Raw genomic sequence first — 72,089 nt, forward strand, 5'->3', positions numbered from 1 at the left:
CCAAATATATCATGACCCAGCTCGTGAGGGATTTTCACGAGAAAAGATCTTTAGACTGGGTCATTGAACAGGCTACCCGCATCTATGAGGTGCAGAAGCCCATAGAAAATAAAAGCAATGCCCAGAAAAACCCCAAAGCCAACAGCACCCCTGCTGCTGCCAAGGTGGCAGAGGTAAAGGTCACCCCCGTTTTGGATTTGGAGATGGGGGGGCCTAAAAACCTACCTGCACCTAATAATGCTAGGCCCAGAAGGTCCTCGGGCCAGTCGCAGACAGGGAGCCAGGGAGGCAGCCCCACAAATGGGGTCCCTCGCTCTCCTGACTATGTAAGTCCTCGCTACAAAGGTAACAGACCCATCCTGGGTTATGTGTGGACTCCTCCAGCCCAAGGGGGGGGATCCAGCCAAGCACCTAACCCAGGGAACTTCCCTCCAAACTTCCCACAGGAGGGCAGAAATTTACCAAACCCTGGGCAGAACTTTTTCCCCAGATATCCACCCGACTTCCAACCCCAAAATCATCCATCCTTCTTTCCTCAATTCCCTGAGCCCAGACCACTGAATCCGGGAGAGGGGAGGCCAAGGGTGGAGGGGTACCAAAATCTTCCCAACCAGGGGTACTACCAGAGGAGGGACAGCTACCCTTCCCGGGATCAGCCCAGGGGAGAAAACAGGGCCCCGTATCAGCCTGAGCGGGTTTCCCAGTTAGAGCGCCAGGTTCAAAACATGGCGCGGGATATGGGTCATATACTGAGGGCACAGCAGAACCCTCAGATCAGCATGCCGGCGCAGAACGCACCCAACTCTGGACCTGGTGCTCCAGAACAATGACGGGGGCAGCACCCCGATAAATCACCGGTTCCCAGGGAGGAGGCACAAAGGGAAGGGGGGTGTAAAGCCTTGGAGGAAGCTTCCTTCCTCACTTGTAAACAGCCCCTGGAAACCCAGGAACCGGAAACAAAATCTCTTGCCCCTGAAAGTCTGCCTCCTAAGGAGCAGAGGGGGGGTAGGAGAAACAAAAGACCCAAACAGACTCAGTTTGAGGAGGAGGTACAGATCTTCCAATTTGAGGGAGAGGGATCCTCAGAGGATCCTGAGAAAAGGATCTTCTCCTTCAGAGAGGGGGGAACTCCTCCCAAAGAAAAATGGGTCCCTAGGAATGCAAATCCAGACTGGGGAGATGTGGAGACTGAGCTACCGCCGCCCACCATCTCATCCCAGAACCAACCGCAAGAAAATCCCCTGGTTCAAACCCATACTGGGGACTGCCTCCAAAAAGGGGGGGGCGGCCCAGAACTGGAACCAGGGGAACCCACAATGGCTCTGATCTCCAGTTGCCAACTTTTTCTTTCAGATTCCCAAGGCTCTCCACAGAATTCTGCCCAAAATTCTTTTCTCGCGATGTCCAAAACCAGAAAATTAGCCCACCAGTTGTCCAAAAATGTACATTACCTGTGCCCCCTTGAGGAGAAGGAGGGAAGATATTATGCCCCGGTACAAGTACAGGGGCAGGGTACAATCTCGGCACTGGTGGACACAGGATCTCAAGCTACCCTTCTGTCCAGAAGGGCCTTTGATGAACTGAATGCAGGAAGGGGAGAGGATTACCAAATTCCTCTCACCTCTCTTCCTGGACAACTACAGAACTTTGACGGGAAGGAAATTCCCGTTGAGGGGACGGCAGATTTGGACATTAAAATTGGGCGACACAAGCTGAAACACCCGGTCATAGTTGTGACCCCAGAGGGCACCCCTTGTTTACTAGGGAATGACCTCCTGAGAAGGTTGTCACCCCTAATAGATTGCGTAAACAAGGTCCTCTGGACCCAGACTAGCCGACCAATAAAATTAAAACAGAGTGTCAACCATGTTAGTTTAAACGGCACATGCCACATGGTTGAACAAAAATCTGACCAAGTAGAATTTCACTTCCAGAATAGCCAAATTCCAGACGTGACAGTAATAGCAGTAGGACAACAGACTGGTGATGGGGGGTCCTCTCTATTTCTGAAAATCAACCTTCCTTCCAGTCTAAAGTGGTATTCCACGCTGGAAGGAAACACTCTGAAATTCTATACTAATCCACAATCTGAAACTCCCACTCCTATAGTCCAGAAAGATGTGAAAACAGCTCAGAGCCTGGCTGATATTCAGCAAATTGGAGAGCAGTTGTTCATCCCTGTTCAGTTAAATGATGGGAAGGACTCTGTTCTCGCTCGAGTGTGTGTGAACAACGGTAAGAGCTTCATCAGCGAAGCCATGTTTCGCCAACTCCCAAAAGATCCAGCCATTCCCACCTTCAAACTGATAGACAAATGGGAAATGGACCTGGAAGCACCTAATTCCAAACATCTCCTGCCAAGCAGGTGTATGCTCAAAATCTCCATTGGCAACAAGAGCATAGTCCACAATTGTTGGGTCGTGCGAGACGTCCCTGCCGCCTTTTACTTAGGCAGTGACATTCTCAATCGCTTTGCCATTAGTTTGGACCTAATAAACTTCAAAGCTTGGTCCCGATTAGCGGATAATCCCATGGGCTTTGATGATCCAGAAAAAGCATTTAGGTCAGCTCAATTGCTACCTTATGCAGTTGAAATTCAGGTTAAAGAGGAAGTCACCATCCCAGAAAGGACCCGACAATTCTCCCTGGAAGTGAAAGTTAAAAGGGGACAAGAGTTGAAAAACCCTGATGCTTACATACATCTAAATGCTTCTCTCCAACAGCAAGGGTTGGGGGTAAACCCGACTCCATTAGTCAACATAGAACATGACCCCATTCTAATAGAGGTGGATAACAGCGACTTAAAGAGTATTACTCTAGCCGCAGGCACCATTATTGGAATGGCGGTTGATGACCGACATTTCTCCATTGATCTTGTAAATGAACTGTTAGGACCAATCCCCAAGGACTGTTTGGACAGTGACAGTGATGACAACGCAACACCAGACAGGATTTTTACCCGGCATGGGGGGAACTTCCTGGTGTACACTTCCTGCCCGTATGGTAAGGAAGATGTGACGTGTGACTTCAGGAGGGATGAGGTGATTTTCCAGGTGCATGAGGGCTGCCTTTCCCACCTGAAGCCTCCGGTCCAAATCAGCACTCTGACCAGGGACTTCTCCACCCAGCTGGAGGAGGCCGCTGAAATAGCCAAACCAGAAGTCTTTCCAGGCTTCAGGCAGATGGTGGAAGAGAGAGTCGACCTAGCTGATGCCTGTGTGACTCTGGAACAAAAGCAAAAGTTGAAACAAGTTTTCTTGGATTTCCAAGATCTCTTTGCGGTAGACTCATATGACTGTGGTCGCACCGACATCCACACCACAACAATCCCCACGGACCCTGGCATGACTCCAGTGTTTGTGAAGCAATATCGCTTGCCTCTCGCATCAATGGAGTCCCTTACTGAAATAATTAAGAGCCTTGAGTCCCGGGGAATAATCCGTCCAGTCCACAGCACCTTCAATAATCCGGTGCTGGGAATATTGAAGCCAAACGGCCAGTGGAGACTCTGCGCTGACCTCAGGGAGCTCAACAAACGGGTCCACACTTCCCGATGGCCTCTTCCCTACATTGACCAAGGGCTGGCCCAGATTCAGGGGTCACAGGTATTCACTGCAATAGACCTGACCAATGGATACTGGACCGTGCCTGTCAGTAGGGAGGACCAATACAAGCTGGCTTTTACCTTTGGGGGCCAGCAGTACACATGGACCCGGACTCCCTTCGGATACCTTAACTCCGGTAATGAGTTCAATATTTTCCTACATAAGGCCATGCCCGACCTGGGTACGAGGGGTAACCTGGCTTATGTAGATGATGTCCTCATCAAAAGTTCATCTGTGGAGGAACACATAGCAGAGATCCGTTATGTTCTGACACAGTTGAGGGCCGCCGGAGCAAAACTTTCCTTTCAGAAAGCACAGTGGTGTAGAACCCGTGTTAATTTCTTGGGGCATGAGATTACTCCTCAGGGTCTCTGTCCCCAGGAAAAGAAAGTGGAAGCACTTCAGAAACTGAAAGACCCCACAACTCTGCGGGAACTAAGGAGCCTCCTTGGACTGACTAATTACAGCAGAAAGTTCATTGAGGGCTACGCAGAGATCACCAGACCCCTGATTCATCTCCTGAAGGGGGGGGTCAAGTGGGAATGGGGTCCAGAACAAGCCGAGGCAGTAAAACAACTCAAAAGAAGCCTCTCACAAGCGCCTTGCCTAGCTTACCCTGTCAGAAACAAGGAGTTCTTCTTGGAGACGGGGTTCTCTAATACGTGCTTGACGGCAGTATTATATCAAAAGCATGACAAGGTCAATAAAGTAATCTCCTATGCGAGCAAAACTTTATCCTCTGTGGAGGAAAAATTCAACGATTGTGAGAAGGCACTCCTGGCAACGGTGTGGGCATTGAAGAATTACCGCCCGTTTATCCAGGGGGAACACATCATAGTGGAGACTCCACACCAGCCTCTGCAATATCTCCAAAGTGACAGAATCCGGGCCGGAAATGTGAGTAATTCCCGAATTACTTCCTGGATTCTGTCAATGCAAGGCTTTCCTGTGGAGGTCAGATATGGCCAAAACAAGAAGAGTCCCCTCGCGCAAGGTCTGGCTGACTTGCATGATTGTGCCAGAGAAAACTGTCTCGAGGACGAAAGTCTAAAAATAAAGGACAACATGGAGGCATACCTTAATTCCCCCCACAAAGTCTTTGAAGAATACAAGTGTGAGGGAATGCCCACTGTGTACGTGGATGGATGCTCTTACCATGTTGACAACAACGGGGAGAAAGAACTGGTGGCCGGCGTAGGGAATGCATGGGTGAATGAGTCCCCAGAACCCTCCGCTGGATACAAAATTGGTCCCCGAAGTAGTCAGGTGGCAGAATTGATGGCTGTGCATCAAGCCATCCTCACTGCTGTCCAGCATCAACTCCACGAACTGGTCATAATCACAGATTCGGATTATGTACGGAACGGGTTCGTGGAGCACCTGGTTAATTGGAAAACCAGAGGCATGTTATGTGCTAACAACAAACCCTTGAAACATGGGAAGTTGATCCAAAACATTGATGATCTGGTCACCTCGAATGAGATGACCATCTATTGGAAAAAGATCAAGGGTCATTCCAAAGTAGAGGGACCAGACAAAACTGGAAATGACTTAGCTGATCAGCTGGCCAAAACCGGGGCCATCCAAGGGGATCTAATTGAGATTGAGTCCCTGTTGGGGGAAATCCAGGTCACTGCTATCACTAGGTCCCAGACAAATGCTCACAACGACCTTTCAATTGCACAATGGAGTAAGGAGACCCCTGATGCTGATTTGATTACTGCTCAGAAGGGGGATCCAATAATTGGTAAATTTTACCAGCACCTTGAGGACCCTGAGAACTTTCCCCTGACGGATACCGATTACATTGGGAAAGAGGACCTAAGAGTGTTGATGAAATGTCCAAAAATGTTCCGAATCCAAGACGGTTTGTTGGTAAGGAAATCCAAAGCTGGCCACGATCAGTGGGTGGTTCCTACCTCATTCCGAAGCCTGATGTTAAGTCACGCCCATGATGCGGCCACTGCCGGTCATAGGGGGTTTCACACAACATTGGAAATCTTAAGAGAGGTTGCATACTGGCCACACATGGGGCAGGACCTCGACCAGTACCTGAAGGGTTGCCTTGTGTGTGCACAATTTCAGCCATCATCCCTCACACACCGGGCGCCTTTACAAAAGAGGGGAATGACACTGCCATGGTCAGATTTACAAATCGACTTTGTAGGCCCTGTGATTCGCTCGGCTAGGGGGAATAAGTACATGTTGACCGTGACATGCTTGTTTACCAAGTGGGTGGAATGTCTCCCAGCCCAAAATTGCAAGGCAGAAACTGCAGCGGCCTTGATGATTAACCACATCTTTTCCCGTTTTGGTCTACCTCAAAGGATTGAGTCAGACAGAGGTAGCCACTTCACCAGTGAAGTAATGACAAAGATGTGGGAGATACTGGGGGTCAAGAGAAAGCTGCATATTGCTTATAGACCAGCTTCTTCTGGGGCAGTAGAGAGATATAACCGGACAATTTTGAGCATATTAAAGAAGTTTGTGGCAGATTCTGGGCCAAGTTGGGATATCCGATTACCTCTGGTCCTAATGGCCATCAGATCTACCCCTTCATCTGCAACCAAAATGTCACCATTTGAGTTGATGACTGGGCGCAAGATGGTGCTTCCGCAGCATTTGCTCTACAGGACCCAAGAGCAGACACTGATAAATGCCTCCACTACTCATGAGTATGTAGAGAATTTAAGGAAACACCTCCAACATGCTTTTGCTTATGCTCAGCGGAATCTAGAAAGATCGGCTGATAGCATGAAGACCCATTATGACCTGAAAACTTCCAGGAAGGAATATCAGGTGGGAGACCGGGTCTATTTATACAACTTCCAAAGGAACCAGGCCAAGCAGCGCAAATTTTTGCCTCATGGAAGGGACCCTTTGAGATCGTCGATAAGATCTCCCCTGTGGCCTACAAAATCCACATCCCCAGAGGCGGTTCGGCAGAGGGGGAAGACAAGTGGGTCCACATAAACCAGTTGAAATGTTGCCATCCCAGGCACACTCTGCAACAACTGGAGGAATCCTCTGGAATCCTAGCGGGTACTGTATCAGACTAATTCAGTTCCAATCATAAAACCTACCACATCTAGTCTCTAAAATATTGTGATTTACATGAAACTGTCTCTAGTGATGCTGTTTTTTTTTTTTTCAAAATAAGAATGTAATATTTCGTTACGATGAAATGCATATGCTGCCCCACTATCTCAACAGTGGTGGAAAAAAAAATCGTCTCTGAGTAGATATTGCCGCTCTTCCTTTATCATCCTAGGAGAGATGAAACCATGAAGGATGACCAAGAAGGACGATCCGGAGACCGGGAGCAAAGACACAACGGGCCCGGGGTACCGCCCAATCTTCCCATCAGGACCGGCGAGGAGAACTGATCGATCTGACCGGATGGAGAAGAAGATGCTGAACTGTGCCATCTACAGAAGAGGAAGAAGATTATGCGGACAGACCGGTGCGTGGGTCAAAACCCTTGGGCACGCGACTCCCCATCGACCCAAACTCAAAGTGCAGTCACGTGGGGGGGCTTGTAGGGTGTCCTGACCCACGTTTAAGCTACCCTGCTACAACATTTGGTGCTGTGGGCTTAGGAAATTCAAGATGGCGGAAAACCCACAAGTGCGCCGAAATCCAGGAAAGCTGCGCAGTTGTGCGCACACCAAAATGGTTACCTAACTTGCCACCCACCAGGGTAAAGAAAGGTCCTTGTTAACAAAATCCACTTTTACTGATGTCAAAAAGTTGCTGAAATCGTGACTCATTGGACCACTTTAAAGATTCAACCCTTTTTGTGGGGTTCCACATAACCATCTTACTGTAAGGAGCCCCATCAAAACAATGTTAAGCAAGGATTTACTACCATGTAAGAACCATTCCTGTTTAGAATGCATTAATCCAAGAAAATCCCAAAAATGGGTGCAGTACCAGTACTCACCACTATCCAAAAGCCGGCGTTTTAAAACCCACTGTGTGTTTTTCTGAAGGCAAGCAAAATGCCTATTTCAAACCTTGCAACATGTGCAAAATATTCACTGAACACCAGCAGACATTTGGCAGAATGGAGTTTTGTGTGCCTACAAAATCTGGGAAATGAAGAGCCCAAAAACAATGCTTATAACAAAAATGCTATGGAGTCAGCAGCTTAAGCCTAACTGCAACTGGATTTAAAACCACCAAAATCGAAAATGTTAAATTAAATGAGTGACCTATGTTTGGTGTCACATGCCTTTGTAACTGTTGAAATGTCATAGTTTTGCACTTAGAATCAGCATTCTAGCTGCATGTGTAAAATTACAAGTTATTTTAAAAGCAACAAAAAGTTAGCTGAAGGTCTGGCTTAAGGAACTTGATTTTGCCTAGCAACGGATCCCATCAGGAGTGAAACTTGAGTCACAACTATGTTCCCAGGCCAATGTTCCTTTTGCTGCCCACACTAAGGATATGCCATCTATCTGATAATTGAATTTCCTGTGCTCTGCCAGAGAGTGAACAAAGCCCTCTCCACTCAGGCAAAGGTTTTTATTACAGACGTCGTAAAAAGTGGCTTCCTCCTGGAGAAGCTGGGAGGGGCACTGCCTGTGAGAAGCAAGCTGGCTTGGCAGAAACTGGAAAGACTGGTTTCTGTACCATGTGACCTGAAAAGACACACCCCTGCAGCAAGGATATGGTTTTATAAAAAGGGGGATAATTCATAGTGCGGACATGTGAAAATTTTATAAATGATACCATAATTCTTGTGATTTTTCTGCCCACAGTTTAAGACGTGGTAGGAACCGGTGGTATGTTCAGGGGGGTTTTAGCGGAAAAGTGGATATTACTCTAAATGTGTGCATGTTAAAAATCTGAAACTTCATCAGTTAATGTCCCTACCCCCTGCACACATGTATGTAAAGTTGGGTCCATGTCGGAAATTGAAAAAGCAGTTAAAAAGTCAATTATGTACACTCTTTGAATGCAAGCTCCGAGAATGAGCAGATTTGGACATAGACATGGCTAAATTCAGCCACACCATGTATATGTAATTTCAAACAACTGTGTAACTCTGAAGTATGGATTTTGATCATATATATATTTGGGTGCACAGATGATAAGGGAGGTTGTTTCAAGAGATCATAAAATGACATCAATCTGACTCACAGTTCAGTTTGCCAATCAAGCGGAGGAATGGAAGCCTGACCAATGACGAATGAGAGGGGCAAGTCTAGTGATGCAACACACACACCCATTCTCAAGAAACAGATAAAAGCAGAGAGTCAGGACACATAGAGACATTCAATTTCATCTGCCGCTGGAAGCCCTGCCGGAAAAATCCATACTTACCTCCATCAAACTCCAGAAAGCCAAACTAGAGACTTCAATCTATCCAGAGCAGAGACCAGACCAGAGAGAAAGCAGTGCTGTGCCTAGCAGAGACCAGACCAGAGAGAAAGCAGTGCTGTGCCTAGCAGAGACCAGACCAGAGAGAAAGCAGTGCTGTGCCTAGCCGAGACCAGACCAGGCGCTGTGAGCAGAATCCGGAAAGACCTGACCAGACTGAAGATCGTGACCAAGTCGCTTTCCTGTTCAAAATCTCTTGTGAGTACTTAGCAAAACTCAGAACACATCTCTTAGTTTAAATTCATCTAATTCAATCTATTTAACCTAAGTAGAACTGCCTCCTATCTGTCACCTGTCATTTCTAGTAAAATTTGTCATTTTGAAAAAGTGTGCGTTTAAAATTTACAAAACCAAAAACGACCTTTACTAAATTACTCATATCTCCGCAACCGTTTGGGCTAGAGACTTGCAATAACTTTCATTTGGAAGCTGAGATCCCAGGCTTTCCTAGGACCCCAAAACGGTAGAGATAGTCCTTGCGGTTCCTTTGTAATAGCGCTCGGCGCATCCGCGAATTTTGCCGCGATTTGCAATTTCTTCACATGTAAAAAAACTGCTGCTGCCTGATTTCATTTGCCAGAAATTCGTTTAACCTGCTAACTATCCCTGCATCATTGCTAGTGTGAGCCTGGACTAATATTAACTAGATACCACTCATCCTGAACCTCTAAAAGGGAATTAAGAGCGTTTCCAGCATATTTCTCATTCATTGCTAGCACCTATCAAAGCATTTGCCTGTGTTTTCAAACTTCTGTTTAAGCTTGCTGGATTGAACTGAATTACAGTTGATTGCATTTCTGAGAACTGTGTGTTTTCCTTCCATTTCCTTGCCTTGCATCAAGGGAGGGAGGGGAGTAGCCAGAGAAAAGTGATTACATTGTTTGGTTGAAATCATATTGCGTATTTTCTGTACTGCATTCATTGAATATTGCATCCACCTGAGCCTACATAAAGCATCCTCTACCACATTATACTTTTGTTCCTATTTACCAGTGTGCTACCTTAACCATTTCATGTCAACTCATTAGTGATTAAAGAAGTGTGCTAGTGCCAGATTCTCCGTTGTTAATATTTACCATATCAGATTAAGTGTGATATTCAATTATTAATTTATTAAAAAGTGTGATATATATTTTAATTTATCAAATAAACCTTTTAAACTTGCAAAACAGAATTACTTCTTGGCTCAGTGGGGTCAGGGGGATTCCAAGAGAGGGGTGTTATACAAGGGTAGTCATCCAGAACGCATGAACTGGACCTAAAGATATATCAATAAGGGTTTTCATTCAGTATTCTAGACTAGGCGTTAACTTGGCTGTAGTGCTGAATTGAATCCTCTTACAAAGTGGGGGCTCGAGCCGAGACGTTGGGTTAGATTTACCAGTTGTGCAGCTTAATACAGTGTGCTAACTGACGGGATACAGACACCCGGTCGGATCACCACGCTGCATTACGCTGTGAAGCATTCCTCAAAAGGGACACTCCAAGAAAAGTTCTGTTCTGCAAAAATAAAATACTAACTTCTGTAAGTCAGGACAGAGACCAATCTCTAGAATGACGACCTTAGTAGACATGAAAATAGCCAGAGAGCACCTCTTGCATAAGCTATTTGTGAGAGGTGAATGGACCGAACAGGGCCAGGATGTGTGGTTGCAGGCCATCACACAACAGGTCACTGAAACAGGGTCAGATATATATAGAGATCAGGGTCCCTTACATGTGGCCCTGAGTGAACTATATATGGCTCCTAAAGCCAAAGAGGAACACAATAAGATCGCCAGGATAGCAGCATACCTGTACCTATATATGGGAGACATGCAGGATAGATGTGCTGAACGCCAAAATCTGGCAAATAGGCAACAGATGGCATTACAGAAGGTCCAATCTGATCTGGACTCTTCTGAGCAGAGGCTGCAGAGGAGCCAGGAGTCAGAAAATGACAGCAGACTGTACATTACTAAAATAAAGGAGGATATGGATGTGCTGCAAAAGGAAAAGTCAGAACAGGATACTAGATTTCTGGCCCTGCAGAAGGAGCACCAAGACAGTTTGGACTCCTTACTGCAGAGCCAGAAAAAGCTGGAGCAACAGATCAATTTCAACAGGGCATGCACAGAGCAGGTAGCCACCCTGAAAATCCAACTAGACAGAGAGAAAGAGGAGAGCAATAAACTGATCCTGAAAGACCTGGATACCCAGGCAGAGTTTGATCAGGAGCGCCAGAAAGCTGGTGCCTTCCAAAGGCAAAGGGACGACCTGGCGGCACAAATGCAGGCTCTTAGTCAGGAAAGAGACGCCTTAGGCCAGGAAGTCTGCCACTTAAAAAAGGAAATGGAAGAAAATCACCTGGCCCACCAGGGGCTGGGTGACCTCCAAAAAGAAAACCAGAACTTGGTAGAGCACACCAGAAGGGTGGAGGATGCTCTAGCAAGAAAGGAGCAGGCCAATAGGGACATTGCCCAGGAGGTAACCCTCCTGCAGCAAAGACTGGCCCAGTTCTCCAGGACCAATCAGGAAACACAGAGAGAGAATGAAGCTCTCTGCCAGCACAATGATAGGCTCCAACAGCAGGTAGCGATGCAGGAGAGACTGATAGAGTCGAGTAAGGCCTTAACTGAGGAACTGAAGGCACAAATGCAGGCTCTTGCATTGCAACAGGGAGCAGGGGCGGATAGAGATGAGGTTCGCTGGGAAATGGAAACTCCGGAGCATAACCTCAGGAGCCCTAGTACCAGAGGCCCTCATACCTCTCAGTCCCTGGACTCTGCCACCCCCATGTCCCCTGGCGCACATGAGCACACGGCCACAGGGATGGCAGATTACTATCCAGCCAGAAGCATGGGGCTCATAGGCCAGTACCATCCAGGAATGGAGGGGTGGGCATCCGGGTATGGGCACCCAAGTACAATACAGTTCAGTGGGGAACCCCAGGAGAGTAGGCCCATTAAGGGCATCCTGAAAACCTCTGCCCAGTTAGGTCAGTGGAGGGGGTACCCATCAAATCCTGACAGCAAGGAGGAATCTGAAGACTCCTCTGAACTGCGCAGGACACAGGAGACCAGGTCCCCACATTCTGCCAGCCATTCCCAGGCTCGCAGAATCCGGGAAAACCTGGAAGAACAGACGGGAACCTCTGGGAGCAGTGCCTCTGAGTCCGACGAAGAATAGACAAGGGTTACCCGAACCAAAAAGGCCAATAAGGCAAAAAGGGCCTTGCTCAAGGACCCCTTAAAGCAGATTAAGGCGATCAGGAGCGTCATCACGCCTTACCATAAGAACGCTAAGTATTCTGTTTGGGAGCACTTAGAGTTGTTTGAACAAATGATGGAGACTTTCCATTTGAAGGACAGCCAAAGCTGCATTCAATATGTAAAGTGGACCTTCTCCCCGGAATACTCCAGTTTCTTTGCGGGGCTGGAGGACCAAAATCATTTAAGATGGTCCACCTATAAGGCGGCCATCCTGAAACATTTTTCTGTTCACAGAAATCCTCAAGAGGCTCGCAAGGCAGCCTACAATTTGCAATGTGGGGAGGATCAGGCCCCACAAGAATTTGTGCAGGAGTTAAAGCGGGCTTTTGCACAGACCACAAGAAGGGTGCGCACGGATAGCCGTGAATTTATAAACACGTTTTTCCATGCCTTGCCCAAATATATCATGACCCAGCTCGTGAGGGATTTTCACGAGAAAAGATCTTTAGACTGGGTCATTGAACAGGCTACCCGCATCTATGAGGTGCAGAAGCCCATAGAAAATAAAAGCAATGCCCAGAAAAACCCCAAAGCCAACAGCACCCCTGCTGCTGCCAAGGTGGCAGAGGTAAAGGTCACCCCCGTTTTGGATTTGGAGATGGGGGGGCCTAAAAACCTACCTGCACCTAATAATGCTAGGCCCAGAAGGTCCTCGGGCCAGTCGCAGACAGGGAGCCAGGGAGGCAGCCCCACAAATGGGGTCCCTCGCTCTCCTGACTATGTAAGTCCTCGCTACAAAGGTAACAGACCCATCCTGGGTTATGTGTGGACTCCTCCAGCCCAAGGGGGGGGATCCAGCCAAGCACCTAACCCAGGGAACTTCCCTCCAAACTTCCCACAGGAGGGCAGAAATTTACCAAACCCTGGGCAGAACTTTTTCCCCAGATATCCACCCGACTTCCAACCCCAAAATCATCCATCCTTCTTTCCTCAATTCCCTGAGCCCAGACCACTGAATCCGGGAGAGGGGAGGCCAAGGGTGGAGGGGTACCAAAATCTTCCCAACCAGGGGTACTACCAGAGGAGGGACAGCTACCCTTCCCGGGATCAGCCCAGGGGAGAAAACAGGGCCCCGTATCAGCCTGAGCGGGTTTCCCAGTTAGAGCGCCAGGTTCAAAACATGGCGCGGGATATGGGTCATATACTGAGGGCACAGCAGAACCCTCAGATCAGCATGCCGGCGCAGAACGCACCCAACTCTGGACCTGGTGCTCCAGAACAATGACGGGGGCAGCACCCCGATAAATCACCGGTTCCCAGGGAGGAGGCACAAAGGGAAGGGGGGTGTAAAGCCTTGGAGGAAGCTTCCTTCCTCACTTGTAAACAGCCCCTGGAAACCCAGGAACCGGAAACAAAATCTCTTGCCCCTGAAAGTCTGCCTCCTAAGGAGCAGAGGGGGGGTAGGAGAAACAAAAGACCCAAACAGACTCAGTTTGAGGAGGAGGTACAGATCTTCCAATTTGAGGGAGAGGGATCCTCAGAGGATCCTGAGAAAAGGATCTTCTCCTTCAGAGAGGGGGGAACTCCTCCCAAAGAAAAATGGGTCCCTAGGAATGCAAATCCAGACTGGGGAGATGTGGAGACTGAGCTACCGCCGCCCACCATCTCATCCCAGAACCAACCGCAAGAAAATCCCCTGGTTCAAACCCATACTGGGGACTGCCTCCAAAAAGGGGGGGGCGGCCCAGAACTGGAACCAGGGGAACCCACAATGGCTCTGATCTCCAGTTGCCAACTTTTTCTTTCAGATTCCCAAGGCTCTCCACAGAATTCTGCCCAAAATTCTTTTCTCGCGATGTCCAAAACCAGAAAATTAGCCCACCAGTTGTCCAAAAATGTACATTACCTGTGCCCCCTTGAGGAGAAGGAGGGAAGATATTATGCCCCGGTACAAGTACAGGGGCAGGGTACAATCTCGGCACTGGTGGACACAGGATCTCAAGCTACCCTTCTGTCCAGAAGGGCCTTTGATGAACTGAATGCAGGAAGGGGAGAGGATTACCAAATTCCTCTCACCTCTCTTCCTGGACAACTACAGAACTTTGACGGGAAGGAAATTCCCGTTGAGGGGACGGCAGATTTGGACATTAAAATTGGGCGACACAAGCTGAAACACCCGGTCATAGTTGTGACCCCAGAGGGCACCCCTTGTTTACTAGGGAATGACCTCCTGAGAAGGTTGTCACCCCTAATAGATTGCGTAAACAAGGTCCTCTGGACCCAGACTAGCCGACCAATAAAATTAAAACAGAGTGTCAACCATGTTAGTTTAAACGGCACATGCCACATGGTTGAACAAAAATCTGACCAAGTAGAATTTCACTTCCAGAATAGCCAAATTCCAGACGTGACAGTAATAGCAGTAGGACAACAGACTGGTGATGGGGGGTCCTCTCTATTTCTGAAAATCAACCTTCCTTCCAGTCTAAAGTGGTATTCCACGCTGGAAGGAAACACTCTGAAATTCTATACTAATCCACAATCTGAAACTCCCACTCCTATAGTCCAGAAAGATGTGAAATCAGCTCAGAGCCTGGCTGATATTCAGCAAATTGGAGAGCAGTTGTTCATCCCTGTTCAGTTAAATGATGGGAAGGACTCTGTTCTCGCTCGAGTGTGTGTGAACAACGGTAAGAGCTTCATCAGCGAAGCCATGTTTCGCCAACTCCCAAAAGATCCAGCCATTCCCACCTTCAAACTGATAGACAAATGGGAAATGGACCTGGAAGCACCTAATTCCAAACATCTCCTGCCAAGCAGGTGTATGCTCAAAATCTCCATTGGCAACAAGAGCATAGTCCACAATTGTTGGGTCGTGCGAGACGTCCCTGCCGCCTTTTACTTAGGCAGTGACATTCTCAATCGCTTTGCCATTAGTTTGGACCTAATAAACTTCAAAGCTTGGTCCCGATTAGCGGATAATCCCATGGGCTTTGATGATCCAGAAAAAGCATTTAGGTCAGCTCAATTGCTACCTTATGCAGTTGAAATTCAGGTTAAAGAGGAAGTCACCATCCCAGAAAGGACCCGACAATTCTCCCTGGAAGTGAAAGTTAAAAGGGGACAAGAGTTGAAAAACCCTGATGCTTACATACATCTAAATGCTTCTCTCCAACAGCAAGGGTTGGGGGTAAACCCGACTCCATTAGTCAACATAGAACATGACCCCATTCTAATAGAGGTGGATAACAGCGACTTAAAGAGTATTACTCTAGCCGCAGGCACCATTATTGGAATGGCGGTTGATGACCGACATTTCTCCATTGATCTTGTAAATGAACTGTTAGGACCAATCCCCAAGGACTGTTTGGACAGTGACAGTGATGACAACGCAACACCAGACAGGATTTTTACCCGGCATGGGGGGAACTTCCTGGTGTACACTTCCTGCCCGTATGGTAAGGAAGATGTGACGTGTGACTTCAGGAGGGATGAGGTGATTTTCCAGGTGCATGAGGGCTGCCTTTCCCACCTGAAGCCTCCGGTCCAAATCAGCACTCTGACCAGGGACTTCTCCACCCAGCTGGAGGAGGCCGCTGAAATAGCCAAACCAGAAGTCTTTCCAGGCTTCAGGCAGATGGTGGAAGAGAGAGTCGACCTAGCTGATGCCTGTGTGACTCTGGAACAAAAGCAAAAGTTGAAACAAGTTTTCTTGGATTTCCAAGATCTCTTTGCGGTAGACTCATATGACTGTGGTCGCACCGACATCCACACCACAACAATCCCCACGGACCCTGGCATGACTCCAGTGTTTGTGAAGCAATATCGCTTGCCTCTCGCATCAATGGAGTCCCTTACTGAAATAATTAAGAGCCTTGAGTCCCGGGGAATAATCCGTCCAGTCCACAGCACCTTCAATAATCCGGTGCTGGGAATATTGAAGCCAAACGGCCAGTGGAGACTCTGCGCTGACCTCAGGGAGCTCAACAAACGGGTCCACACTTCCCGATGGCCTCTTCCCTACATTGACCAAGGGCTGGCCCAGATTCAGGGGTCACAGGTATTCACTGCAATAGACCTGACCAATGGATACTGGACCGTGCCTGTCAGTAGGGAGGACCAATACAAGCTGGCTTTTACCTTTGGGGGCCAGCAGTACACATGGACCCGGACTCCCTTCGGATACCTTAACTCCGGTAATGAGTTCAATATTTTCCTACATAAGGCCATGCCCGACCTGGGTACGAGGGGTAACCTGGCTTATGTAGATGATGTCCTCATCAAAAGTTCATCTGTGGAGGAACACATAGCAGAGATCCGTTATGTTCTGACACAGTTGAGGGCCGCCGGAGCAAAACTTTCCTTTCAGAAAGCACAGTGGTGTAGAACCCGTGTTAATTTCTTGGGGCATGAGATTACTCCTCAGGGTCTCTGTCCCCAGGAAAAGAAAGTGGAAGCACTTCAGAAACTGAAAGACCCCACAACTCTGCGGGAACTAAGGAGCCTCCTTGGACTGACTAATTACAGCAGAAAGTTCATTGAGGGCTACGCAGAGATCACCAGACCCCTGATTCATCTCCTGAAGGGGGGGGTCAAGTGGGAATGGGGTCCAGAACAAGCCGAGGCAGTAAAACAACTCAAAAGAAGCCTCTCACAAGCGCCTTGCCTAGCTTACCCTGTCAGAAACAAGGAGTTCTTCTTGGAGACGGGGTTCTCTAATACGTGCTTGACGGCAGTATTATATCAAAAGCATGACAAGGTCAATAAAGTAATCTCCTATGCGAGCAAAACTTTATCCTCTGTGGAGGAAAAATTCAACGATTGTGAGAAGGCACTCCTGGCAACGGTGTGGGCATTGAAGAATTACCGCCCGTTTATCCAGGGGGAACACATCATAGTGGAGACTCCACACCAGCCTCTGCAATATCTCCAAAGTGACAGAATCCGGGCCGGAAATGTGAGTAATTCCCGAATTACTTCCTGGATTCTGTCAATGCAAGGCTTTCCTGTGGAGGTCAGATATCGCCAAAACAAGAAGAGTCCCCTCGCGCAAGGTCTGGCTGACTTGCATGATTGTGCCAGAGAAAACTGTCTCGAGGACGAAAGTCTAAAAATAAAGGACAACATGGAGGCATACCTTAATTCCCCCCACAAAGTCTTTGAAGAAGACAAGTGTGAGGGAATGCCCACTGTGTACGTGGATGGATGCTCTTACCATGTTGACAACAACGGGGAGAAAGAACTGGTGGCCGGCGTAGGGAATGCATGGGTGAATGAGTCCCCAGAACCCTCCGCTGGATACAAAATTGGTCCCCGAAGTAGTCAGGTGGCAGAATTGATGGCTGTGCATCAAGCCATCCTCACTGCTGTCCAGCATCAACTCCACGAACTGGTCATAATCACAGATTCGGATTATGTACGGAACGGGTTCGTGGAGCACCTGGTTAATTGGAAAACCAGAGGCATGTTATGTGCTAACAACAAACCCTTGAAACATGGGAAGTTGATCCAAAACATTGATGATCTGGTCACCTCGAATGAGATGACCATCTATTGGAAAAAGATCAAGGGTCATTCCAAAGTAGAGGGACCAGACAAAACTGGAAATGACTTAGCTGATCAGCTGGCCAAAACCGGGGCCATCCAAGGGGATCTAATTGAGATTGAGTCCCTGTTGGGGGAAATCCAGGTCACTGCTATCACTAGGTCCCAGACAAATGCTCACAACGACCTTTCAATTGCACAATGGAGTAAGGAGACCCCTGATGCTGATTTGATTACTGCTCAGAAGGGGGATCCAATAATTGGTAAATTTTACCAGCACCTTGAGGACCCTGAGAACTTTCCCCTGACGGATACCGATTACATTGGGAAAGAGGACCTAAGAGTGTTGATGAAATGTCCAAAAATGTTCCGAATCCAAGACGGTTTGTTGGTAAGGAAATCCAAAGCTGGCCACGATCAGTGGGTGGTTCCTACCTCATTCCGAAGCCTGATGTTAAGTCACGCCCATGATGCGGCCACTGCCGGTCATAGGGGGTTTCACACAACATTGGAAATCTTAAGAGAGGTTGCATACTGGCCACACATGGGGCAGGACCTCGACCAGTACCTGAAGGGTTGCCTTGTGTGTGCACAATTTCAGCCATCATCCCTCACACACCGGGCGCCTTTACAAAAGAGGGGAATGACACTGCCATGGTCAGATTTACAAATCGACTTTGTAGGCCCTGTGATTCGCTCGGCTAGGGGGAATAAGTACATGTTGACCGTGACATGCTTGTTTACCAAGTGGGTGGAATGTCTCCCAGCCCAAAATTGCAAGGCAGAAACTGCAGCGGCCTTGATGATTAACCACATCTTTTCCCGTTTTGGTCTACCTCAAAGGATTGAGTCAGACAGAGGTAGCCACTTCACCAGTGAAGTAATGACAAAGATGTGGGAGATACTGGGGGTCAAGAGAAAGCTGCATATTGCTTATAGACCAGCTTCTTCTGGGGCAGTAGAGAGATATAACCGGACAATTTTGAGCATATTAAAGAAGTTTGTGGCAGATTCTGGGCCAAGTTGGGATATCCGATTACCTCTGGTCCTAATGGCCATCAGATCTACCCCTTCATCTGCAACCAAAATGTCACCATTTGAGTTGATGACTGGGCGCAAGATGGTGCTTCCGCAGCATTTGCTCTACAGGACCCAAGAGCAGACACTGATAAATGCCTCCACTACTCATGAGTATGTAGAGAATTTAAGGAAACACCTCCAACATGCTTTTGCTTATGCTCAGCGGAATCTAGAAAGATCGGCTGATAGCATGAAGACCCATTATGACCTGAAAACTTCCAGGAAGGAATATCAGGTGGGAGACCGGGTCTATTTATACAACTTCCAAAGGAACCAGGCCAAGCAGCGCAAATTTTTGCCTCATGGAAGGGACCCTTTGAGATCGTCGATAAGATCTCCCCTGTGGCCTACAAAATCCACATCCCCAGAGGCGGTTCGGCAGAGGGGGAAGACAAGTGGGTCCACATAAACCAGTTGAAATGTTGCCATCCCAGGCACACTCTGCAACAACTGGAGGAATCCTCTGGAATCCTAGCGGGTACTGTATCAGACTAATTCAGTTCCAATCATAAAACCTACCACATCTAGTCTCTAAAATATTGTGATTTACATGAAACTGTCTCTAGTGATGCTGTTTTTTTTTTTTTCAAAATAAGAATGTAATATTTCGTTACGATGAAATGCATATGCTGCCCCACTATCTCAACAGTGGTGGAAAAAAAAATCGTCTCTGAGTAGATATTGCCGCTCTTCCTTTATCATCCTAGGAGAGATGAAACCATGAAGGATGACCAAGAAGGACGATCCGGAGACCGGGAGCAAAGACACAACGGGCCCGGGGTACCGCCCAATCTTCCCATCAGGACCGGCGAGGAGAACTGATCGATCTGACCGGATGGAGAAGAAGATGCTGAACTGTGCCATCTACAGAAGAGGAAGAAGATTATGCGGACAGACCGGTGCGTGGGTCAAAACCCTTGGGCACGCGACTCCCCATCGACCCAAACTCAAAGTGCAGTCACGTGGGGGGGCTTGTAGGGTGTCCTGACCCACGTTTAAGCTACCCTGCTACAACATTTGGTGCTGTGGGCTTAGGAAATTCAAGATGGCGGAAAACCCACAAGTGCGCCGAAATCCAGGAAAGCTGCGCAGTTGTGCGCACACCAAAATGGTTACCTAACTTGCCACCCACCAGGGTAAAGAAAGGTCCTTGTTAACAAAATCCACTTTTACTGATGTCAAAAAGTTGCTGAAATCGTGACTCATTGGACCACTTTAAAGATTCAACCCTTTTTGTGGGGTTCCACATAACCATCTTACTGTAAGGAGCCCCATCAAAACAATGTTAAGCAAGGATTTACTACCATGTAAGAACCATTCCTGTTTAGAATGCATTAATCCAAGAAAATCCCAAAAATGGGTGCAGTACCAGTACTCACCACTATCCAAAAGCCGGCGTTTTAAAACCCACTGTGTGTTTTTCTGAAGGCAAGCAAAATGCCTATTTCAAACCTTGCAACATGTGCAAAATATTCACTGAACACCAGCAGACATTTGGCAGAATGGAGTTTTGTGTGCCTACAAAATCTGGGAAATGAAGAGCCCAAAAACAATGCTTATAACAAAAATGCTATGGAGTCAGCAGCTTAAGCCTAACTGCAACTGGATTTAAAACCACCAAAATCGAAAATGTTAAATTAAATGAGTGACCTATGTTTGGTGTCACATGCCTTTGTAACTGTTGAAATGTCATAGTTTTGCACTTAGAATCAGCATTCTAGCTGCATGTGTAAAATTACAAGTTATTTTAAAAGCAACAAAAAGTTAGCTGAAGGTCTGGCTTAAGGAACTTGATTTTGCCTAGCAACGGATCCCATCAGGAGTGAAACTTGAGTCACAACTATGTTCCCAGGCCAATGTTCCTTTTGCTGCCCACACTAAGGATATGCCATCTATCTGATAATTGAATTTCCTGTGCTCTGCCAGAGAGTGAACAAAGCCCTCTCCACTCAGGCAAAGGTTTTTATTACAGACGTCGTAAAAAGTGGCTTCCTCCTGGAGAAGCTGGGAGGGGCACTGCCTGTGAGAAGCAAGCTGGCTTGGCAGAAACTGGAAAGACTGGTTTCTGTACCATGTGACCTGAAAAGACACACCCCTGCAGCAAGGATATGGTTTTATAAAAAGGGGGATAATTCATAGTGCGGACATGTGAAAATTTTATAAATGATACCATAATTCTTGTGATTTTTCTGCCCACAGTTTAAGACGTGGTAGGAACCGGTGGTATGTTCAGGGGGGTTTTAGCGGAAAAGTGGATATTACTCTAAATGTGTGCATGTTAAAAATCTGAAACTTCATCAGTTAATGTCCCTACCCCCTGCACACATGTATGTAAAGTTGGGTCCATGTCGGAAATTGAAAAAGCAGTTAAAAAGTCAATTATGTACACTCTTTGAATGCAAGCTCCGAGAATGAGCAGATTTGGACATAGACATGGCTAAATTCAGCCACACCATGTATATGTAATTTCAAACAACTGTGTAACTCTGAAGTATGGATTTTGATCATATATATATTTGGGTGCACAGATGATAAGGGAGGTTGTTTCAAGAGATCATAAAATGACATCAATCTGACTCACAGTTCAGTTTGCCAATCAAGCGGAGGAATGGAAGCCTGACCAATGACGAATGAGAGGGGCAAGTCTAGTGATGCAACACACACACCCATTCTCAAGAAACAGATAAAAGCAGAGAGTCAGGACACATAGAGACATTCAATTTCATCTGCCGCTGGAAGCCCTGCCGGAAAAATCCATACTTACCTCCATCAAACTCCAGAAAGCCAAACTAGAGACTTCAATCTATCCAGAGCAGAGACCAGACCAGAGAGAAAGCAGTGCTGTGCCTAGCAGAGACCAGACCAGAGAGAAAGCAGTGCTGTGCCTAGCAGAGACCAGACCAGAGAGAAAGCAGTGCTGTGCCTAGCCGAGACCAGACCAGGCGCTGTGAGCAGAATCCGGAAAGACCTGACCAGACTGAAGATCGTGACCAAGTCGCTTTCCTGTTCAAAATCTCTTGTGAGTACTTGGCAAAACTCAGAACACATCTCTTAGTTTAAATTCATCTAATTCAATCTATTTAACCTAAGTAGAACTGCCTCCTATCTGTCACCTGTCATTTCTAGTAAAATTTGTCATTTTGAAAAAGTGTGCGTTTAAAATTTACAAAACCAAAAACGACCTTTACTAAATTACTCATATCTCCGCAACCGTTTGGGCTAGAGACTTGCAATAACTTTCATTTGGAAGCTGAGATCCCAGGCTTTCCTAGGACCCCAAAACGGTAGAGATAGTCCTTGCGGTTCCTTTGTAATAGCGCTCGGCGCATCCGCGAATTTTGCCGCGATTTGCAATTTCTTCACATGTAAAAAAACTGCTGCTGCCTGATTTCATTTGCCAGAAATTCGTTTAACCTGCTAACTATCCCTGCATCATTGCTAGTGTGAGCCTGGACTAATATTAACTAGATACCACTCATCCTGAACCTCTAAAAGGGAATTAAGAGCGTTTCCAGCATATTTCTCATTCATTGCTAGCACCTATCAAAGCATTTGCCTGTGTTTTCAAACTTCTGTTTAAGCTTGCTGGATTGAACTGAATTACAGTTGATTGCATTTCTGAGAACTGTGTGTTTTCCTTCCATTTCCTTGCCTTGCATCAAGGGGGGGAGGGGAGTAGCCAGAGAAAAGTGATTACATTGTTTGGTTGAAATCATATTGCGTATTTTCTGTACTGCATTCATTGAATATTGCATCCACCTGAGCCTACATAAAGCATCCTCTACCACATTATACTTTTGTTCCTATTTACCAGTGTGCTACCTTAACCATTTCATGTCAACTCATTAGTGATTAAAGAAGTGTGCTAGTGCCAGATTCTCCGTTGTTAATATTTACCATATCAGATTAAGTGTGATATTCAATTATTAATTTATTAAAAAGTGTGATATATATTTTAATTTATCAAATAAACCTTTTAAACTTGCAAAACAGAATTACTTCTTGGCTCAGTGGGGTCAGGGGGATTCCAAGAGAGGGGTGTTATACAAGGGTAGTCATCCAGAACGCATGAACTGGACCTAAAGATATATCAATAAGGGTTTTCATTCAGTATTCTAGACTAGGCGTTAACTTGGCTGTAGTGCTGAATTGAATCCTCTTACAGGGACCATAGCCACTCAGAGAATGTCGACGGGGAGAGATAGTGATTGTCCATGGCAATCCATTGGGGTGTTTTCTGATCACGGAGATGGGGAATGAGGACTCGTAACTGGGTCGCTTCATAATATTTTTGAATATCCGGGAGGCCCACCCCACCTTAATCTTTAGGCAGCGTCAAGTTAGTGTACACAATTCTTGGTTTTTGTCTCTGCCACAGGAACTTTATGATCGCTTTCTTGACTTCAGTAAAGAATTGGCGCTGCATTTGGTTGGGGAGCATTTGAAAGGGGTATAAAAATCTCCGGAGACATGTCATTTTAATTGCATTTAGGCGTCCCAGCCAGGATATGGTGAATTAATCCCACCTGGCGAGGTCAGCATGACATTTTTGGAGAAGTGTGGGAAATTAGCCTCATATAGATCTCGGAGAGATCTCTTGACCTGTATCCCTAAGTATTTCAATTTCTCATGCTCTATCGTAAGGCCCAGGGGAGCATATCTTTCGTTGTTCCGTTCCATTGATCCCAGTAGGGGGAAGAGTATGAACTTGGACCTGTCGATTTTAAAACCAGAAATTTGGCCGTATGCGTCTATTAGGCTTAGTGCCCTGGGGATGGATGTGTTAGGGTTTGTCACATGGAGAAGTAAGTCATCAGCGTACAGCGCCACCTTATATTCCACCTGTCCCAATCTCATTCCCTCAATTTGGGTGTCATTCCTAATTTTCTGTGCCAGGGGCTCTACAGAGAGGGCAAAGAGTATGGCTGAGAGGGGACATCCCTGTCGGGTACCGCGTTTTAACTCAAACCATCTCGAGTACTCCCCATTGACTGACACTGCGGCTCTAGCCGCTGTGTACACCGCTTTTATCCCTTTTCTAAATCTCTGTCCTATACCCACGGCACAGAGGACTGCAGCAAGGAATTCCCATTCAACACTATCGAATGCTTTCTCAGCGTCAATGGAAAGCAGGGCGGGTTCATCGTTCATAGTTTGGGAGGCTGCGACCAAGTGAAGAGTTTTCTGCATGGTGTCTGCCCCTTGTCGCCCAATTATGAATCCGAGCTGGTCGGGGTGAATAAGATGGGGCATGTGAGTCTCCAGTCTGGCAGCCAGTACCCTCGTGTAAATTTTGGCATCGAGATTCAGCAGAGATATAGGGCGGTATGACCCGCAACATTTGGGACCCCTACCCTCCTTGGGGATGAATGATATGAGTGCTTGGACGAAGGAGTCGGAAGCAGTTCCTGAATCTAGGACCTCATTGAATAATTCAGTCAGAAATGGGGCTATGAGGGCACTAAAGGTCTTATAGAAGCCAGCTGTATATCCAGCCTCGCCCGGGGATTTGCCCAATGTTAGCCTTTTGATCGCTTTGTGTACTTCCTCTTCCATAATGGAGGACTCAAGGTGGGCCGAGTCTTCCTCAGCTAGTTTGGGAAGATCGATGTCAGCGAGATAGTTATCTATCTTTTTGCGAGCTTGAGTCTGTTTCAGAGGCGTATAGGGATTCATAAAAGTTTGCGAACAGTTCAGGGATGGATGGTTTGTCTTGCCCTTGGACAGGGGTGTTATGTGTTATTTCCTCTACCCTCCGTTCTGCCCAATGCATCCTGAGTCTAGCAGCCAGCAGTGCGTCAGCTTTATCCCCCTTTTCTCAGAACTTTTGTTTTAATAAATGGAATTTGCGTGTTATCTGACCCTGTTCCAGGTGATGCAGTTCCTCCCGTTTCTTTCTAGCTTCTTGGATCTTATTGAGGTCTGTGGTATCCCCTTCCCTTGCTTCCCTATCCAATCGACATATCTCGTTCCGAAGCTTACTTTCAATGAGGGTCCTCTCCCGTTTTTTCTGCACCCCCTCCCGTATAAGGATCCCCCTCCAGGTTGCTTTGGCCGCTTCCCATATTCCCCGTTTGGAGATCTCCCCAGTGTCGTTAGTTATGAAATATTCTCTAATCTCTGTCTCAAGCTCTTCTCTAAAGACAGGGTCCCTCCAGAGGTTCTCACTGCACCTCCATTTCCCACCCCTGATCGGTGAGTGTTCCCACTGTATAGCAACTGTGACCATGTCATGATCTCAGAGTGTGATGTGATGCCGTACAGCTCCCGTGAGAGGTAGATATAATCTATCCAAGTAAAAGTGTTGTGTGGGGGAGAGTAAAATGTGTATCCTCATGCGTCAGGGTGCATTTCCCTCCATGCATCAACCAGCGTGTATACCTGCATCATGCTTACATAATCATTATGGTCCCCTCTCATTTTGTTGTTGACAGTTAGATTACCCGCCTTACGATCCAAGCTGGGGTCAGCCCATAGGTTAAAATCCCCACCCAGTACAATATGTCCCGTAGCCTCCAACATTATTTTGGGGATGGTTTTGGAGAGGAATCTGAGTTGCCCTACATTGGGGGAATAGATTGTGGCTATCGTTACCTCCACGCTCCCAATGGTTCCCGCCACCAATAAGGCTCGCCCTTCCGCATCTGACCAGGATTTTGTGACTTGAAATTCAATTCCCTTTCTTATAAGGATTCCCACACCACCTTTGCGCAATGGTCCAGAGCCACAAAACTCCAAGCCGAGACGTTTCCCTAGGATAAGCCTCTCCTCTCCCTTCATATACTTGGCTTCCTGCAGGAATAGGATGTCCATTTTGGCTCTCTGGAATTCCCTTAATACTAGCGACCTCTTGGTAGGTGAGTTAAGCCCCTTAAGATTAAGCGTCCCCACTCTCAAGGGGTGCCGTTTGCTGAGTTCCGGGGTAGCCATCTATTTCTGACATTTGTTTATTCATAATAATCAACAGGCATTCCCTGTGGTTCATGCTTCTAACCAGCATCAGTGTTTTCCTCTCCTTGGCAGTAGTTGAAAAAACTGTTTCGGTCTTTCCTCCTCCTGTTTCTTGTTTACCCTCCATCACATCTTGCGGTCTCCCTCCTTTCCCTCCCTCGCTCTCCCTCCCCCCATATGATGGCGTACGAGCAGGTCCAGTTAGCTTCACTGAACTAGCAACGAACCACCAGTAGGGACCATCGTCTCGCGGTCTTTTCTTAACAATAAACACCACATTAGTCTGAGCCCCAACCCCCCCATTTAGCTACAACATACAGCCATCAAAAATTGCTTTTTTGCATTGGACCAGAAGCAGCCTCTGTCTAAAATGCACCCATAGTGTCAAAATAGTTGCTGCTGGTCTAGTTCACTTGTCCCCCTCTGGGGAATTGTTACCTCGCTGAAATTTTCTCGATCCTTTAACCCTTTGTCTCTTAGGTCCTCGAGGTTTCCACTCTCGCCCTTCGGCCCTGGGGCCGTCTCCACCTTCCCTTCGTTCACGGGCATCAAGAAAGTCAGATATGCATGCCTTTATCTCCCTCTCTGATTGTATTCTAATTCTCGTGCCTTCGTGTTCGAAAGAGAGCGAGAAGGGGTATCCCCACCTATATCGGGTGTCCCACTCTTTCAGCCATTTCATCAGAGGGCCACACATCCTTCTCAGCGCCAATGTCATAGCGGATAGGTCTTGATATATGGTTATCTGGGCTCCGTTAAGGGTGATTACACCCCCACGTCTCGCCTTCTCGAGAATCTTCGCCTTGTCCTGGTATCTGTGGAAGCGGGCGAGGACCGATCTCGGGCCCCCTGGTGGACCACCCGCTCTGTGGATCCGTTCGGTTCTTGGTTCGTCAATCTCGTCAGCGGCTGCCAAGATTTTGATGATATCATGAAGTGTTGCTTCTAGGCCTTCCTCCGTCTCCCCGTCTTGTTCCGGGATCCCGAAAAACCGTAGATTGCTTCGCCTCTCTCGATTTTCCAAATCATCCATATTCAGTCTGTACGCCTCCTCTCGCTGTTCAAGATCTGTGCTTCTGTGTTCGAGTTGTGTTTCCAGAGTATCTATGGAAGCTTGGTTATTTTCCACTCCCTCCAGTCTGTCTTCAATCTTGTCTATGTGTTGGGTGATTTTGTCAATCTTGCCACCTATATTGGCACCCATGTTCTTTATCTCCGTGAGAAGAGCTGCTATGTCACCTTTTGTGGCCGCTGTCTCACCGTGTGCTACAGATTCGGTTGCCATCTTGGGGGTGGTGAGTATGCGGTTGGAGGGAGCGTAAGCGTACGTGGCTAGCTTTATTTTGGCTTGCATATATTTGGGAACTGTGCCTCGTTGTCTCAGGTTCGAATGTGGTATTGGTAAGACGCAAAGGCCTCACACTCGAGTCACACTGTGTGCTTCCAGAGTATTGTAGTCGTTTGCATGCACACTGTTGTACTGCTCACCTCCCGAAGGACGGACGTGTTGTCCACTCACTCCTGTGGGTAGACGTTGTGAGTTGCAGGTACCCCTATGTAGAGCAGAGGTCACGGGGTGTCTCCCTGGTTTCAATTCCATTCAATACCGGGTACTTGAAGAGGCACATGCCCCTGTTTCGGGGGCCCTACCCTCAGTCCCAATGACCCTTGCCCCGTGCGCCGGGAGGGGTATGTGGTGTGCAGAGGCCAAGGGGTTGTGTGTCCAAAACAGGTGGGGGACTGATGGGAGATTATATGGTGTCGGTGTTCACTGTGCTCCACGTGTCTCCATCTCCCAGATATCAGCGTGATGACCTCCCTGTGGCCAGTGCATAAAGTGCATCATTGCAGTTTGGGTGTGAGAAAAGGTTATGGCAGCGCTAGGTTATAGCATTTGCTATTGGAGATCCAGGGGGCAGAAGTCTTCACAGACCGATCATTCGAACCATTGTCATTTTATTACCCTGGTTTCCGTGTTTAGAGTTCCTGTGATCTGTTGCCCCTGATGAGGTGTCCGGAGGGTGTGGCAGACCTCAGGTCTATATGCCCTTTATGGTGGCCTGGACTGTGGGGCTTAAGACACTGGGGACCATGTCGCCCCACCGGGTGGGGGGTCCCACAGTGAGCCCACGTTGCCGCTCCGCGGGTCGGGCCACGCATCTGTGTGTCGCGGTGCTCAGAACATCTAATGAGGAAGCTGTTCACTGCATGGGGGCCCTGCAGTGGGTCCGCACCGCGTGTCAAAGCACGTGTTCAAAGTGCGTATTCATGGGCTGCGGAGCGCAGGATGTCCGCGACGGAGGCTCGCTGGTGTGTGTGCCCCCAGAGCTTCCCTGGGTGTCGGGGCCTCATCCACAGGCCACAGCGCTCCGGGGCACCGCAGCCGTAGCAAAGAGCGTGAGCTGCGTTCAGTTGGAGGTGCAGCTTACCTCCCGGCAGGGTCCTCCGCGTGTTCCGGCAGTCCGCGGGCTGGAGTGTGTCGCTGTGGGGCCCGCGCTGGGCTGCAGTTAAAGGCACTTCAGAAGTGCGGCCTGGGGCCAGAGAGGACATGCTGGCCGGGGCCTCTCAGGCTGAGTGTTCCTCTCCGGGTGGGGCCCGCTCAGCAGCGCGGCCGTGCTGTGCTAGTTTACTTTCGTTTTCGCGCTGGCCTCAGTGTAAATCTTCACACAGCACTTTCTCTGGGTTCCTGAGTCCGATTTTAATCGGGTTCTCTTCTGGGCGGTGGGGGGGGGTGTTCTGATGCATGTTCCTCGGGTTTTTCTCCCTGGGGGGGTCGCAGGGTGGGGGCTCAGGTCACCTTGCAGACCTACAGAGACGGAGCTCACATGGGATAGGAGATCATCCGTGCACCCCCTGGTGCCCAGTTAGGTGTCCACCATTCAATCACAACATTATATGGTGAAACATTCCCTAGAAAACAAAATCCCAGTAAGAGACATGTGTTTTGATGACACTTTTATGTGGCCTTGTGGATAAGCGTCTGCACTTGGACAACCTGGCTGAAAACCCTGTAGCCGAACACTTGAGCAAGTTTGCCGGGCTCAAAAATACTCAGAAATGGAGTTGAGAGGTAGTCTGTGCAGTCCGTGCAGACGTGTCGCGGTGGGCGCCATAATATCTCTTCAAATTACCTAGTGGTGACAATATACATCTCGGACTGTCAAACTGATGGAACTCGATTCGATTTGTTTGATTGTGAGTTTTGTGATTGTGAGATTTTTATGACAGTAATGTTAATGTATGTTTAATGTCGGTTGGTTAAGCCTTTGATTCAAGGCTTTCAACATACACTACGAAAAATAAAAATGGTTTAATAAATTAATGATATGAGCCTGTTTGGTTCACATTTGCCCTTCAGCTGGAGGTACCTTCAATAGCTGACAATTCTGCAATTCTGATAGTTGGAGCATTTGTGCTTAAAAAACTAAGAGAGGGGTAACCATTCTCCAACAGATAGCTATTTGTTGCAACCCTTCCACATTTGAGTTTGGTCCCCCGATAAAAAAATAAATAAGTGGAAGTACCCAACAGATGTCCAGCTTTCGAGCAGCAAGAATTACCCTTCAATCAAAGAGAGCTGGCTGAACAAACGGAATTAGACACCCCAGTTTTGCTTCAGCAGGAAATGCACCAGACTCATTAGGGAGTATGAAGATCAAAAAATGTAACGGCCCCAGAGATTTCTGCGCTAAATATGGTGCTTAGCTCTTTTTTCCATGCTGTTTAATCATATTCGCTTGGTTAATGACCCATATTTTGCAGCTCAGTAAACTGAAAACACATTTGGAAATGGTCCAAGATTCAGTAAATAAACTGTCAACAAAAGAAGTTTTGGCAGAAAAGGAAATCCCTGCCCAATGACCTAACGTAGTTGAATATTCAGGGAAACTGGAAGTTCGACATTCTCAGGATGTATTATATTAAATGTGACTAACAAGCCTTTGGGTAAAAGGTCCCGGGAAAAGGACGAAAAGAGGGCAAAAATCAAGTTCAAGAACATTTTGGGGCAACCTTCAGGGGAGCAGATGAAGGCTGCCTAGTCCCCCAAGCAGCATAAAATCACAGCAATAAAGATGGGGTGGGCATGGTGGACCCTAATGGTGCTCCAGGGATTACACGCATTCAGGAGGGAGCCATGAACTTCGCAATCTTTAAACAAAGTGGGTGCTACAAAGAACTTTCTTGCCCTGAGCAGCCCCGTGTTGAGAGACCAGGGTTCCATGTGTTAATATCCCCGCAAAAATATCACCATACAGTAATATCGCCATATTTTTGTGGTGATATTAAGGCTTGGAACCTGCGGCGGACCCCCCCCACGCAACTCCTGCATTATTTGTAAAAGAGCAGGGGACACCCCCGCAAACCCCGCTCCCAAAAAAACCCCAAATGATCCCCCCCAAAAAGATCACATATGGCCGTTCCAGACAACCATATATACGGCAATATTTTTGGTGGGGATAATATGTAGTGATACCGAGACCAGAGAGCACAGATTGTCATGATGAACCCAATGTTACAATTATTGAATCCAGTATAACTCTAGGCACCTCAAATGTGTCTAAATCAGTGAATGTTGAAGAAGAGGGGACTGATAGGATCAGAGATACCAGGCAGGGGTCACAAGTGGAAGGCTCCAAGGTGACCCGTTAGGTTGTTTCTTTGAATGTGTGAATTTTGGAGAGGGGTCCCCCATGGAAAGTACTTCAGTAGGGTCCCTACCATGCAGACCTTTGAAGGAGAGTTCTCTTCAAAACCAGAGATGCTATGGTGTCCCACCAAGAAAGGGATTGGATAGTCTGGTGAGATCAGGTGGCAGGGAAAAGTCCACCTTAGTTGGTAAAGAGCTGGGCCAGGATTCCTCGAAGACAACGCAGATTGACAGGTCTACGCAGAGTGGTAATTTGAGATGTACCTGAGAATGTACATACAGGGATGTACAAACAGGAATCCAACCATTAGATTTGGGGGAAAAGATTGGCAAGATCAACTGTGATGTGGCCCTACAGTGCGATATGGATGGGTCAACACGGGATCCTTAAAGGAATTTGGAAACTTGGGGAGGGCTGGAGTAAACAGCGGTTCTTGGGGTTTACGTCCAGTATTGTAGACAGGGTTAACAATCAGATGATGGGTGGAAAGCATTATGAGCCGACAAACAAAACTACTGTGAAAATTGATTAATGCAGTTGTACGGTCCGTGGAGTTGGTGTGAATAATGAGGGGGATGCAGCTAGGGGTAAAGGGGGCCACATGTTACAGCACTTTCAGATACCTATGTGCAACACAGTAGAGGACCGGTTATAGTGTGTGGCTGTGGAGACAACTTGTGGTACAGCATTGGGGGGTTCTTTATCCTTAATGGATGAGGAAGAGCGAATGACCCCGCCTTCCACAAGAATGTATTTAGAAAGGATGGAATGTAGCCAATTCAGGGTGGTATTCAACAAGGTGGAACAAATATTCTTCAGTTGCTCCACAAAGTATCTCAGCATCGACTGTTGGACACTCGAGGCATAGAAAGAGTATACTTTTTTGTGCCTAAACGCACAGATGTGCTACAGCTGGACTTTAAGTCACAAACTGTTGTGCAAATGATATAAAATGAGGCAGATTCTATCTGGGTTATGGCCTATGGTCTACGACATTGGCAGTACTTATAAGGATAATGTGCTGGATAAGAACGACAACGACAGCCTTGGGAAAAAGGTCCCCTTCAGCTTGGGTTACCGACCAAAGGTTAAAGTGACTTGCCAAGTTTCGAAAAATAATGAGAGAAGGGTAGAAATTCAACAATTTGCTTCAGGGAATGTAAAAAATAACAACCAAGATTGGGGCTAGATCAGGGATAAAATGGCCCGCCCATCGTAGAAATTGTGTGAGAGGGGAATGGGGCTTTAATAGGAAGAAAAGAGTTGAAGCTGCTGAATTGGAACCCTTGAGGCTTTAACAGCTTACGGGGAATGCGGATGGGCGAAAACTGTTTGATCATTACAATGTTAGATTTCTACAGGAAGTTTGGCTGCATGTACCTTTGGTAGTGCGTGGTTTTGTAATTGTCCAGCAAATGGCAATGAAGGGTGAAAATGGGAGACCTTCGGGAGGCATGATTGTCATGATACAGAATTCGATGGTGGAGGAGGCTGGCGTAATATCTGAAGACATTTACAGGTTATTGGCAATATGAGTGGTATTGAAGGGCCTCCTGTTGCCAACATCGATCCTGTTGATTAACATTTATAATAACCTGAGTAGATCAGAAATTGACCTCCTATTGCGGAGCTTGAGTGGGGTATGGGAAACCTTTGTGTGTCACAAAAGGGGATCCATATTCTGTTGGCAGAGGATTTTAACGTAAATTGTCTCCCTGTGGGAAAATCGGAATTACAAGAGAATAAGGTAGGAGCAGGAGGGGTGAGATACTAGGGGCAGGGTGGTAAATTGTGGACAGATTTCATCATGAATTGGGACCTTACGATTACAAATGGGGTCATAAAGCGGGATGTGCCACCTAAAGACACATGGAGACTAGGGAACAAATCAGCCTTATTGGACTATATAGTAGGATCAAAATCTTTACTCAAGTTATGTGTGGGGTTGTCTGTTGTAAACACAGATTTGAGTGATCATCTGCAATTGGTCTTGACCCTGGCTGGAAAAGTGCATTGTACTCATGTACCGTGGTTTAGGGACCTAAGTGTAAATGAGGCTGGTAATAGATTGTCTAGATACATCAGTAATACAGCTAGATTCAGTAAAATATTTTTGAGAAGCACCACATTGGAAGATAAAGGAACATCAATCACCCCCTCTTTGCTCCAAGCCTTTTTAGATAGATTAAACAAGAAGCCATGTGAGGTAAGGAAGGATAGGGCACTGAAGACTCATCTGTTTGATGTACTTATACAAAAAAAAAAGAAATCTCTAAGTAGGGGGATTCAGTCCTTGAAGAGTGAGGTATATACGCACAAATTGAAATCCCTAAAACAAAAATTCAAGAATTGTCTTGAAGGGCACAAGAAATTGCAGAAACACAATGAAGGGGCCAAGAAGTTGGAGATTATAACTAAAAAAGGCTCAAGAAACTTTTGGGATATGATTAATAATATGGGGAAAACCCTGTTTTGGAGGGGAATGGAAAAAATAAATTTCTGTCCGTATATCGGAAATCAGTGTGTGAAATTGTGTTGGTTGAGAATAGTGATAGATGGGACTTGGCAAAATCTATGAAACAGGCAGAATTTATGATTAGAAAATCATAAAATTCCAGACCAGTAAGACTGAATGGTTTATCTAATATGGTAATGTAGGAGACCCCAGAATTGTGGGCTAAGCCCCTGTATGTCCTATTTTTGGCAACTGTTGCAGAAAGAATAGTACAACCATCTTGGAAGAATTCAGTCCAAGTACTAATCTATAAGAGGGGGGATAGGCCCAATCCAGGTAACTATCACCCTATCTCCCTTCTAGATTGTGATAGTAAGATCTTTATGGGGCTGATCTTACGGGATCTCACAGAGTGGGCTGACAAATCTGGACGTATTCAAAAGTACCAGACTGGTTTTTGAAAAAAGGTTTGGGAACTGACCTGAATGGCCTGTTAGTTAATTGGCTCAGGGAAGAGTCCCTGAGACAGGGGAAATTGCCGTTATATTTGGCAACAATATACTTCAGCAAGTGTTTGTTTGCGTTAACCAAAATCTACTGTGGAGTGTGTTGAAGACATGAGGGATACCAGCTACTCTGCTAGGCTTCATGGTTGAGCTACATGAGTGCACAGCTCTACAGGTGAGATTGGATGGGAGGGTCAACCTGGTGGAATGTATTACAGCACAGAGAGGACTCTGTCATGGTTGTGTTTTGGCCCATGCCTACTTAATCTCTACTTGTCTGACTTGGGTGCCTTTCTTAAAAGAACTTAATTTGCACCACCAAAGTTATCGAGGTTAAGTATTTCATATTTCATCTAGGCAGACAATATTAGACTTTTTAATAGGACACAGGTGGATCTCTAACACCAATTGTACTCAGTAAGAGAATATTTGACCACGAATGAATTGTGCATAATTGGGGAAAAAACTAATATAATGATGCTCACAAGTAAGATTAGAATGAGAATGGTTTATATGGACCATGGGGGAAGAAAGTTTGACTCCGACTGAGTCCTTGATTTATTTGTGATTTAACGTGGATGTTACAGATAATGCTGGGTGCAATTTGGATTGATTATTGCGAAAAGCTACGCGTATGGCTGCTCAGATGAAAAAGATCAGGAATGAGTATTGCAGATTCTCTCTGAGTCCATTGGTATCTTTTTATAGGATGAAGATGGTTCCCTGCCTCTTATACAGCGCTGAGTTAAGACAAGGGTTACGTTTAGTGCCGTACAAAAAAGTGGAACCCTGGCTCTGGAAACATGCGTTATGCCTGCCAAATTGTGTGCCCATTGTGGCTCTAAGATTCGAATTGGGACTGAGTTTGTTAAGTAGCCTTCTGGACTGGCAAATTCTACTCCTATATAGACAAATGTTTGGTGCCAGTGAAGAGCTTGCTTTATGAAGATCTGGCCGGGGTAGCCTCTTTGCCAATTGTTAAACCAATAGACATTTTTAGTAAAAGGTCGGAGCAAGTGTTGAGCAGTGTGGGCTTTTCTTGAGGTGTGCTCTTGACAAACCCTTACGAGGTGCAGAAATGCTTATTGAGAAGAGATTGGATAAAAACAATAGAGAAGATGAAGGCGTGCAAATTGTACTCCAGTCTTTCTCTAGTCGATAAGCCGTTGGGATCCCTGTCTAAGGATCTTGTAAGGTTCCCAAATGGATTCTGGGCTGGGCAGTTTCATAGATTCAGATTAAATTTGTACCTCACAAGTGAAGTTTGTAACATCTGGATGCATGGGGTTGCAGGGGATAAAGGGTGTTCACTATGTAATAATGAGGAAATAATTCAAAATTGTGAACACATAGTTTTGTACTATCCGACCTTGTGGCTAGCTCAAAAATCAGTTGACGAGGAAGTATGCAAATGATTTTGCCTTAGTGGATCCTGATTTATTATTTGCCAAAATTACGAGCGGGGAGGATATTGTGGCCACAATTGGCGTAATAAAAAAAAATGAATAAGGATGGTTTAATTAAGTTAAAGTGGTAATACGGGTGCCTATGTAAGAATTGTATGGGGCTATTTTATTTATTTATTGTGCATTTGTAAGGCACTTAAACAACAAGTAAAATGTGTTTCAAACAACCCTCAAAGGTTGGATACGAATGGTTGTTTGTTTTATATGTTTTCAATTTCATTTATGAATTTGTCTTTTAAAGTGAAAAAGGGTGATATGTTATATTTAAGAATTGTTTCTAGATTGATGTACTTTAATGTAAAAGTGATGTGTGGATTTATGTAAGGTTGTATATTTGACAACCAATGTCACAATAAAAAAATAAAAAATAAAGGTAAATACGCAAGCGGGGTAGCATCCACTCTCTGAAAAAAGTGTGCCCACCCACATGTATCCTCAACATATGCCCTGAAAGACAACAAATGGCCACAATGAGGGAAAATAAAATTCCAGGATTGCAACCTCTGCGCATATATAAATGTCTTGCTTGCCTGCTCATCGTTTGCCCTTATCCCCATGATTGGCTTTGAACAATACTCTGTTTTTTTAAATATGACTTAAAAAGTACACAAACCATAGTAAGGTATTCACACAAATATATAAATCCTTATCGAAGCATGTTTGGCAAACATTGTTCAATTGTGGCATTGTTCTCCACTTCTTGACTGGGAGACTACAAATACCAGAATGCAATTCAGCAAAAGGCAAAACATGGCCTTTGAGTTTTGAAAATGCACTTTCAAGACTAGGTGACTTACCTGTTTGTGTTTCATTGTTTGACAAACACAGGCTTTATATATGGTGTGATGAAAATATTGCATACAACCAAAAATAAACAATGTTTAGTGTATTGAATATGAACATCTGAAAATAATGTAGTTAGTTTAAAACTGCTGTGTGAGATATATTTTAAGTGGCCTGGAGGAGGGTGTAAATTTAAGCAGCTAACTAGTGCTTTGTGTGTGCTTTTAGAATAAAAATGACCGTTAGCACTTCTTAACACAGAAACGCCATGCAAAACAATGGTGTCTTAAATGAGCCATTACTTGTAAATCGCTGCTGCTTTAAAAGCTAGGCTACAGCAAAGAAAGTTATTAGCAGTAATCTTGAATCCTGCAGCATCTGATGGGCCGCTGTAAAGGGGGTATGTCTTAAGTGCATCACAATGGCTTGGGACTGTGACACCGTGGCCTCAGTTGGAAATAAACACGAATCATCCAAGGAAGCAGCACAGCCCCACTTTAAAATAATATGACCTGTTATCGTCAGGGCAGGAGCTAATGCCTGCTGACACCCCCTGAGAGTGGAGCCCTGTGCCACCGAACACACTACACACACTGCACATGCCTCCGGCAGCTCTAAACACACTGCATGGCTCTGATTCTAAGACATAGGGCCTCATTACGAGAATGGAGGTAGCCATGGAGCTATTAGCTCCATGATTGCCTCCGTTCCGGGCTCCATTACCGGGTTCCTGCAATGGGGACTTACCGAGTTACTCCGACATAGGAGGACCCAGTAATTCCTCCTTGCAGGAACCCATCCCCATTCCCATTTGAGCCCCCATAGGGCTCAATGGGAATGGGGAGGGAGGTAATAATGGGCAGATTACATCTGGTCCGTTATTGCCTCCCTCTTCCCCTCGCTGGTCCCGGAAAGTACGCCTGGTTTTACCAGGCGTGTGAACCGGGTCCCGCGATGGGAAGCTTGTAATCGGTGCTCCCTGAATGAAGGGTGTCGGCCCCGTACCAGCCCCCTTCATTACGGGAGCGCCAGCCTTATAATGAGGCCCATAGAGTTTTGAAACTCAAATGCATTTATGTGTCACAGATTCATTTTTGAGAATAAGACCCCAGCAGTTGCAAAGGGGGAGAGGGCGTGCGACAGGCCAGGTGCATTTCAAAGCCCAAAGGGTTGTAATTTCAAATGCCACAGGCATGCACATGTTACCTCTGCCCCTGCAATGACTTGGAAAGCGCTATGCTTCTGGCCTGTGGTCTATACAGACCCAAGCAGCAGTCCACTTTAATGAATAGAAAAGCATTAGCATTTATTTTAATCTTCCAATTCCAAGCTCCCAAGTGGAAAGAAATGCCCTTACAGCGATGGGGCTGCATGCAAATACACCTTTTTGTAGAAATTATTACTTCAAAATAAACATTTTTCTATTTATAATACAATGGGCCTCATTACGACCTAGGCGCTAATGGGTTAACGGCGCCGCAAAAGGCTTTGGCGCCGTTAACCTATTAGCGCCTAATTACGAGGTCCGTTTGCGGGACCCGACCTTAACGGCTAGTTTTACCAGCCATTAAAGTAGGGACCCGCAAAGGGACCTTGGTGCTAAGTACGGTGCCACAATTTGCGGCACCGTACTTAGCGCCTTCCCCATTCCCATTGAGCCCTCTGGGGCAAAAATGGGAATGGGGAAGGGCCATGGCGCATGGGGAATTACCGCCCCGCCAACCTCGGAATGGGATGGTAATTCCCCATTCCGCCATGGCGGAGTGGGTAAGTTACCGGCATGGACCATGGTGCTGTTAGCACCATGGTCCAACGCCTGGGTCGTAATGAGGCCCAATATAATGGAATGCACCAAGCATAAACCATAGATGTACACCTCATATTATCAGTCCAGTACAACTGTTCATAGAGACTCACATACACAAAGCGCTTATTCAAAAACAATATCTCACCAAACAGTAAGTACACTATATTTATTTCTTTTTGACGACCATTCATTATGTAGAGATTTCTTATAAACAAATATTACTATTTTTGAATTTAATGGAAATGGCAAAGGCACTTGAGTGGTTGGAAGAAAATGTTCCAACAGAAGAAATTAGTGATGATAACATCTCTAATGATAAACAATACATATTTGTAATTTGTACAGACCTCACTGAAATAATAATTTATTTTTTTATTATAGTGCATTGTTAACATGAAGAAACAACACACCCATTTAATTATGTAAAACACAACCATTTAATTTTGGAGAATCACAAAAATCACAAAGAGAAGCCCTATCTCCAACTGTACTCATTCAAATAATGATGTTGTCTGTAAAATTGGATAAACTTAGTAATGACTTTAAGGAACTTTTAAATTATGTTAAAAATCATGTTATAAAAAATGTTCATTATCACTGTCATTCTTGCACCTGTCCCACTTGACCGCAGCAATCATCCCCATCAAATTCCCCAAATTTATATAAAAGACGCTTCTCCCATTTATGTTTCCCATTCCGCTACCCCATCCCTTTCATAAATACAATTATTTGTTGTACTATAAATATCTAGTATATTGCTCTGTCATATATATATTTTTTTAAATGCCAATTAATATTCCACAGACTATATGACTGTTTGGGGTGCCCACTCACAAAACGGAGGTGCGTGCGATGTCCGGACATGTTCATTCTCGCATGACACACTTTTAATTAGTCCGTGGACAGTGCGCCAGTTCTACATACAGTTACGGGCATGCGCCTTGCGTCTCCCACACAATGGGTGTCCGCGGATGGCCGTGAGCTTCACAGACAGTTTAAAACTGTATTTTCTGCCAATCTAGGGTATTTCAAGTTGAAAGTTACCCTTCCAGAGCACCAAGGCCCATTCTTAGTTGATCTGGAAACTTTTAAATCTTTCCAAGGCCTATTTTCGACTTGGTGGTCCATGGACAGTCACGCGATCCACAGACAGTTTCTCTGAAGGGACACACTGTCATGCATCAACCTTGGTGTTAAATCTGGCAGTGTACATGGCCACCTACGGCACGCTAGGCATCTTAACAGCAGCCTATAGGGAAGGTCTCATAGGAGGCATCAACCTCTCTGGTGGCGTTGGCAGTTGTCATGGCAACGGCTATGTGCGCCATTGCTTCGCTTAGTACTGTGTAACAAGTCACGTGTTCAGTCCGCTGACCGTCTCCGTGATCGTGCCTCCTAGAAGCCTTAATACGGATGCCGTCGTAGGACTTGCTGCTTCTGTTTAGCATTATTGCCCAAATTGATTCCTGAACTCTAATTTCTGTACTTTCAACCTTGGACTGTCTTACGGATTCCGACCGCTTACATGCTTTGGCTATTGGTGACCTTCCTGTTACCATCCCAGACTTTTTTGTGGACCTCTTTGTTTGACCCCTGGACCCTACACACCCAGCCTGTTGCCAAAACTGCATTGCTCATCGGATTACCTTTCACATCGATTCCATTCAATGCATAATCACCCTGCAGCTTGGCGTTCTGTTGCCCTCTGTTTGGTGAGCCGCTACGCTTATCGTGTGCCGCTCCTCAGGTCACACTCGAGTTATCAGCCTGCTAGCTGCTTTCCGGTAGATCCTGTGTTATCCTTTCACTGCTCATTCCTCTTGGGGATTCACCCGTATACTAAACATACTTCTTTTGCCACCAAGTACTGTCACTGACAATATCCTATGATCCGCACTTGCACTACCAAGCTCTGCACCCGAAAATACCCAACAGACTATATTACGCCACCAAGTACTGCTGCCTGAATACTACTGCCGCATATCCTATTCATCTCTCGACCGTATAACATTTGGAAATGAAGTGCATTAAAAGACTCTCTGCTGTGTGCACCAACCCGACCATAGTGCGACCCTCGTTCCACCCGGGATCAGCTTTCCCAACTAACTTCCTTTTTGTTGTTTTATCCTGTCGTTGCTTTTGGGACTCTATTGGGGTTCATCCACTCCTGATTAGGGGCTCCTTCATTTGTTAGAGGCGGCAAGTTAGTCATAAGCATTGGCTTGGCGGTGTGTTTTTCCCCACTCTTTAGTTTGATTGGCTCCTCTGACTGTTTACCTCCTAGCAGAGCGGCACGTCATAATAAAGAGATTCCCACAAGTTGAGGAGGCTAAGGTCCTGGCCTGCACCTAAGTGTATGAAGTCAAAGGGACTGTTTCCGATAGTCATAACCAACACTCCGGGTTTCCGTACCAATGCCCTGGCCTGTGTGGTGAGTAACACTTGGAGGCTATGCGGTGACTCCATTAGTTTCCCCAATATGTTCAGTTCAGCCGCGTCTATCAGCGGTCTAGTCTTTTTTGGCCGCTGCAGGCTTATAACGGTTTAAATCCCACCCTTTGGAGCGTTGCAACCCTTCCTTCTTTTGGGTAAGACACGCATAGTTTTTGCTTCCTCTCCGTGTTTCTATTTTCCCTCTGAGTCTTGCTTTCCTCCACAAGACTACTGCCCGCACCACCTCCTGCTCGTTGGAAGCCCTCTATCGCCACCTCCGTGCTATTTTCTGTGGTGCTTCCTTTCGCCCTTCAGACTCATCTTCGTGCACATTCCGTGGACTTCTCCACATCTTGCTCTCTCGTTGAGCGGCTGTCTTCTTTTGTCCCTGCTGCCTCCTCTCTGTGCATTGTGGCTTCCCCCACTCCAGCTGGCTTTCTCTTCTTTCTACCACAGGCTTCTCCTTCAGTACAGCTGGCATTCCCTATGCAGCTCTTTACTTGGGCTTTCCCATTTCTTTTCGCTCACGAAAAGGGATATCCAAATCCTGTTGCTGTGCTTACATTTCATTCCTCCTTCTGAGGACACTTCAGGCTATTCTAAACTATTGCTTATTACCAAACCTATGTTCTTCCTTCCGGCCCAGAATCATTATCCTCTTGTTCAGTATACAGGAAAGCATTCAAGGAACTACGCTGTGCGACAAGGATCTCCAGGGTTTTTTCACCCGCAAGGCTTTTTCCCTGGTCAGGGGTCAGCTCTTCGGTGTCCCACTGTCTGGCTTGTTGCTATTCATGCAAAGTGTTCTCCAGAGAAGCTCACCCTTATCTCTTCAAGATAGAAGACAATAAGACTGATTTCAGATGACAGAAGAAAAAGTGCAAATCCCCAGAGGAATCCTCCAAAGATCAAGGTGAGGAGATTGATAAGGAAGAGTCCAATGATTTTGAGAGTTTGCAATGCCCAGAACCTACAATGTCAAGTCTGGAGCAATACCAGGAACTGTTAGCTGCCCTTCAAGGACTGATGGTGGAAGTACAAAACCTCTGTGCTGAGAAAGTGGCAGTACGGCAACAGGCTGCTTTCAGGGATGATCAGAGAGGGGACCTTCCCCCCTTAACATTACCCTTTGGGAAATACGATGGCAATCCAAAGCGACTAAAGGAATTCCTTGATGCCTGTTTGGTTTATTTCACGTTTCGTCCCAGAGCTCATGATTCTGATAGGGCCAAAATAGGCTTTCTCATTTCCAGTCTTGTGGGTAATGCCTTGGCATGGGCTACTCCTCTGGTTACCATGTCAGATCCTTCATTGAATGACTACACCCAATTCATCCAACAATTCAAAGCTCGATTTTACTCCTCTTACAAAAGTCTGCTGGACATACGGCAAGGAACATGGGACGTACACTCGTATGTGTCGTTGTTCCATATAGTAGCAGCTGAGGCCGGATGGCCAGAAACAGCAGAGCAAACCTAATTTCTACGCAGTTTACAAGAAGAGATTAAGGATGAATTGCCCCAGATAACCAGACTGACTACTTTCCATGAGTTAGTAACACTATCCCTCCAGATCAAGTTCCGTTTTGGCAGAACGGAGACTCCAGAAAAGGAAATCCAGACAGTTTCAACCCACACCTACTACCTTACACTTTCAGACTGATAAACCGACAGCAGATGAGCCGATGCAGATCGGAACTGTCAGAGGACCACTGACCTCTGCAGAATGCAGGAAGCGAAAGGATCAAGGTTTGTGTATGTACTGTGGGTTTACCAAACACCTTCTAAGGAATTGCCCTGAGGTATCCTCACGTCGTCAGGGAAACTAATCTCCCCGACCTTAATCAGGGCTAAGGTAGGGGAGGACAACACCAGTCCTTGCAATCTCACCCCGCGGCAAGACACATCTAATGACAACAGACGGATGTTCTTTAGTGTACAGCTGCTATTAGAAGATTGCACACCCATTAAAGTCCTCACCATGTTAGACTGAAGTGCATCAGAACATTTTATGGATGTTGCTTGGGCCCAGGAAAACAAGATCCCGCGACAAGACAAGATGGATCCTATTCCAGTGGAGGGGGTTGATGGCTTCCCTTTAACATCAAGGCCCATCATTCAGGAAAGCTGCACTACACCAGTATCTATATTTTTCCACAAGGAATTCATCACCTTCGACCTGATTTGCGCAGCCCACTTCCCAGTAACATTGGGCATACCTTGGTTAAGTAGGCTTAACCCCAGTATCGATTGGATCTTGAACACTATCCAGTTCCAGTCATCGTTCTTTACCCAATATTGTCTGGAGCAGGAAACAGAAAATTCCCAAGTGGGAGTAACAGTGCCTTTGTTGGCGTCAGCAATTCAATCTATTCTCCTGCACTATCTTAACTTTCAGGATTTCTTTGAAGATGCGATGCCAAGAGAACTGCCACCACACCGGAAGGAAGACTGCACTATTGATCTGCAACCGGATGCCACGGTACCTTTCGGTAGAATGTTCCCTTTGTCATTACCGGAAAGAAGAGCACTGAAGGAATACCTAGACTGCAACCTCCAAAACAGCCTTATTAGGGAATCTATGTCAGCAGCAGGGGCATCTCTCTTCTATATTCCCAAGAAAGGTTCTCAAGAACTATGGGCCTGCATAGGCTATTGCGGGCTAAGCAGTCTCACCATCCGGGACAGGGATCCCATGCCCCTCATAAAGGACACCCTCAAGCAGTACAAAGAGCCAGCATATTTACCAAACTAGACCTCCAGGGGGCTTATCACCTCCTAAGAATTAGAGGCGGGGATGAATGGAAGACTGCCTTCTGGATCCCCTTGGGTCATTTCGAGTACCAAGTTATGCCATTCGTGCTAGTGAACGCCCGGGCCGGATTGCAAAGGTTTATGGATAAGGTATTGTCTGATCTCCTGTTCTCCTCGGTGGTGGTCTACCTTGATGATGTTTTGGTCTATTCTTCCACCTGGTGGAACCCCATAGACATGTTACAGAAGTACTACATCTACTGCGACAACACCGACTTTCAGCCAAATCTGAAAAATGTACATTTAAAGCACCTAATGTCTCCAATCTAGGGTTCATCCTTTCCAAAGAAGGGATACAGATGGATCCTAACAAGACCAAAGCCATCCTCCAGTGGGCAGAACCGAGATCCATTAAGGACATCCAAAGATTCCTAGGCCTGGCAAACTTTTACAGAATATTTATTCACAATTTTTTCAGAGATAGTCTTACCTATAACAGCTCTCCTCAAGAAGGGTGTTCAGTTTGAATGGGATGCAGAGGTTGATTCCGCCTTCCAGAAGTTTAAGAGGACCTTTGTTTCTGCACCCATTCTCCATTAACCATACCAGACGATTCCATTTGTGGTTGAGACTGACACCTCTGGGGGAACATTAAGTGCCACCATTTTGCAGAAAGGAGGAGACGGAATAGAACATCCTGCAGCATACTACTCTAGAACCCACACCCGAGCGAAAGGAACTTTTCAGTTCTTGAAAAAGAATTGCTGTCTATACGGCAATCCTGCGAAGAATGGCGCCATATTCTACAAGGAGCAGCTTTAAAAATGTTGGTTCATACAGATCACCGCAATATCCGCATACTTCAACAGATGGCATGCCGAAACTCCTTGCACGCCCGATGGGTGTATTATTCTTCACAATTTGACTTTACAATCACCTACATACCAGGTAAAGAAAACATTCTAGCAGATGCACTGTTCTGCAGCCTCAGAGAAGATTCTGGAAGGTTGGTCGGGAAAAGATTTCTGGGTGAGGTTAATGCATTCCTACATGACGTCCAACAGGCTACCGTTAAGAATAACACTCACCAACTTCCTACACACCCCTTAATTCTAAGGAAGGGACTCCTGTTCAGGAACAAAGCCCTGTTTCTGCCTTCCAAGGCATTGCAGATGTTAGCAACTTCATGGTGTCATGATTTGCCCATCGCTGGTCATAAGGGCCAAGCTGCCACGTTGGAGCTGGTTTCACGTCATTTTTGGTGTCCTTCGATTAACAGAGATGTGAAGGAATATGTTTCAACATGTCCAACATGTGCCCAGAACAAATACTCCACAGCCAAGCCATTAGGCCTCTTATAACCGCCACCTCTGTGCTATTTACTGCAGCACTTCCTTTCTCCCTGCAGACTCCTCTTCATGCACGTTCTGTGCACTTCTCCCCATCTCGCTTTCTCATGGTGAGCGGCTGTGTCCTTTTGTGCCTTTTGTCCCTGAGGCCTCCTCTCTGTGCATTGAGGCTTCCCCCTCTCCGGCTGGCTTTTTCTTGTTTCTACCACAGGCTTCTCCTTCAGGACAGCAGGCGTTCCATGTCCAGCTAGTTACTCTGGCTTTCCCTTTTCTTTTCATCACTTGCTCATGAAAAGGGATACCCAAATCCTGTGGCTGTGCTTACCTGTAATTCCTCCTTTCGTGGACACTTCTAGCTATTCTGAACTATTGCTTACTAGCAAACCTCTGTACTTCCTCCCGGCTACGGAATCATTATCCTCTTGTTGAGTATACTGGAAGCTACAACCACCTTGAGGAAAGCATCCAAGGAACTACAGGGTGCGACAGGGATCTCCAGGGTTATTTCAGCCACAAGGCTTTTTCCCTGATCAGGGGTCGGCTCCTCAGAGCTCCCACTGCCTGGCTTGTTGCTATTCAGGCAAAGTGGCCTCCGGAAGAGCTCGCCCTTATCTCTTCAAGAAAAAAGACAAGAACACTGATACCAGACGATGGAAGAAAAAGAGCGAGTCCCCAGAGGAATCCTCCAAAGATCATGGTGAGGCGATTGATAAGGAAGAGTCCACAGATTCTGAGACCCACGCAATTCTTTTAGTTATTCTCAATCTGGCTATCCAGGATAGAACAGCTCACAGCAACTGCTTTGCAGAACAGCTAAATATCAATCCAATGGCATCTGTTATGGCCATCCCTCCTCTCCAGTAACCCGCACCCCCAAAACCATCACTTCTGGAGGGCCTGGAAAGAGGAACAGGCATGAGGATGCAAAAGAGAATGAGAAGGAAGACAAAGATGAGGTAGAGGAAGTGCCTTCCTTCAGCAACTTGAATGAGTCCTGGGTATGGTGGTTTTTAACCACCACCATTGGGGTGTACCAAAGGCCGGGGCAGCTGAGGTGAGATGCACTGAGTGCAAAGTTGTACTTAGTCATTGAAAACCTCGCTCGTACTCCTGTGGGACCACCTCATTCACCATCACACCAGAGCCAACCACCTGGGTGCTCTGAAAAAGGCTGTACCTTTTTCATGGAGAAGCAGGTTGACGTCCTCTACCCCATCTTCCTCGACCTCTCCTGTCACCACACAGACTACTCCAGTGTGGCAGAGGATCCCAGTAGCCACCAGCCACCTCGCAGGCCATAAGGAAAGCTGTTGTCCCCTACCTTTGAGGGTCTCAGTGCTATATTTGTACTGTGATGCACCAATCGGCAGGGGGGAGAAGTTTCATAGTGCTTTTGAGGCCGCGGTCAAGGAAAAGGAGAAACACTGCCCCTACCTTAAATTTAAGGCCCGCCCAACATCTTCCTCTGTCCACCTGATCCTCTGTCTCTGTGGTGGCTGCCCCTTCCCTCTCTTTGCTCCCTTACCTTACCTCTCCTGAAAAAACAGATAAAAAGCCCAAAAAAATACAAAATCACAAAACACCAAAAGAACTAGTTACTTTAGGAGCCACCTTTTACAGTTAAAAAATAGAACAGAAAAAGAAAATCACAGGACATTTTTGCAGGCTGCATAGTCCGCAGACAGCACGGTAGTCCGGGAAAATCCAGAATATTCCAGGCGTGGTGTGGGTGAACTAAGATCATTTTAATTGTTTTTCGTTAAAAAATGGTGGCTCTTAAAAGAGCCTTTTTTCTTTTTTTTTAGCTTTTATATAATTTTTTGAATTCTCTAGTTTAGTTTAGTTAGTTTATTTATATAGCGCGGCCAAACCCTCAGGTAACTGGGCGCATTGGGCTTGAAGCAAAACATAGGTTACAGAGAGGTTGCACATGCGAGATGCATACAAGGGCAATACAATGGGTGGCATAAGTACTGGGTTACAATGTGGTCCATGTCGTTGTACAGGCTGATTGGGTTACAATGGTTATATAGAATGCAGTATAGATAAGCATGCAGGTATCATGTTCTTACTGAGTAATGAGCCAGGTTTTCACCATAGCTCTGAATGGCCAGAATGACTCCTCAGACCACATCTTTGGTTTTATGTACTCAGCTAACAATTATTCTACTGAACTTAATTATTTTTTCTGACTTTAACAAAAAGTGCTTCTAATTTTTTTCAGTTTTTCCTTTTTCTTTACTTCAACTACTAAAGAATGCATGTATCCATATTCTATAAATTCACAAAAACTGCTTGAATGCATTTTGAACATTTTCAAGAAAAACCTGATTGCCCACATCAGTGAGGTGCACTCCATCTCTTCGAAAAATGTTAACAATGTCAAATTTAATATTTTCATTATGTAAAGATGCCATCTCAACATCCCACAAAAAGGCACATACAACTTTATTCACATTGTGACTTTCCTTTTCAATTGGTGGACAAAATAAATTCGAACTAATCCATATTTGTCTCTGAGCTATCCGTGAACAAATAATGTTTGAATGTGGAACCAGTTCCATCCCCTTTCCAAATACATCCTTCATTGCAAATTGTAATGATATTCCACTAATATAGCCCAAACTGTTGCCTTCACAGTCCACTACAATGACGTCTGGATGCTTTAAGTTAACCATATTTTCACAAAACGGGAGGAATTCCACCCACTCCATACCATGAAACATGAAACTTGAAATTCATCAAATCCAAGATTGTCAGACAATCTGCAGTGCTCAGAATACATGAGTCTCCCACAATACAGACAGTCTGCTACCTCAAAGCCATAGCCATAGCCATCTTCACTGCACATAACAAATATAACTCTTGCTACCCAGTCTTCCTGCATATCACACACCACACCCAGGAAACCTGATTGGCGGACCCCCCGATGTCCGCGGATATGCACAACTTTCCACGGTCTCTGCAGTTCCCTTTCCGTGCCAGACATCCTCAAAAGACCCGAATGTGGCACGTCCACTTAAATAGTAGACTAATCCATGAGCTACATGGGCAAAACACATCTTCTCCTGATGTCTTGGAACAATTAACTTCAAAAAAGGGAATATCACCAAACCCTCTTCTTATTATCTAATGTCTCTCCTGGATACAGCATTCAAAATGTTTGGACGGGTTTTGCTGGGGCATTTGGAGTGCTGGTTAACCAAGATTAATGTCCCCACGGATATTCCATTTGGTTTTCAACCAGGCTTGGGGACTATGGACCAGGCACTTCATTTGTATTTGTTAGTATCGAATGTTGTGTTTGCCGGGGAGAAACGGTTTACCTCACCTTCATGGACTTAAGTATGGCCTTTGACAAGGTGAATCGCACCATGTTGTGGGCCGTGCTTGAGACCATGGGCTGCCCGGCTGACTTTGTGACAGTTTTGTGGGAGATTCATGCTAACACCAAAGCCAATGTCCGGTTTGGACCAGGGGGGAGGTGCACCGAGTGGTTTGAAGTTATATTGGGCATGCGCCAAGGGTGTCTACTGGCACCGCTCCTCTTTACCCTATACATTAACAGGCTATTGCAGGCACTTTAAAACATTGCTGCAGATTGTTTACGTGTGGGCGTAGAGCATTCCCTGTTTTGGCGTATGCTGATGACAAAGTGCTTATGGCGAGAACGCCTAAAGCACTGCAGGCATTGGTCAACGAATACGCCTCATTCATGACAAGTTTAGGCCTAAAAATAAATTCAGTTAAATCAGCGGTCATGAGTTGCAGTGCCACTAAAAAGCTAATCAAGATGTGGCCAAATGTTTGCATGAGGGACATAATCCCAAGGTTACATGAGTATGATTACTTGGGTGTGCGGTTCTCTGATTGTTTTGTAACATGTGCCTTACTCGAGAAACAATCTTTGAAAATGTGTCTTAACCGTTTTTCCCCTAGGTGTAAGGGCCAACATCTTAAATCTACACTCAAGGTTTACGCCATGCAGGTTAAGGCAGCTTCCCTATATGGAGCAACCATTCGGGGGTTCCAACAGCCGGATGATATACAGGCGAGGGAAACCCACAATTTTAAAAGGCTTTTGGGACTCCCCGGTTCATCATCCTGTGCATCTGTACACAGAGAACTGGGAATGCCGTTTTTGGAGGATGAGTGGGCGATAGCACCTGGTTTATTGTGGCTTAGCATCTGGGGAAATCCAAAGGCTGATTTGTGCCATTTTATAATTAAATCATGTGCACAGACTTGTGGCATAAGATACACTGGCTCAAATATGTATATAAGCATATGTCCAGGGTTAACTTTACAGTTATGCCTCCTGCAACCAGATTGCTTCAATCTAGAGAAGGAAACTCCTTCAAGAAGGTGGTAATCAGGGAACAAGTGGCCACTCGTACTAGTGTAGCGCGGCCTTCGCAGGCTGATGCACATCATTTATCAATCTGTGGCTCGCTTGCTAATCAGCTGTATCTTACTTGGGCTAGGGTGGGTCACCATAGCTGGCTTATTACTAGGGCCCGCTTTGATTGCCTGCGCTTGAAGGGGAACATGGCAAGTGGACTGGTTACTCGGATGAATCAAGTTATCCTGTCTGTGGTGGCCCCTCTGAAGATTTGGCCCATTTTATTTTATTTTGTCCTGCTACTCATTTATTAGAAACCAAAGCATTTAGCAAGTACTGAGATGTACTGGCTTGCACTTATATCGGCCAGCGCTGATGCTGCTATTAAAGGCAAATACAACATATATTGCTTGGCCCCTGATCTCATATCTGAAAGCTGCAATGTCTTTGAGAAGGGGTGTTATAAAAAGACGTGTTCTGGTATTTTAAATTATGCTGTAACGTGTGGTTTTTAACTGCATTAATCTATTTTCCATTTTAGAATGACTGATGAATTGTTTTACGGTGATATTTGACTTGTGCTTATGAATTATATTGTAAATTGTTTAATGGACCAATCTTTTATTAGTGGTGACCAATGTATTTGTCATGTTTTTACTGTGAAATCTTTTGACATGTCTTTAATGGACATTGTTTTGTCCGAATAAACTTATCAAACTAAACTCAATTAACTCAACATAATATAAAATGCATGTCCTTAATGCCAACCCTTGCAAGTTGTAGTGAATTAAACGAGACAATGTTAAAAAAAGAAATGCAACCCATACTGCATATCAGCTCCACAGACAAACTAGAAGTGCACGGCATTACACTCCTCAATGTGCCAACAAGCAACTGCATGACCAAATATCTTAGAAAATGTATCTCCAAAACAGTTGGACTGGCAAAAATATTAAAACTTTGTGTCTAAACTGGAGAGTAATTCTAAAATGTAACCTTGACATAGAACAAGATTTAGTCAATAGAGCAATTGGTTCAGTTGTTGGCTTCCAAACATATCCACGTGATGACAACATTCAGTTTGTCAACATTCACTTTGACAAACAATAGCACGCTTCCTTATTTTCAAAGACATGTAAGTACGCAGAGAACAATTCTCTCCATCACTTGCATATGCTGTCAATATTCACAAATCGCAAGGTCAAACCCTAGATCACACATGTATTGACATTGGCAGCACAGTCATTAAAGAAGGTATGAGTTACATAGCACGTTCACATCTGTATACACTAAATGGTCTATTCCTAGTTAACATTGATGCAAATAAAGCCAATGGTGACATTCTTTGTATCATAGAATACAACAGGCTACGTGCACGTATACCCCCAATCTATATATGTACCCTGTACCTAAACAATTATAACCTTTAAAAAGAAAACGAATACAAACAGAACCTATAACAGATCTCCCAACAATACCGCTAAAGAAACAACAACCAACTGCTTCTCCATCAAATAATACAACTACCAAACTATCTACTACAAACTCAAGTGCACATCTATCAGAAGGCACATCAAACAATGCAGAGGCACAACTCTCTTGTCCATTTGAATTCAGCAACACAACTGGAGTAAATTGCTGTACAAATGTAACATTCAATTATCTCTTCCAATTGCCACCAATTGTTCACAACATTTACTTAAACGGCTCGGATCAGTTGTCTTTCCAAATGCTCATCCTTCACAGAAATGCCACAAATAATCCTGACAACACTTACAGAGTCTCGGGTATAATGCAAGAATTAGACTACTGTACAGGATTGCTAACAGTTACCATAAACACACAAGGAAATCCACAATAATTCCTAATGTACTTACTACAGGTATTGGAAACCAAAAACATCTCTATAAATGAAATCTTCCTGATTTCATTCACGTGGAAATATACATGCACTCTCTGCAACCATGTTTCACAAGAGCACATCCCTAATGAACGATTTATATATGTATTCAGACCAAATTGTGAATCCATTCCATTTCACCAGCTTCTGCAGAATTGAAATCATGTCATATTATTCAATTTTTGCAATACATACAATCGTTCCAGCATGCAAATCAACTCACTTAGCCAATATGTTATACTAATGCTTCTAAGGTATAATGCAGATGGTACCAAAAATAACTGTAAACTGACTAGCTTCATACACGGCCAAGTATCTCTTGTCAGGAAAACCTTCCCAACAGTATGCATACCACACTGGTGCAACAACCACTTCATGTAACTATACTGCATATGTCAAAAAAGAAGTGCCTGGTTTGAATGCAACAACACTTCAGTTAATCCAAAACATAGGTTACCAGCAAATCTAACAAATGCCTACGTCATATTCCTTCAACCCAAATTTACTCACTAAACTGTAGCAAAATAAACAGTTAGAATATGCCAAAAGGTATTTAAATTCATCCATAATACTACACTAGTACTTTTAAAGTCAAGATATTTAGAATGCGCCAATAGGTCTCTAACGACTTTAAACATTCCCTTAATTACAACACACTTCAAACACACATACTATCACACTTACACTCACATAAATATAATAGTTTGTTTTAGTCCACTATGAATTCTTTTTCCCAATGACACAATAATTATTTAATGTCAATACAACAACAGTGTAGCACACACTAATGTTGTACCAAACACAAATGTTTATGAGGGTCAAAAAACGTAAATGTATATGTAAAATTGTATGCGATTAAAGCTTTTAAACTATCTTGGTTTGCAAATTATACTGTGTTTCTTTCACAGAAAAAAGAGCCAGAGATTCCAGCTGTATTACAGTATGCAACTAAGTAATCATACCAAGTATAAACAAACACATATTCCATAAGCACTATCCTCAATTGTACTACAATTGTAAATAGTTATACACTTCAATCATATCATTCCACCATATTACAAATACTGTATACTCCCCCTACAATACCTATAATTACTATACACATATTACTATAGTTGGTGTGACCAGTTCCCAGATTCTTGGGGGCATGTCCTATGGCCATACTCCCAAGATTCTGGCCACTAGCCACAACTGCAATAATATAATTAAACCATATAACAAGTATGTATAATACACCCTCAATCAACAAAACTGACCCTTATCCCCCTGCAATTATGGTGATGTCCGCGTACAATAAAATTGACTGCGGACTTGACGTCATCTGCAAACCCTTTTTTCATCTATAAAAACAGCTTGATATCATATTTATTCCACTCCCCTACCCTTTCCATGCACTCTTTCAGCCATCAAATAACCCCAAAAGTGTTTTCCAAACTATTCGTTCACAGCTCTGTCCGCGGAGTACCGCGCTGTCTATGGACTATCTCAGCACCTTCATGCTAATTTTTCACCCATAAATACAGCCCCATATTATCTTTATTCCACCCCCACCCTTCCAGCCCCTCTTTCAACCACCAAATAACCCCAATTGTGTTTATATACTTGTTCCTGACCAGCTGTTGTCCGCGGCTCCAATGTGGTGACTGTTTCCACAAATATGATGCACCTCATGCTTTTCACCATCCAATTAGCGGACACATCCAATGTCCGTGGGCATCATGCAAGACCTTGATTGGTCCACTGGAGATGTCCGCGGACCAAATAGGAAAGTGGGTCTGTGAACCAGACCCAGAAATAACACATTTTTGTACCTACTTTTTGCCTGTTATTTAAAAAAACTACTGAACAGATTTATACCAAATTTACAAAAGCCCGCTTTCGGGACCAAGCCGACACTCCTGGTGCAAATTTGGTGAAAATTTGGTGAAAATCCGTCCAGCGGTTTGGGGTGTAGGCATGAGCACCTTTTGTTTCCATTGCGTCTATGAGGATTTCCACAAAATTTGGCATCCCCCTATAACTTTGTCCCCCCTAGACAAAACCACACCAAACCTCACAGAATCATTCCAAAAGGGCCATACACTTGGGGAGGATTCATCCAGGGGAGGCAAAGTTATAAGCTGCCCAAAAAGTTCTCTTTCTATCAGTTGAGCAACTTAACTATAACTACAGGGCTGCTACCACAGGCTCTGTAATATGCATATATAGGTAAGAGTATTTATGGGTGAGAAAAGGTGGAATTGAGGTGGGTAGGAAGGTGGTAGGGTGTTATGGAGTCACTCATTCAAGGGAAAAAGATGAGAAAGGCTAAGTAAATTACCACACTAATTAATTTCAATGGAACCATGTAGAACCATAATTACTATGGCTTCTCACTGGGTAGGAATTATTATGATAAGCAACAGCATTTGGCAACTAAGTAGTGTAAGCAAATTTTGCAAAGTTGATCAAAAATCAATGAAATGCTCATTTAGTTTATAAAAATTGTTTTGTTTTGAGCCATATACTAGGGTGGCTTGCTGATACTAGTGTAGGTTCAGCAACATTAACAAGACTTTACCCTGCAAATAACAATCTCCTCGATTTGTTGATGACGGGCAACTTTATACAGCATGTAAAGCACCTACAAATCATTCAAAGGGTTTCTGGAATTATTCAATTATCAGTATATGCTTGTATGTTCCCTAACAGTTCAGGGGCTATCTTAAATTAGAGCCCTTTTGGGGTGGGACCAAGCTGGATTTGTATATGATTTTTCCCCTTTTGTAATGGCCTGGCAGACAAGGAAACATGGTATGGAGCGTTGCCCAGAACAATGCTAGAGTTTAAGATTAATTCTAAACCTTCCAGCCATCACCTCTTTCTGTTTGCTTAGTTACCCCGAGTGGGACGGGTATGCCCAGAGGTTGTTCATATGCCTGTTGGGCCTAGAGCCCCAAGCTACTCCTCACTGATGAGGGTCAAAGAGGCCGAAACATGTCAGGCGATTATTGTGCTCTGGTGCAGAAGGGATGTGATCAAGCAGTTTGTGTTGGCCTGCCCCTTTTGGGTGTTGGACCTAGCCCGATTTGCACATGGTATTTCCCCTTTTGTAAAGGCTTGGCAGGCGAGCAATTATGGTTTAGAGGATTGCACAGGGCAATGCCAGAGTTCAAGACTAATTCTAAACCTTCCAGCCATCACCTCTTTTGTTATGCGCTATCTTAAACTATGGCAAAATTGTCTCACCACAAATTTAATAAATTGATCCAAATGGACATTTATGTAAGATTACCGTGAGCTGTCACAGCAATTATCAGATTTTCAGATTAAACAAAACTGGGCTCCAGGAATTGTGAATCCATCTACTCCTTAATCAATGTAAAGTGGAATAAAGTACAGGCAAACATCATAGGATTTCTTTTAAAGCTCTCTATGCTTTCTGTGCAGAATGTTGCTTGCTGATAGAATGCCTGATATATTGCTGGAAACACCAATAGTGTAACATAGAATATAAGAGACAGCAGTCTGAGTTTGATTCTCATGAACTTGATCATAGCACTCCTGAGATGCATCGCTAGACCAGTCAGTACCACCTTTGAGAGGCTATACTAACTCCCTAGCACTCTCACTACCACCACCCAGCGCACTGCATTAAAACCATATGAATCTTTCCATCACCAATCCATACCTTCTCACTTTCATGAAAAAACACAACATCCCATCTACAACTTCTGAAATTCACACCCCACTGCTACATCTGGCCAGCAGCGGGTTTATTACACAAATGACCTGTCACCCTTAGTGATGTCTGCCCATCCTGGATTATGAAAAACAACCGTATCATTATCAGTCGAGCCTGAGATAATTTCCAATAGAGTGCATGTTAATTACCCAGGCCTTATTTGAATATAAGTGCATCACAGCCCTGATCTACGGGAGGCCTGTCTCTGTTATCTGATAGTGTCTGATAGAATTCTCTTTTACTCTCTCATAAAAGGAATAACACATTCCAAGACCAATGCACATATTCAAAACAGAAATAGAAACATATAAGATTTATTTAAAGTGTTTTTTAGGAATCAGTGAAATCAATTAAAAGAAATCAGTTTCAGGAATAAGAATTGTCAGAGGGTGCTACAGCCAAGCACTACTGTAACCAACTGCTGACATCTATAGGCTGCAACATTTGTGAATGCAAGCTACTTGCAGGACTGCTGAAAGCCCACTCACGCTTGCCATCCTTTCTTGATGCCATCTCTCTTGCAGTATTGGTGGGATAGCCACCTATTTTTGTTGCCCATATCCTGCAGACATATTCCTCTGCAGGGTAAAGAGGACACCTACTTCTCTCATTGTCTCTTCAACCAAAGCCAGTCCCTCGCACACTCAGCCTGCAATTTACAGCAATAATGGCTCCTAAGATGCAGCTGCATTCATGGAGCCTTCTAATGCATGGATGTGAAAGGGAGAGAGAGAGGTAGTAGCCCTGTGTGCACGGAGGCAATGTGTAATGGTAGCCACACCTTTACTCCAGCAGTAAAAATCCTGCCAATCGTGGCACCCACCTTTATATCCGGTGCCACGAGAACCTGACTGTCCACATACTATGCAATTGTCAGGTTTTGCGCAAATGACTAAAGGAAGGGCTCCTGGCTAGGCCTTGATTTACCCAGGTGGGTAGATACTTATAAAATCAAACAATAATCAGGGTGAGAGAGAAAACACACTTTCATGATTATACCCCTAAGTATAGAGAAATCCAGTACTTCAAATTCATGAAGGTCAAAAATGTTTTGGCCCCTAGGTTTTTAATACACATTTGCTTATCATAATAAAAAACAACAAGGAACACTAATTGATTTACAGTTTTGTACACATCCAACATGGGACAGTCCAGTCAAACTGACTGGATTTAGTGAACATAGAACATGTTTCTTCTTTTCTACAATCTGCAGAACTCAATTTACAAATAACATGTGAGCACAATACAAGATTGCAGTGAACAAATATCAGTGTTAGCAATGGACACTGGTGTGTAGCGAGGGTCATCAACACTATTGTGTTTCGGCCAGAATAGTAAAGCTGTTTAGTGAAGCTTGAATGTAGTTGGCCTTCATCAGGATGGTGTAACTGGTAGTAGAAATAGTGTCCTGTCGGTCTCTGTAAGAGAAATGACAAGAGGTACGTGGTTCAGAAAGTGTGTGGTCTGAATGTATAGTTTCTAAGTTATACAAAAGCTTTAACAGCAGTATTTGAGAAGAGACATCGGTTTCAAAATAACACAACACTGGGCTTACCATCAGAAAAGTGTTGCTACGGTGAAGGGCTCATAAACTGTTCCCCTGTTCTGGATGTAGGAGATTCAGATCACCAGTTACTTGTTGGATAAGAGGGCATCCGGCTGCCGGCTACCTAATGACCACAAGTATTTTGAAAATTGTGTGGTGCAAGACACCTCCTCTTTCATGTGGATCATGCACAAACAACTTTGAGATTTGTGAAAAATATGAATGGTCTAAACAAAGAGTAAATACATTTTGTCAAACTGAACCTGGGTAAATATATGAGAGCCGAAGGTCATTTCTGTAGACCCAAAAAAGAATCAACACAGCCTGTGATCTAGCCCAGATGAAAAATAATATAAGGAAAGATTTCCAAATATGTTTGTTCGCATAAGAGCTCCCCTGAGCTTCCAATAATTGATCAAAAGTATTATTCATATGAATTGCCAAACACACATCTTTTTCGTCAATCGATATATTTAATACAAGTCTATATAGGTCCAGAAAAAGCGTAGCTATGAATCATTTTGGTACGCCCTTCCATAACGTGAAGCTTTGTTCCTGACATACTTCATATACCTCAGTCCCCGCTAGATCCTGCCTCTAAATAAACTTTCTAACATGGATTCTTCTTCATTATGGGATTGTGTGGTGCAAGACAACTACTCTTTCATGTGATCAATCACAAACAACCTTAAGATTTGTGAAATATATTAACGGTCTAAACAAACAGTAAATATATAGATTGTTGTCAAACTGAACATTGAGAAATGTATGAGAGCCGAAGTTCATTTGGATAGTCCCAAAACACAATCAACACAGCCTACAATGTAGACAAGATGAAAAAAATTATTATATAATGAAAGTCAATTTTACTGAGGGTGTTTCTCACAAGATTTCCAAATATGTTTATTCGCATAATAGCTCCCCTAAGCTTCCAATAACTGATCAAAAGTATTACTAATATGAATTGGTAAACACACAACTTTTTCTTCAATGGTTATATTTACTACTAGTCTATTTAGGTCCAGAAAACAAAATGTACATATGTATCATTTTGGGATTCCCTTCCATACCGTGAAGCTTTGTTCCTGACATTCTTCATCCACCTCAGTCCCTGATAGATCCTGACTCTACATAAACTTTCTAACATGGATTCTTCTTCATTATGGGATGTTTTCCTCCTCCACCTCCTGCCACTATATGTCTGCCCTTGGATTCCGTGCTCCTCTCTTTCACTAGTGAACTTACGATAATCCAGAGCACTCCGGCCTCTAGAGAGAAAACGAAATGCAAAATAAAAAGTTAATCCTTGATTCCCTCCTGACTGCAATTTATGGCATGCAAAGTCTGGAAAAATTGACCCTGATGAAGTAATAAATCACTATCAGACAATGACAAATGTCTATGACTCAGGCCTGCCATAGCCTACTAGAAAGATTTGCAACTTAAAGAAACGTCACTAGAATTCCTGCTTCCACTAGTTTGGCCATTCCCTTCTGACTTTTCAAATAATGATCTGCTAAATTTTCTAATAAACAGAACTGCAATCTTTTAACAGAACTATGTAAGAAGATTCACATTTATGTCACTTTTAAAGTCACCAAAATCAGGGACAACATTATTGCCAGCCCATCATATACATCAGACCTCCTGACCTGGACCACTCCAAACTTCATCCCATCCTTCCTTTTTCCTCTCACCCATTAATAGCCCTCTCATACTAAAGATGAGCACAACTCTCAAAATATTCTCCTCTCCATTTGATCATCAAAAAACACTCAATCACCCTCCTGCTAGACATCACCACCATGGGAATCCCTTCTATAACGACAAGTACACAAGCCCTTAATTCTGCCCTTATTACCCCACTCTCAAGAAACCTGTCTAGATGCTTTCAACCCCATAAATCACAGACCTAGTGCCAATATACACGCCTTAGCCAGGATAATTAAGAAAGTCGACTAAAAACCTGGCTTTCATGCTTGCAGAGGAAGCAAAACCACTGCCCTATGTGTGAGTAATTGCCATGTGGCGAGGGTTCAAAGGCCTGGATTTTTTTATTTGTAATAGTAATTCCATCTCTGAAAGGGTAATCTGATGATCAGATTGCCCTTTCATAACCACTATACTAAAAACATAGTATGTATCAGTATCCTGATTTACAACACCTGCTCTACCAGTGGCACAGAGACATTTCAGAGGTCACAGCTGCCCATTTTAGAGCTGCAGTGACAGCCAAATCTCTGCAGTGCAGGGGCTGCATTTGAGCTATGCACCCCTGTACCAGAAATATGCTGATCATAAATAGCCTATGATGGTGGCAGGACAAACTATAAAAAAATAAAGCTATGCCTGAGTTTAGGCATAGTGCATGGCACTACTTATGATCATGGCAGTGATATCAGAATTGATATCCCACATGTGTCACCTCCTGTGAGTCAGGTCTGCTGTGGAAGGTGATGTGTATTCTGGTGAGCTGGGTGAAAATTGCAAAGGGCTTTTTGTTTGATTTCTTTGTGAGGGCAGGTAACACCCTCCATCAGAGACAACCCCACAACAGGCAGCTGCCCTAGGTACGGGCATCAAAGGAGCACACCCATTCAAAAGGAGTAGCCTCACACCAGGGTGCTGCATATCTAAAGGACTTTGGTCTCTGTGAGCAGGGGAGGTAGGAGGAGGGATTGGAGTAGGCAAGAGTGATCTGGTAAATGGACTTCCACCATTTTGTTTCTCTCTGTCCCTTTTTTGCTTTCCTGCCCCCTTCACTTCCTCTGAAGCAAAGCATTTTGGGAGTGACATCATAAGGACAAAGTCCACTCTGTTCAAGATCAGGGATTGAACCACTAAGGCAGGCTAGCATAGTCCAATCGCCTAGAGACTTCTGCTTTTAAAAAAGGGGTATCCCACCCATTCTTCAGATTCAATGATATGATGTGATATGATATGATATGATAGTTCATTTATATAGCGCCTATACAAAATGTGTTTCAAAGCGCTTCAAGGCAAGGGAGGGAACAAGGGAAAAAACAATGACATTCTTACAGGCCATGAAGAGTAAGGATGTGAAATTAACTATCGTGCTCGGCCTGACGACATTTCAAGTAGTGCAAGAACTATGACATAGATAAGGAAGGGAGGGGGAGAGTGGGAAGGAAATGGAAACAGACAGACGACTACCGTACTAGGCCTGATGACATTTCTGGTAGAGAGGGAGAAAACAAAAGGTGAGGGAGAGGGGTGCAGAAAGGGAGGGGAGGAACAAAACAAGCGACTATCATACTAGGCCTGACGACATTTCAGATAGTGCTGGGGGTGGGGAGGAAAAAAAACAGTAATGGGAGGGTGGAGGAAACAGACGAGGTTGCTATCATATTAGGTCCAGGGACAATTTTGATAGAGTAAGTGCATAGAAGAAAGTAAGGGGAGGAGATAGGAAAAGGAGGGAAGGGAAAGGAGGAGAGAGCAGAGAGTGAAAAGTGGTGAAAAAGAGCAGCAAGCAGGAAGGCACCAGGTGGGCGGGGTTGCTAAGTAGTGAAAAAGAGCGGTAGGCAGGAAGGCACCAGGTGGGCAGGGCTTAGGCCAGGTGACCTAGATCCACTTGCACATGTTCCCCATCTGATCCTTTTGGACCTCTGTGATGAATCCTGCAGATCCCTCACTAAAGCCCTGCCTAAAGTCTCCTCCCAGATAGCCAGGGAAAGGCAGATGCTTCCTGATTCTGAACTTAGGGGTGGTGTTCTGTGGGAGAATCACCTGGGAGGAGACAAGCCTCAGGGCGAGGAGAAGATGGCGTGGGATGAAACACATTATTTCTCTTTAAGAGGGAAGCACCTTTTACAGATACCAAGGAATGTATTGGCTTATTGTTATTATGATGTTTCTGAACCACACATTAAGGCTTTTGATGTGGATAAAGCTAGTATATAAGCATTAAACTTCCTAAGAAAGGAAAGAATGTTTGAGAGTTCTAAGGTTAAAAATCCCCCTTACTCCTAGAGCTGCTTGAACGGAAACCTCTAAATAATGGCTTGAACAAACTGCCTTCCCCTTTTCAAGTAAACTCTTGTGATTTTCCCTTAAATGCATTTAAGATAAGTACATCTGCATTTAAAAATAGAAAGCTTACAAAAAAAACAAATGCTGTTGCTTGAGTCTACATGCCCCATAATCCCCTAAGTAATGGGACGAGGTAGAGGGCTCAGGAGCAATGTGGCAGCAGTAGTGGGCTTCTTAAGCAGAAGTTGATATAAAGAAGGGACGCCAGGACTTTAACTAAGCAGATTTCAGCTGCTTATCCTGAGAGGGTCCTGTTCCTCCTAAATCTGAAGTGCAGAGGTTGCGCAACAGAAGGTGTGAAGGAAGACTGCTTTTCCCCATGTGACTGATTGCAAAGATTGCACAGCAAGAAGAGTGCTGGAGACAGTGAATGGAAGTTGGTGTGCAGCCGAGGGTCCCAGGAGGGAGACTCCGTAACTGCATGACGGAAACAAAGACACCTTCACCGGGGAAGTGTGTATGTTCAAACAAAGCCAGAAGTAGTTAAAGTCCTGCAGCACATGAAGTAAGTAAGACAGAAGCCGGTGAGTGTTACTGAGCATTTTGATCCCTTGCATGAACAAAGGCAGGCAACTGTAGCCAATCAGAATCACTCACATGTCAGGGATAGCAGTATAAAACCGACTGATTGCCGGTCAATCAAAAGCCATAAAGGTAGCACTTGCATATGATTGAACTTCTTTACTAGCACTCACGTAAGAGTAACACACTCATAACCACATTCATTGAATCCTAAAACTGTACAAACAGGTGAAAAGCTGCTTGTGTGTGCTTAAAAGTGATTCAGAGGTAGAGGTTAACCGAAGAGTCAATTTTAAAGCAGTTGGAAATAACGTAGCACTGAAGTTAAGTGACTGAACATTGAAACAAGCATTTCTCAAGCCAAGAACGAAACAAGCACACTCCAAAGCCAAGAGGGGTACATGTATTGCCAAAGCCTAAAGTGTTGTACAAGCATGGTTTGAAGCCAAAACAGACTAACCACAATGCATACAATTATGTTGCTCTCGTTGGCAGGAAGGGAAAAGGCAAATGCAAGGATGTAAAAAGGTGAAGCCTGCTGATTGTGACTGTTCCCTAAAAGTTGGTTTAACTCACATTGCCATGGCCAAAAGGAGAAAATGTAGAATTACGTCCTTAAAGGCATTTTGGTTGTTGGTGTTACAGAAAGACAAGGATGGCAAAGCGGCTACCCTTCTGGAAACTTGTTCAACATCACAAAGATCCAAACAGCTGAATTGTGGTCAATATTGATGTTGCAGAAAACAAGTGGCAAAGAGGCTGCCCTTCTGAAGGGTGACTTCTCAGAGGACAAGTGCCTTGCCTACATAAATGTGTTGAGGAGCACTAATGTAAATATTGTCATTTCTGAAAAATTACTACAACTCACAAAGTTGTAAACTAGTGAAGTTGTGGTAAAACATTTTGGTTGTCAGTAGATTAAAAACTTTAGAAGCACAGTTAAATGTGGGAAACTATGGGTAAGGAGAATTGAACCACGTGATTAATCCTTGCTGAAGTTAACCTGGTATGAGAGTTATCCAGGTGAAAGTAGAGGTGCTGCAAGGTCATCCTGGCAAAGATATAAACTGTGATTTATGATGCTACATAGAGAGAATTGTTTAGAGCTAACAAGAAGCTGTGTTTCTTTAACCTTGCCAGAAGTTGTGTATCTTTGAACCTGACACCGAGCTTTGTTTCTTCTTTGACATTTATAAGTTGTGCCAAAGCATCTTGACACAAAACACTATTGATGCTATTTGATTAAGTGGAAATCATTATTCAAGGAAGAAGAGAAACCTTTATGTTAGTTGAACATGTGTTCACAGAACTTTCTTTTGACAATGTAAAGAAGCCAAGAACTGAGATGGAACTTTGTTGCAAACCTGGATTTCATTGTTTCTTTTGGTTGAACGGTGGAACAGAATCTAACTTGAAGCCTGGGGAAGGTAAGTTCAACCAGGTAATAAAGAAAGATTGTAAATACATTAGAAATATAACTTTTTATGCAGTTGTGAATTGCCATATATTTTCTTGTGTATTTTACGTTTAAGTGTGAGGGCCTGATATCCTTTGTTAGAGTGTTTCCTTTAGTTTTTCATAGGCAGGCAACTCCTCATCAGGGTGGGAATAGTGAGGCATTTGGTCAAACTTATAATTTGATAAAATGGCATATTTTGAGAATTCATCCAAAGGTTGTCTGCCTCACATTTCTGACCCCTTACATATGATGCAATGAGTGAGATCGGAGTCACCTGATACAACCTGGAGATCCACTATGTATATGGCAGATTTTGATCAAACAGAGGTTAAGTCAATAATGGAATGGCATACTCATATTCTTCCTTCTGTTGAAGTTTATACTTTCCCTGTTGCCCCTGGATCTGACACCTCGCTTACTGGGAAGGAAATTAACTCTGAATCTCTTTCCATCAAAGGAACCAGGAGGATTAGAGAAATCGCTTGTAATCAGTGACCTCTTAAAATGAATGTTGGAATTCAACATTTTAAAATCTCAGTGAAAACTATTTTACCCATAAGACAATCAGTAGAAGGGAATATATACCATCTGCAAATTCCCCAGAATTACACTATACCTGGGAAAGATAAACTTCTTGTTTCCTTGATGCTAGCGGTGGAGTGGTCTGAATATATCTGCCTATATTATGACAGACCAAAGACCTACTTTTAAAATATATCCCCTTATCTCCAGCGGCAAGGAATTGAAGTTCATGATTCTGAATCCCTCAACCACTACCTGTGAAATACATAGAGGAGATAGAGTGGGCAAGTTAATGCATGAGGTGGCTTGGAAATCTTGGAATGTAAAGAAAGTTAAACCTACAAACCCTCTAACTGAGTAAAAAAATAATGTCTGCTTTTAAACTTAATGACACTCCTTGTAAAGTGATTAAAGAAGAAGAGAAGAAGGAAGACATGCAATATTGTTTCAAAAGGCAGGGATCCTGAACCAATCTTATCCTCCTTGTCAGAGACCATCTAGATAAAACGTGGAGTTTAGAAGATGAGCAAGGTCTTTACCCTAATATGGAATCTAAAAGATCTTGTGACATGATAAGAAATTATTTCAAATCTTCTTCTCTGGACAGAAATATTTGTTTCACTGGATGGATATTCTAAAGTTTTATCTTGATTACCTGGGTATCACCGATCAGGCCCTGGCCTGGCTGAACTCATTCCTCTCTGATCGATCCTCCCAGGTCCAACTTGAGACCTTCCTTTCCTCTAACTCGCTATCTACCTGTGGTGTTCCCTAGTGGTCTCACTTCTCTCCCTGGCTTTTTAACCAATAACTGGCACCTCTCGCCCACCACATTGCCGCTCTCTGCTCCAACTTTCAGTGCTATGCAAATGACACTGAACTCGTTTTCAGGTACCCCTCTGCCACCTCTTCTCCTTCTCTCATATCTGACTGTCTGTCTGCTATCCAGGAGTGGTGTGCCGCCAAAGGGGCATAAATATTTCCCACAAAAATGCCATAGCGACCGAGCGGAGTGAATGAGACCAAACCTATCAAGGGTGTTCGGGGGGGTTTCCCCCTGTACATTTTTTTTAAAATAATGGGTTAAAATGTTGGATTTTCGAGCATACTTAAAAAATTGGTAAAAAGCCAAATATCTATGATAGATATCCAGTAAAAAAAATACTATCCCTGTCCCCTGGGCTCCACAGCACCTCAGAAGGAGAGCTGATTTTGGCAGGTGGGTAGGGGGATTGTGAACAAAGGCATTTTTAAAATGCCTTTGTTGTACAACCCTCTTTGCCCCCTGCACCCCCACTCGCCAAAATCAGCTCAACGGACCAGAAAAAAACACACACATTCACACAGCAATCACTCTATCATTCATACAAGCACCCATCACCATACACTCACTCATAACACAAGCATACATGCATACATACACATATTTATTAAATAAAAAATAAATGAACATAAACGTACTTTCTGCAGGGGCCTGCGCATGGGTTCTGAAATGCTCCAGGTTGCTCTGTCCATATGTGCGAGGAGGCACAGGAGTTCCCCCTCGCACATACAGACCTGCAGTGCCCCCCGCCAGCATTTCCAATGAGCTATGCAATGCTGGCAAAGCAAAACGCTCCCAGCCTTGCATGGCTCAGTGAGCATGTGCGGCTGGGGAACTGAACTGTCAAAGGGAAACAGTCTTTCCCTTTGACAGTTCAGGCAGCCCAGGAGCACTCCCTCAGCTGGAAAAACCAGCTGAGGGATTGCTCAGTGTATCATTGGGCTGGCTTCTCCATAATGGGTGAGGGGGCCACTGGGTAGACGCACCCTCGCCCGTTATGGATGAGCCGCCAGGCTCAGACTGGCCTATAGGGCAATAGGGCAATGCCCGTACCAAAAATGCAAAATGGTAGTGTAGGCCAGCCATAATGGGCCACTTCTCTGGCCAATGTGGGCCAGTTTGATGTATTACTTCACTATGCAGCTAGTAGTTTTGACCATTGTTGCTGGGGTACTATTCAAACAGTCTGTGACTAAAGGAATGAATATCCATTTGCAACTGCGGGCCACTATTTCATTGTTGCCTGAGACAGTTTTATGGTCCAGTTAGACCATGTGAGCCATCCCTGCCCATTTCCTTTTTTTTTTTACACATTTCATGCTGGGCTCTTGCGCCCCTCCCCCCCGGGGCGTGCCCCATAGTTTGAAGACCTCTGTCATAGAAGCACCTACTTGGGACTTCCCTTCTGACTGTGGTGCCCCCACCAACACCCGCCCGCTAGCAGGTCAGATAGAGGAGTGCACCATGACACACGGAAGCTCAGGTGCCAGCATGGAGAGTAGGGGGTCTTCTCAGGGCTTCCTTACCAGTGCATGGTTGGGGTTCTCCGGCAGGTTAACACAACCCTGCCCAACATCCCCATACATCTGCTGTTTTGCTGACCACTCCAGTGGAGGTTCTCCCGCTCCCTGGCACCTGGTCCCCCACATACCCCAGACACAGACCTGTCCAGTGACTGGAGCATAGGACGAGAGGGCGCTCCCGGGTTGTGGTGTGCAGGGCTGGGACACAACAGCTGCTCCAACATCAATTATCCTTCCACAGGTTAACCTACAGAAACCTTGTTACGACTTTTACTTCCTCTAGAGGATCAATTTTGATCCTCTTCTCGGTGCTCCACCAAGGCTGTCCCCAACCCCGGTGGGACCAATCTTGGGACCTCAAACAAACATCCAATCAGTAGTAGTAATGGGCGGTGTGTACAAAGGCAGGAACTTAATTAACCCAAGCTCATGAACTGCACTTACTGTGAAATATTTGCAATCCTAAATCCATTTCATAAACGGGGTTCAGCACTTTACCGGCACCAGTCGGCAAAGGATAGACACACACTGATCCATTCAGTGAGGCGTGCGTGCAGCCCTGATCATCTGCCACCATCACAGTCCTGTTACTACCCTATGTCGAGTGGCGGAAAGAAGTTTAATGCCACGTAAGTAGTTTGCATGGAGGAGTCTCGGTCATTATCTTGGTCATTATCGGAATTACCAGGACAAATCGCTCCACCAACTAATATCAGCCATGCATCACAACCCACAGAATCTAGAAAGAGCTATCAATCTTTCAATCTTTTTGGTGTATGGGCTGGGTGAAGTTTCCCATGTATTGACAAATTGAGCTGTAGGCTCCACTACTGCTGGTGCCCTTACATCAATTCCATTCGGTTTCAGCTTTGCAACCATACTCCCTCTCAGAACCCAAAGACTTTAGTTTCCCAGAGGCTGCTCAGCCAGTCATTGTGCTTGGAGGAGAATGCCACCCGCATTACGGGGCACTCCGTGAAGGCCATAACATTGACACACTCCAAGGCAGATGGAAGGTCATTGCTTGAAACAATGGCCAACGCCGGTAAAGCAGTCCAACCATAGACACAGGGCACCAAATCAGTGCTTTGGAGTACAGGGAGTCACATGGCAGGCCACCCTGAAATCCATATGCAAGTCAGCTGACGTTCTTTTGTCTGTCAGGCACCCTGCTAGTCGGAAAAGGTTGGCCTCATTGTGAAGCACCAACAGCTTCTTTTTCCAACACCCTGATCTGGCAGGACATACCATGCAGGCCATGCTCTGATGGGCATGTATGAATGGGTAATCCCTATTTTTTGTTTACGGGGGGTCAGAACTGTAAGAAGGGATTCTCTATGACGGAAAAATTTATGAAAAAACAGATCGACTACCCCTCTCTTTAAGTCCTGTATGGGTCACAGGTGAAGATAAAGGTAACCTATACACTTTGTTAGTAAGGTTATCGCCTTTTTGGGAAAAATTACAAAGAAATGCAACTAAGTACAAAAAATTCTATCTTTTTAATATTCATAAAAATACCTAAAAAACATTACAAACTTAACCAAACGTAGCAAACTTAATACATTTTCAATCAAAACATTTAGTCATCATTCATCTATTCTAACAGGGGAATACTACAACTTAAACAGCTTTGTGCATAACAGTAAATCAAGATATGCATGAGTGACAGGGGAAAAAACCATTAGATTTTCCCTTTAGCAGTCGACATATGTTTCGGCCCTTTATAGTGTACCACCTCTGTCAACAGTGATCACTAAGATGAATGTTGGGCCATCTTCAGGACAAATGGTTACTTTGTGGTAGATTATTCTTGTTCCCCATTGGGCACACTAGCACATCTAAAAGGATAAATATACCTGTATTAATGTATGAAAAAGAAATAGAAAAGGAAAAGTTGCAATTCCCAACTGGATTGGATCAAGGCGATGGCTAGGTTACACTGTTCTAGACACGCACGCTAAACCCACCTATGGTCCATAGACTGAAGTTAGGACTATTGAGCTTGGTCAGACTCTCGGATGTGGCCAGGTATTGCCATCTCTGGTCATGGTTCCTATAATTAATTAGAAACGACCATTTCTTAGTGTTATGTTCCTGCTACTACAGGCTATTTATTGAGTAAACTAAATTGACTTACAGATTAGCATCTTCTGTGGCTTTGTTTTCGAGGTTGATCTTTGTATTTCTGGATTTCACTCGGTACCATTTATTGGCAGGACATGAGCAGATATTCTGGTGGTTATAGTGCTGCCTAAATCAAAGGAGAAAAGAAACTCGCTGTTAAATGGATATATTACAGCATGTAAGAATAGTTGTCATTCTTTTTTGGCTTTATTGTTACTGTGGTTGTTTAAACGTGGACTGTGAGCCACGGGTTATTATCAATTTCTAAAAGCCTGTGATTTAATATAATCGGCTTTTAATTTTCTCAAGCGGCAGTCAAAGCGCCTTTTGCATGATGGCTTGTGAAAATCTAAAGTATGTAGCCCAAATATGCATGACATGGCTGTAGTTGATTGTTCTATTTTCTGTAGTGATTTTAAATGTACTGCTGTCATGAATTACAAAAATAGGCAATGTGCAAGCATTATGGCACAGTGTTCACCGCCTTGCAACCTGCAGCTTGACTTTTACATGTTTATTTAAAACGCACGTGTTTCTATGACCTGTTATAATCATTGCCGTTAATGTCAGATTTTACGAGCAAGCTTATCAGTCATTGTGTTCACTTTGCCACGCTGACAGTACGGTGGAGGCTTGTATAATTTAAACCCCTGAATTGATTGAAGCTGTTCTAACGCTTACCTTGATCTATGTTGTTTGTGTCCGAGTGAAAGCTGGAAGTCTGCGAAACCGGCAAGAGCTCGTTCTGCAGAGTGATGGTGTGTTTTTGAATCGAGTCACGTGATATGAGACCCGTGCTTGCCTAACATTTGTAGCCATTAGGACGTGACTATAGGGCTGCTGGAACTTGTAGTCAAAGGCCAAAAAAGGCCATATTTTGTATTATTGCAAATCGAAAAACGGCCGTATAAGTGCCATCTTTTGTAGTGTTGCACCTGGTAATATAATATACTCAAGTGATTTATAACAGCTGCCGGCATCATATATTAAAAAATGCCTTTTATATTACCCGGTTGTACCGCGGTTATATTGGGAAAATATAAAATATTTTTGCACTTGCATTGCCCCCTTTCCTTTAATTTCAAAAAGTGAGACCTATAGATTGTGTTGTCGGTCTTACAATAGTGTGTAGGGAGAAGGAGTGCTTCTTTGTATTGGTGGTCTTTTTGGTGTTACTGTGTTCGAGACTACCGACTCCTTTTATTATGCAGAACACAGCCTAACCTTCATTGTCTGGCACTTGATATGTCCACAGGCTATTGTTTTTTGGCGCCTAAGCGATATTTGTATAAGGGGAGAGATATGCTCTATCCTTCCGAGATAGTGGCTAAAAGTCGACATGCACTATAAGTTATGCTATACGTTGCCATGTGGCGGTCATGGAGTCCTACTTGTACGAGTTTTTTGTATTTACTTCAGAGTTAAGGATCTTGATACTGGACAGCTAATTCTAACAGGCGCCCTTTATAAAGGGGAACCTTCAGATATACCCACCTATCAAAAAGTTGAATGGGGGTGGCTTCAAAGGAATGTATTCCATTCTATGGCAATGTTCAGGCCGTATTTAACCGTATCTAAATTGTGAATCAATTTCTGCTCGCATCTTGTGAGCTCGAGATCCATATTACCTCCTCTGGGGGAGGGTTTGATGACCTGTATGACACACCATAATAGATCTGTACATTTATGTTGTTGTTGAATGTAATGGGCCACTAAGGGTTTATTGTCAATTTTATTCCGAATGCAGGATTTGTGTTCACAGATTCTTTGACGTACCTGTCGTTTGGTCTTCCCTATATATACTAGGTCACAGGGGCATTTTATGGCATATACAGGCCATTTGGTAAGGCAGTTGGTAAACAGCTTTCGCTGTACTATGGTATTGCGTAATTGAATACTTTTCATAGTGGTGGTCTGTGCACAGACTGAACATTTTCCACAACGGTGATGCCCCACAACTGGTGGTAGGCCCCAGAGTTGTGTCTGGGTAATCGCAGCCTTGGGCGCAACAGGATAAGTGTGACCCAATGCATCTTTGATGTTACATTGTCTTTTGAAGGCAAAACGAGGCATAGGGGGATTAAAATCCTCAGTTTTGATCATGTACCAGTGTCTTTTAATGATCTTTCTAAGATGGTTGCTTATAGGACTATATGTGCTGACACATGTTATTTTTTCCTCTTCCTTATGCCGGTGCGTGGACTCTAGACAGGCCATCCTATTACTATGCAATGCTCTTTTATATGCACGGTGGACTGTCTTTTTCGGATAGCCTCTGTCTTGTAACCTTTTTTTTAAAGATTTTCCATGTTGTTTGTACGTCTCAACTTGTGTACAGTTTCTGCGAATCCGCAGAAACTGCCCGTAAGGAAGTCCTTCTTTTAAGCTCAACGGATGAAAGCTGTGATAATTGAGCAATGTGTTTTTGTCTGTGGGCTTCCTGTATAAGATTGTTTCTATGCTTCCCGTATCAGTTTTTTGTATTTGAAGATCCAAGAACGGTATGGTATGCAAGTCAGTGTGTATTGTGAACTGTATATTAGAGTTTTGCGCATTAAGCCATTCATGGAACTTTGTCAAGTTGTCAGATGTGTCTCTCCAGATCATATAGATGTCGTCAATGTACCGTAGCCATGTTATAATCGATGCAGAGAAAGGGTTAGAAGAATCAAAAATACATTGTTCTTCAAGATCATCCATATATAAATTTGCCAAATCTGGAGCAAAAGTTGCTCCCATGCTTGTGCCTTTTAGTTGATTGTAAAAGCGTCCATTATATAGAAAAAAATTCTCTGTTAAAGCAAGTCTAATGCATTCTAAAATGAATGCAGTGGGGACACTGTTGAGTGTTCTAGTACGTCTGTCTAAGTATTTTGCCATCACCTTCAAGCAATCCTGTTGTGGGATGCTGGTGTAAAGACTAACCACATCCAAGGTCACCAAGATGTCTGATGGACTGAGTTGAAAAGTCTCCAATATTTTTAACATACTGGTCGTGTCTTTGACATATGATGTCATTTGGGACACAAAAGGTCTTAAGAACCAATCTGAATAGACTGAAAGCTGCTCAAGAATGGAATTTATCGCCGCTACAATGGGTCTACCGGGGGGTGTTTTGTCATTTTTATGAATTTTTGGAATGATGTAAAAAGCCGGAATGGTGGGGTGTGTATTGACCAAAAAGTCTTTTTCCTCCGGATCTATCCATCCTTCATCCATTGCATGTTTCATGAGACTACCTATCTCATCTTGGAGCCTTGGTGTGGGATCTTGTGCCAGTTCCCTATATGCAGTTTTATCATTAAGATGTTTCATTGCTTCTGTTTCGTATGCTTCTTTGCCCCATAACACTTTTCCGCCCCCTTTGTCTGCAGGCTTGATTATAAATAAGTCATTGGACTGTAAGGATTTTAGAGCCTCTCTCTCAGCCTTTGTGAGATTGTCTCTAGAGTTGTTTTTGGTTTTTATCGTACCTTGGATTTCGTGAGAAATTCTTTGTTCAAACGCTAGTATCGCTGGACTGACCATTGCGTTTGTAGGTGTAAACCTGGAAGGGGGTTTTAGACCTGTAATGGTCGGTTCTTTTCTCGATGGTGTCGAGTTCCTAAAGAAATATTTTAGGCGTATTGTCCTATAGAACATTTGAAGGATTTTGCCCTAGTGGTTGGAACAAAAGACAAACCTTTAGAAAGGACACTCATTTCCGTGGAAGAAAGGGTGTGTGAAGTTAGATTGAAGATCGGTACTACCAAGTTGGGGGTGGGCCCTGCCAATTCCTGGTATTCATCCGGGGTGGTCCTTGATTCTTGTTGTGGCCGCGTTTGCCTCGGCCCCGAAAAAGTTGGGGCGGGGGTCCTGTTTGGCTAGTATCTGAACCACTGCTTGAGGAGGCATTTGAGGAGTTGGAAAAGTTGACAAATTGTTTTTTCCTATTGCCTGCGTTATATGTTCGACCTTGGTTGGCTTTCTGTAAGTCTTCATAATAACTTTCTACAAGATAAGGGTACGTTTTTGTCTCCTTACCAAATGGGCTGTATATGCCATAAAATGCCCCTGTGACCTAGTATATATAGGGAAGACCAAACGACAGGTACGTCAAAGAATCTGTGAACACAAATCCTGCATTCGGAATAAAATTGACAATAAACCCTTAGTGGCCCATTACATTCAACAACAACATAAATGTACAGATCTATTATGGTGTGTCATACAGGTCATCAAACCCTCCCCCAGAGGAGGTAATATGGATCTCAACCTCACAAGATGCGAGCAGAAATGGATTCACAATTTAGATACGGTTAAATACGGTCTGAACATTGCCATAGAATGGAATACATTCCTTTGAAGCCACCCCCATTCAACTTTTTGATAGGTGGGTATATCTGAAGGTTCCCCTTTATAAAGGGCGCCTGTTAGAATTAGCTGTCCAGTATCAAGATCCTTAACTCTGAAGTAAATACAAAAAACTCGTACAAGTAGGACTCCATGACCGCCACATGGCAACGTATAGCACAACTTATAGTGCATGTCGACTTTTAGCCACTATCTCGGAAGGATAGAGCATATCTCTCCCCTTATACAAATATCGCTTAGGCGCCAAAAAACAATAGCCTGTGGACATATCAAGTGCCAGACAATGAAGGTTAGGCTGTGTTCTGCATAATAAAAGGAGTCGGTAGTCTCGAACACAGTAACACCAAAAAGACCACCAATACAAAGAAGCACTCCTTCTCCCTACACACTATTGTAAGACCGACAACACAATCTATAGGTCTCACTTTTTGAAATTAAAGGAAAGGGGGCCATGCAAGTGCAAAAATATTTTATATTTTCCCAATATAACCGCGGTACAACCGGGTAATATAAAAGGCATTTTTTAATATATGATGCCGGCAGCTGTTATAAATCACTTGAGTATATTATATTACCAGGTGCAACACTACAAAAGATGGCACTTATACGGCCGTTTTTCGATTTGCAATAATACAAAATATGGCCTTTTTTGGCCTTTGACTACAAGTTCCAGCAGCCCTATAGTCACGTACTAATGGCTACAAATGTTAGGCAAGCACGGGTCTCATATCACGTGACTTGATTCAAAAACACACCATCACTCTGCAGAACGAGCTCTTGCCGGTTTCGCAGACTTCCAGCTTTCACTCGGACACAAACAACATAGATCAAGGTAAGCGTTAGAACAGCTTCAATCAATTCAGGGGTTTAAATTATACAAGCCTCCACCGTACTGTCAGCGTGGCAAAGTGAACACAATGACTGATAAGCTTGCTCGTAAAATCTGACATTAACGGCAATGATTATAACAGGTCATAGAAACACGTGCGTTTTAAATAAACATGTAAACGTCAAGCTGCAGGTTGCAAGGCGGTGAACACTGTGCCATAATGCTTGCACATTGCCTATTTTTGTAATTCATGACAGCAGTACATTTAAAATCACTACAGAAAATAGAACAATCAACTACAGCCATGTCATGCATATTTGGGCTACATACTTTAGATTTTCACAAGCCATCATGCAAAAGGCGCTTTGACTGCCGCTTGAGAAAATTAAAAGCCGATTATATTAAATCA

The sequence above is a fragment of the Ambystoma mexicanum genome, chromosome 6q (assembly GCF_040938575.1).
Source record: "Ambystoma mexicanum isolate Mex_15411 chromosome 6q, UKY_AmexF1_1, whole genome shotgun sequence".
Classification (NCBI taxonomy): domain Eukaryota; kingdom Metazoa; phylum Chordata; class Amphibia; order Caudata; family Ambystomatidae; genus Ambystoma; species Ambystoma mexicanum.